The sequence below is a fragment of the Polyodon spathula genome, chromosome 10, assembly GCF_017654505.1.
Source record: "Polyodon spathula isolate WHYD16114869_AA chromosome 10, ASM1765450v1, whole genome shotgun sequence".
NCBI classification, from domain to species: Eukaryota; Metazoa; Chordata; class Actinopteri; order Acipenseriformes; family Polyodontidae; genus Polyodon; species Polyodon spathula.
Genome location: NC_054543.1, coordinates 13,777,504 through 13,849,592, shown reverse-complemented (window position 1 = coordinate 13,849,592; position 72,089 = coordinate 13,777,504). Strand labels below are relative to the sequence as shown.

The following is a 72,089-nucleotide window of genomic DNA, read 5'->3' as shown; positions in this document are numbered from 1 at the left end:
GGAGGCGGGACAGAGGATGTCACTGGGGGAAGGGGGCTTATCGGCAGCTTTGACATAGGAGCTAAGTGACACCTACCAGTAGGCAGGAGTGCTTCTTCTCTTTCAGGGAACCAGGTTTACGGTAGGTAAACTATCGTTTTAGTCCGTGTTCTGTCATACACTGCAGCGCAGTACACCGGAAGTGACATTACTGTCTTTGGCAGTGTTCATTGTGGTTGCTAAGAACGTCATAGCTTGTTGTCATTTACCAACGGTCGCTCATCCCTCTGAGTACAGTGACGGCTCCTTCCTCCATGAATCGGGCTCCTGTCACTCAGAATTCGGGCTAGACACTCCTCCTTACCAGTCCTTCTGACACGAAGCTCCACCCTCTCTGACGTGGTGACGTCACAGAACGTGAGCGACTGTTCCGGCAGCAATGGCTGAACCTCAGACAACAGCACTCGTCCAGTGGTTGGCCTGCCTTCTAAGGCTCTGGGGGCCGGAGCTCCTGCTATCCGACGTTCGGCAGAACGCTTTTCTCCATCGCTGACTTTCTTTTTTTTTTCTTCTCCTCAGCAGCACTACCCGTGCCTGCTGAGCGTCGTCATGGCTTATGCTTGCCCCTCCCCCCCCCGCCCCCAACCAAAAATCGTGGGGGTGGTGCTCAAGCTCCCCTTCCAGGTGTTCTCAGCAACCACAGTACTTGCGGCTCTTGTCCCCCCAGTATTTCACTGGTCTTCTCTTACCATCTCAGCCATCCGCCATTCGGAAGTTAGGTCAAAGGATGGTACAAGACTGTACAAACATTAAAAATAAAACAATACAACAAACTACAAATCAAAGGTGCTGTGAAAACAGCAGGCCTTGCAGCCCCAATCACAGTGATCACTGTTTTTATACCGACGGTCCGCTGAGACACGCCCACCTGCCTGCTGGAACATCTGATTGCTTTCAGCTGCTGCTCCACGCAGCCACAGCAGCTAAACAGTTAATTAAATCAATCTATTCACAACAATTGACCCAGAAAATTCAATAAACTACATATTTCCACTTGCTGGGCTTCCGTCCTGCCACAAGCGGTCACACAAGAACGAAAAAGGGCTCTAATAGTGCCAATCAACTTTTAGTACGCGCCCACTTTTATTTCCAGCAAGATGAGGGACAGTGATGAGGAACATTAAGAAATACTCCTATTGTGTTAGATCAACAGAAGGCATAGGAATCAGAAAAGACGAGTGTGGGTACTGTGACAGAAATACAATGATTATTAGTAGTAAATCTCCCTCCTGACTTGTGAGGGCGCTAAGCAGCGAGAACAGAGTTCCTTGGAAGGGCTGGCCTGACAGTTCTTTCCCAGGGTTCAAGGGAAGTAGGCCAGCTAGAAAGGGGACGGAACTCCGTTGCATTAACGCATTGACCTGGAAGGGAAACGGCAAGGCAGTCGCAGATTGGAGGGATGGCTGCACTCGTTTACCAAGGGGACATGTGTGACGGCATAAAAGGGGATGAAGAGACGCAATCTGTTCCTTCGCTTTGGTTTGTACTTTGAAACCTGAAATGACCGTGAGAGACCCTGTGAATCATATGTGTCATTTGTGTTTTGTTTATCTATAATTGTCTTATTTGTGATTATTAGATGGCTAACATGTTCTGGGGTTGTCGCCAAGGGCCAGCAGAAAAGTCGGAAGAGCACTGCACTACTGTCACTAATAAACTTGTATCAGCCACCACGAGCACTACTGCACTCACCCAGGACTGGTGACTGTGTTGGTATATTGTGTGGCGGAAATATTGTGTTTATTAATTGGGGCTGCAACTTTGTTGTTGTTTACTCTGTGCATACACATTGTTGTGTATTGCTGGGTGATGATTATTTGGTTGCCAGACCTGGATATAAAGAAAACAATAAAACCCTTTTCTGTCATCTCTGTCTGCTTTATTATCCACTGCATCATTCCTCATCTGTACACAATCAGCCACTTTGCCACAGTACACAGAATACTACGGAGTAGGGAGGAGTTAGTGGAACAGTGCAATGCCTGTATTTACTGTTTATCGTGTTTAAAATAATATATAACATAACAGCAGGTAGGTAATGAAGTCACATTTAATACAGCCTTGATTGGCCAGGAACATTTATCCTTTTTATCTTAGCAGGAAGAAATCGCTCTGAAAGCAATCAAACAATGGCAATCGTTATCGTTGTGGTGTGGCCACCTCCATTCATTTGAACTGGAACGATTAAAAAAAAATTGTTATTGTTATCATTCCAGGTGTGACTGGGGCTTTAGTTCAGAGGTTTTCAAACTGGGTCGTGCGTCCCCCTGGGGGGGCCCGATGAGGTTATTAGGGGGGCACCAATACCTGACTGGAAAATACATTTTTCTGACTTTGTGGTGATTGTAAAAGCTCTGCGGTAAATGGCAGACTTGGTGAGAAGGGTATTACCGCAGCCTGCAGCTACTGTCTCATAGCGGCCGTCTCACAGCCATCTCACATGGTATGTGGTGGGCATAATTTTATTTGTGTGAGGTCATTGTTTGGTACATACTCCAGTCTGTTCGGCCCAGTGACTGTGGACTTACGGGACACATACTTTCATCCAGAGCACAGGAGGTATCTCTGCTTCTTTTTTTAAGGAAGCGTTTACAAGTTTGTGTTTTACATGTGTTGATGCGGATGGACAACATGACAGTGGTGGCGTATGTCAACCAACAGAGTGGCCTACAGTCCCCAGCGTTGCATTGCATGGTCTTCAGGCTATTAACATGGGCTCAGAGGAACTTGCTGTCCCTACAGGCGATGGACTTTCCCTGAGTGGTGAACTGGACAGTGAACTGGTTGGCTACTCTACAACAAAGGGCCTCATCTGTCAGAGTGGTGACCCCACCCTACAATAGTGGAGCGCATTTGGAAACATTGTCCCCTTTGGCACTCTCTCCACCAGTTAGGTGGTACTCTCGGTGTAGATGCCCTAACACACAAATGGCTCAGAGAGTTTTTGTACATTTTCCTGGCCTATAGCGCTGCTCCCAGCCTTTCTCGAAAAGGTCCAGTTAGAGGAAGCGTCAGTTCTCCTAGTGGCCCCCAAGTGCCCCAGGAGAATCTGGTTTTCGACCCTGTGCCCTCTGTTAAAAGGCTAGCCCTGGTTGATCCCACTGTGCATGGATCTTTGGCATCCGGGACTGGGCAAGTTCCAACTATGGGTCTGGCTCCTGAAAGGGACCGCTGGTTAGCCCTAGGGCTATCAGTTGTGGTTCTGGAGACATTGCAGAGTGCTAGAGCTGACTCTACTAGGTCTTTGTACACCTACAAGTGGAGGTATTTCCTAGCTTGGTGTCTGGCTGGAAGCCATGACCCAATATCTTGCCCTATGCCAGTCATCTAACAGTTTCTGCAAGAACTGATTGATGCTGGCAGGTCACCTTCCACTTTGAAGGTGTATTTAGCGACTATCTCTGCATGCCATGCCCCCGTAGATTTGGTGTCTCTGGGTGCGCATTTCTTTTAATATTAAGGCTCCCCGAATAGAGCCTTAATATTGTAATGGAAGTTCTCATGCAGGCCCCGTTCAAGCCTATATACTCAATGGAGTTGAAGTACTTATCTATGAAGTCAGCCTTCCTTGTGGCTATCACCTCCTTGAAGTGGGTCAGTAAGCTGCGGGTGCTGCCTGTGCACAGCTTCTGCATGCGTATTTGGGAGGATGACAGCAGGGTGTCTCTGCAACCAACCCTGCTTTCCTCCCCAGTGTGATCATATCCTTCTATATTAATCAGTCTGTGGAACTGGAGTCCTTCCATTTACCTCCATTTGTTTCAACGAAGGATGAGGGATTGAATTTCCTGTGCTCAGTGTGGGCATTAAGATCCTACATGGACAGGACAAAAGCTCTGCGTCAATCTGACCAGCTCTTTGTCTGTCACAGGGCACGGACCCTAGGACACCCCTTCTCTAAGCAACGTCTGTCACATTGGATTACAGTCTCAACTGCGTCTGATGGTGCTGGCTTGCCCACACCTGGTAGGGTAGCCGCACACTCCACTAGCAGGTTGGCTACATCTTGGGCCCTCTTCAGAGTGGCCTCAATATCTGATATTTGTATTGCAGCTAGCTGGGCTACGCTGCCTACCATCTCCAGGTTCTACCGCCTTAATGTGGTAGACCCTGCCCTGCCTTCATTAGGCACAAGGGTCCTTGAGGGTATAAGTTCACACTGCTAACCCCTGGGTTAGACAGTGCTAGTGCATCCCTCATATGCTGCCTTTCCTTCTCCCTCGCGATGGCTCTGGTATACATTATCCCATACATAACGTTCTTTGGTGGTCGTCTTCGAATTGAAAGGGAACTTTAGGTTACTTACCATAACCCCGGTTCCCTGAAAGAGAAGACGACCACCAACCGTGAGGTTGCATCGGTCACCCTCACATATCCCATACATAATATTCATTGGTGGTCGTCTTCTCTTTCAGGAAACCAGGGTTATGGTAAGTAACCTAACATTTTGAAATGCTGTCAAACAATCAACACTTAACTTGTATAGATAGTTTCCCTGTTTCAAGCAGTGAAATTCTTCACTCAGAGAGATTTAGCACTGCACTGGATTAAAACGAGTGAAATATGCTTTCATACATTTTCAAAAACAATAAAAAACGAAAATATTTAATAAGTATGAAAGAAATCTCACTAATAGCTTATTGTAGCACAGTCAAAGATCGATTTTATGTTGTTTAAATTATTTAGAACAGACACTGCTTACTATTAAAATGTATTTGACCAAAAGCATGTGCGTACATATATATATTGTAAAAGATATGCAACTCTCATGGTTCATTGCCCCTTTAAGAACGTAGACCCAGGACACAGAAATGAAATTTTATAGTGCTTGCACGCACTTTTTAATAAACACACAAAAACAAATAAACAAAACAAAAACAAACACCTGGCTCCTTCGAAGCACTGACTACACATTCATTGCAGGTCCCTGACTAGCTCGCAGGATGGCTACGCTGTTACCCGCAACATTAACAAATGAACCACACAGGTTTGACACCAAACTTACAATAATTCCAACTGCTCGGGAACAGAGCATCACCTTCTGCTCCCTTCTACTCAGCAGCCCTGAGTATACTGGCTGCTGACTATTTATACCCTGCACCTGGTCCTAATTTGTAAAGATCACCAGGTTGCTGGTGATAAGTGAACAATAAAATAAATTAAACAATTAAACACAAATGTGCATTCACACATGTGTCTGGGCAGGGAAACTTAACCCCTTCCCTGCCACGTTATAATATATATATATATATATATATATATATATATATATATATATATACATACATACAGTACTGTGCAAAAATGCTATAAAGTAAGAATGCTTTCAAAAATAGACATGTTAATAGATTATATTTATCAATTAACTAAATGCAAAGTGAGTGAACAGAAGAAAAATCTAAATCAAATCCATATTTGGTGTGACCACCCTTTGCCTTCAAAACAGCATCAATTCTTCTAGGTACACTTGCACAAAGTCAGGGATTTTGTAGGCATATAGTCAGGTGTATGATTAAACAATTATACCAAACAGGTGGTAATGATCAGCAATTCAATATGTAGGTTGAAACACAATCATTAACTGAAACAGAAACAGCTGTGTAGGAGGAATAAAACTGGGTGAGGAACAGCCAAACTCAACTAACAAGGTGAGGTTGCTGAAGACAGTTTACTGTCAAAAGTCATACACCATGGCAAGACTGAGCACAGCAACAAGACACAAGATAGTTATACTGCATCAGCAAGGTCTCTCCCAGGCAGAAATTTCAAAGAAAGACAGGGGTTTCCAAATGTGCTGTCCAAGTTCTTTTGAAGAAGCACAAAGAAACGAGCAACGTTGACGACCGTAGACGCTGTGGTCGTCCAAGGAAACTTACTGCAGCAGATGAAAGACACATCATGCTTACTTCCCTTCACAACTGGAAGATGTCCAGCAATGCCATCAGATTAGAATTGGCAGAAAATAGTGCGACTCTGGTACACCCATATACTGTCCGGAGAAGTCTGGTCATAAGTGGCCTTCATGGAAGACTTGCGGCCAAAAAGTCATACCTCCGATGTGGAAACAAGGTCAAGCGACTCAACTATGCACGAAAACACAGGAACTGGGGTGCAGAAAAATGGCAGCAGGTGCTCTGGAATGATGAGTCAAAATTTGAAATATTTGGCAGTAACAGAAGGCAGTTTGTTCGCCGAAGGGCTGGAGTAAAGGCAACAGTGAAGCATGGTGGAGGTTCCTTGCAAGTTTGAGGCTGCATTTCTGCAAATGGAGTTGGAGATTTAGTCAGAATTAATGGTCCCCTCAATGCTGAGAAGTACAGGCAGATACTTGTCTATCATGCAATACCATCAGGGAGGCATCTGACTGACCCCAAATTTATTCTGCAGCATGACAACGACCCCAAACATACAGCGAAAGTCATTAAGAACTATCTTCAGCGTAAAGAAGAAGGAGTCCTGGAAGTGATGGTATGGCCCCCACAGAGCCCTGATCTCAACATCATCGAGTCTGTCTGGGATTACATGAAGAGAGAGAAGCAACTGAGGCTGCCTAAATCCACAGCAGAACTGTGGTTAGTTCTCCAAGATGTTTGGGCCAACCTACCTGCTGAGTTCCTTCAAAAACTGTGTGCAAGTGTACCTAGAAGAATTGATGTTGTTTTGAAGACAAAGGGTGATCACACCAAATATTGATTTGATGTAGATTTTTCTTCTGTTCACTCACTTTGCATTTAGTTAATTGACAAATATAATCTATTAACATGCCTATTTTTTCACACCTGCCTAAAACTTTTGCACAGTACTGTGTGTGTGTGTGTGTGTGTGTGTGTGTGTGTGTGTGTATATATATATATATATATATATATATATATATATATATATATATATATATATATATATATATATATATATATATATATATATATATATATAGATATATCTGGTCACCACTACTGTTCAGATTTGTCCCCACTTCTCCAGCCTCAGAGGCAGGGATTAACATTTTTCACAATTGATTTGGCTTCAATATATCTGGCTTTAAAAAAAAAAAAAAAAACTTTAAATACTTGGTGTGGGTCTCTTTCTTCTGTGCTATTTAATGTCCCAAGTTGTGTTTTCACCACTAGATTATGTGACAGATGTGGTTGTTTGATTTTCCAGGGTATCTTCTGCAAAACAGTAAAGTAACGTTAAAGTTTGATTTCAAAAGTCCTAAAGTTTGGGAAATTGCAAGATAAGGTAGCCACGCAACCTTAACTCTGCCCCCTTATGTGTTGTTATCAACAATTACAAATTCGCCCCGTAGACAGGAAATGATACTAGGAAATCATAGTCCTTGTGATTGTTAACATGTTCAGTAACTGCATTAGCATTGCCACAATGTTTACTGTCAATGTGTGCTTTAACGAATAACAGAATTCTCTGTACTAAGTTCATGTTGAGGTATGTAGTGATGAGAACTAGATTTTTGGAAAAGAGTACTTGTAAAAGAATGGGACATGTAATATGTCAAACCCTACATGTATGTTAACACTTTCCATTATAGTTAGTACTGTATTGCATACTGTTGATACCATGTATGCTGTGGTACACAAAGCAGTGTTTTATGTCTATTGTAAGCATAGCAGCCACACATTACAACCCACCTCTTGTTTATGTACTTCATTGAGTACTGTTAAATGTCCACAATGGTGAACTGCAGAAATCTGCAATTGTACCTAAACATTTTAATGTCATAATTGTCTTCCAGCATAACAGTGTTAGCAAGCATTCAGCTGTAAAGTTTGAAAGAAGAATAGCCAATCACAGTGCAAACATACACATACTGCAGAAAATGCAGTGACTCCTTTTGTTGGTTTACCAGTTTCTTTACATTATCTAAGCTGCAGGCATCCAAGCTTCCTCAAACATTGGAGGAAAAGAAAAAAACAAAAAACATCACTTATGGTCTTTATATCACTGTGTTAACTAAAAAGCCATCTGTTCTACACTGTATATGTACATATATGGACAAAAGTTTTGCATTACCTAGAATTGAGATCTCTTTTTTTTTTTTTTTTTTTTTAAACTATATGCACATATAAGCGATTTAAAAAAAAAAAAAAAGCTTTTTTGGGGTGTAAAAACTTGTGAAATTTCTGTTTCAGTAATCACATCCTGGGAACTTTTTTTTTTTATTATTATTTTTTTAAAGAAAAGTTACAGATGCTATATGTGTATTGCAAATCAATTTATATTATACAAAGATAATTATTAAACCAGAACAAAAACAACAGACAGAAATAAAATGTAAATCTATATTTTACTTCATATGAAAAAAACAAACAGCATTTGTACATTTATAATTTATTCATAACAATAATAAATTACATAATATCCCAGAAATAAAATATGCTTTCATTAAATATAAAAGGAATGTTTTAAACATTTGAAAAATCAATACTTTTCACGTGCAGACACACACACACGCGTTTACATTCTTGTATTTGTGGGGACTGCTCATTGACTCAAAATATTTTTATTTACTATTCCAGTCAGAAAAAACTCCACACAGGGTGAAATCCGACAACAAACTAAATATTTCGCCACTTTTTTTTAAAGGCATTTTTAGTTCTTAAAAACGTCCCCACAACGTCGTTTTTCCAGGAGTTAATATCTTCGTGCGGCCACTTTCTCAAATGTTGTCCGCACACTGATAGTAATACCTGTCCCCACACACAGACACCCGCATATATAACTTATATAATGTTAATGGCCAGCAAGAACTTTTTAGTATTCGTTCTTATATGTTATACATTTTGAATCATTTAGTTCTCTTTAATTGGGGTTTTCAACAAAGTGCCAAAGAGCCTGTCCCAGTGGGTAAAATAAGGTGCGTAATTGAATTTGAACTTCATATGATGACCGTCGTGGTGTGGCGCTCCACCATAGAGTCCAAACGGTACGAGTCTATGGGTAGACCACGGAAAATCATAACCAGAATGATCTTCTACAGACAGCCAAATATTCACAACAAAGAACAGCATTTCTGTTAGAGGATGGCAGTTCAACAGTAAGGGGTTGCTGGCAGCGAAGAATCCTAAGGAAAGCGTCTCCCAGACACCGGAGTGCTCAGTGGCAAGTGCAAACGTGGCTGAATACTTGTGATGAACCTTGTGGAAGTTTTTGTACAGCCAAGGAATTCTGTGGTGCATCAAATGCCAGACGTAATTCTGGAAATCAAACAGCAACAGACATGCTAAAATATCAAATAGTGCTTTCACGAGCCCCGGGGCTTGCGCCGGGTAGCTCACAGGTCTCCAGTACCAGTGAGCGACGGTCAAAGGAAAAATAAATACAATGTGGTTGTAGACAGTCTGTATTATGCAGACCCGTATCATTGCCCAAGTAGGGTAGTTCTGCTGCTGTATCTTGTACTTTCTTAAAAAAGTCAGTTTAGGTGAGAGGACATCCAACAGCACAAACGGTAAGCAAAATCCCATATAGACTGTGAACGAGAAAAGCACGGGGAAGACTGGCGATTTAAACAAGTTATCATTGGCTCTCATTAGGTCCCACGTGTTCTGCAGTATCAGAGTGTCCTGCGTTCTGATAGCAGTGCAGTTGTGTAATCGTGAATGGTTATTCCACCGCATACTCGATGTTAGTCTTGAATGGTGTTGTGTGCTCCAGCAGCATTCTTTAAATCAAACTCAGAACCCGCCCTTCCATGACGTTCGGAAATATCGTCAGATACAGCCAACGAAAGATAGGAATTTAGAAACAATAACCTAAATTAACTGAAAAAGACTTCTAGTCGAAATGATTGTCACTGAGTTTATATATGTTTCTTGTATTATTTTTAAATTCTGCACGACTGAGAGTTAAATAGTTATGGATACAAGAGATATAGAAACTGTTTTTAAAACACATTTTATATTAATTCATGTTATGGCTTCATAGTGGCTGTTTAGGGTTGTGATGGGTTCTTTCGAATTTTTATTAACAACTTTAATCATATATATATATATATATATATATATATATATATATATATATATATATATATATATATAGGTTGTGACTATATTTATATATATATATAGTATTATATAGATATATATATATAGATTGCAGAAATGTCGAACACACTGTGAAACCAGATGTTTTAAGGATTACTGTAAACATAAATCTTATGGAACTGATTCTAAGGACATACTAGTGTTTATTTTAATTGTTTTAGATTATACTTTAGACGCACAATAAAACAAGTGTTACCAAAATAAGCAGTGCAATGTAAATAATATAAATAAGAACATGTGTTTATAATCTGTTGCATAAGCATCTTCCGTTCAGTGGGTGTGTTCTTCCAGTGGTTGTGTGAGATATAATCTAATATTCTTTTTGCTTGAGCTCGACAAATAGTTTATATCATTTTTAATCTTCCAGCAATTAGTGATAAATGTCCCTAGGAGCTTGATGCTGGCTTTTCAAATTAGGTGAAAGTTGTACAGTACTGTATAATTATTCTTATTACAGTATTTGTTCAAGTATGCATGACCCAATAGTGCCACCTGCTGTCATATTTGCAAATGCATGTATAGTTTCCTGCTCCATTTAAACATGAGATCAAGGCTATAACCAGCTATGAGGCACTCCAAATCATACTAATAACACTATGTAACACAATTTCTGTTCCTGGGTAGTAAGTGTTATTTCCTAATTGCTTATGCCTCAAAAGTATAGAAAATGGCTATGTGGCAGAGCACAGCTCTGCCCTTTAGAAATTGGCAGGGGTGGGGTTAAATTCCCCTACCTGCCTGGGTTCATTGTGTTCAGGTGGCTGGGGTTGATTAGATGATTAGTTTAATTAACGATCAATCAGCGCCCAGCCACCTGACATAAAAGGAGGCCTCTGCTTCTCATTAGAGAAAAGAGGGAGCTGAGGAAGCAGGGTGGTGGTGGTGGTGGTGGTGGTGGTTGTGGTTGTTTTGTGATTTTTGAATTTTGATAAATCCAGTGAAGGCATTGCCCAGCCTGGAAACCTTATTTTTGTTAGTTTTGTTATCTTTTTATTTGTGTTTAAAGATCTTTATTTTGCCCTTGTGCACTTTATTTTTGTGTTTATTTATAATAAAATTGTTACTTTTTTGAACTGCAGTCTGTCTTTGGGCCTCTTTCCACTCGCCAGCCTGCCACAGGCTATTATTCCCCACAAACTTTGCTTTTGTGACCAGGACAGTGATATTTTGAAATATCACTATTTCCAATGAGAAAACGGGAGCTTTTGTGTCTTTTCGTTCACATAACGTCAGGAAAAAAACAACATATGAATCCAAATTAACATGTATTTATACTAAAGTAATACAAAAATGACTACAAAAGATTTAGAAGTGAGTAGTTTTTGAGATTTACAATTATACTGTAAATTTACAAACAACAACAATGTGTTCTTCCCCATCTGTTTCTACCATGTAAGTAAGGAATCTCAGTACGCCTGGTGTTTAATACACTCGGTACACTTGGTGCTAGGCTAGGGTTCCCAGTGCACTTGGTGCCCGGTACCCTTGGTGCTCACAGCTCTAGCGAGCTAGTCTCGGCAGTGCGCACGGTGCGTGGTCATTCGGTACACACAGAGCCAATTACACACAGCACTAGAGTGCTTGCTGCGCTTGGGACACATACTGCTCAACAGCGTGAGGCATCTCGACAGGTGGCTGCTTGCTCCCTCCTGGCGCCAAGTAGGTGGAGCCATTGGGAAGCCCCTCGGGCAAGGACCATCACAAGAACAGTCCCAGTACTTGTGGCCCTGCTGAGTGACCTGAGGCAAAACCAAGCCCCTCCACTGCCCACCAGGAACGCAAGCTGCGGTCGTCCGCGCAATAGCGTTCCAGGAGGCAATTCCAGGGCCGTTTCCCTAGACAGCCGCCTCAGAGAGCTCCACCCAGGCTCAGAAGAAGCCCCGAGGGCCTGCGGCATTAGACCCCCTTCACCGTGCAACAGCTGCAATATTGGCGCACTCGCACCTCGGATACCTGGGGGCTTGTTACCGTACACAACGGTTACACATTGCAGTTCTGTTCTGAAGGAAGCCCATCTATTATTCTTTATATAGATTTTAATTAAACCTGTTTTCGAAAGGTGATGACATTTGTGTCACAATCATCAGCTTGCCCTCATTGATAGGTAGGTGTAATATCTGTTTCTAAAAATAATTTTGAAATGTTTTTATTTGTTCAGACTTTCTTTTTATTATATATGTGTTATTATTAAATTAATATACCATAAGAATGTGACCCACTTTTATAATGACGTTCAGAAAAAACTACTTTGATTAACTATTATGTATTTAAAATGTTAGATCTAATGGAATTAGTTGTCTATAATTGTGATGTGTAGGCTATTCTATATCTTCTGAATATTCTTGATTTATATAGTGAGGAAAATTGACCACAATGGTAACACCAAAGTATATAATATGTGTTTTGTTTAGATAAAGGATCCCCAAAAAATAAGCGAAATTATAAACTACAAAATCAATAAGGTATACCCTCTGCTAAATTTGAAATCACGTGTACAGACATTTTTATTTAGTTCAGAAAATCAGAAGCAGATACATTTTCCAATACAGCACTGCACTCTTCCTCATCATTACATTTTATCACAGCACCAAGAACAATGAACGACTATTTATTTATTTGTTTATTTATTTAGTAATTGTATAAACTCACATGGAGTAGTGGCTCCTTATATCGCTATTTAGTATATTATTAGTCACCCTTCCCTGCCACTGAAGATTGTTTAAACTCCAGACGTTCAGGTGTGCCTGCCCAGGAAGCTAGATTTACTGATTGGACAGCATGAGAATGTGTCTATTTGCTGTCTCATGTGGTCAATCAATTATCCATATGGGCAGGCACACCTGAAAGTCTTTGAATTTAAAGCAGTCTTCAGTGGCAGAGAAGAAAGATAGACAGATAGACAAATACAGAGATACACTTTACAGGACTTTAATGTGCATATGCAGAGTAATCTGTATGATTTTTTTAAACTTCTTATTTTACATAGGAGGAGACCTGTATTATGTCAGCTTCACATTGTCATAATGTTTACATTTTAATTTTAATATTTGCATTTTTGGGTGCTAAAGTAACTTTCAGAAGTTTTGTATCAATATTAAAAATGCACAGAAATAAATTGAAACTTGCAGGTTTCTAAGCTTGCTAAAAGTTCTATGATTTGGTGAAAAAATCAGCAGGTAATCTCTGAGCAGGTAACTATTATTGTTGTTTTTACCTGACACCACAGTAGTCAGTAATGCTCATTAGTTTGTTTGTCCTAGATCTTAAATTCCCAATATGGTTTCCTTCAGGTTTTACAATGCCCAGAATGCCAGAGTAAGAAGATAACACGCAAAGCACCTTCTCAATACTGCCCAATACTGGTATGTGCTTAGTTCATTTAAAAACAGATTGTGTGGTTCATCTCTCTCTCTCTCTCTCTCTCTCTCTCTCTCTTTCTCATTCCTATATATATATATTCTCCAGAAAGAAAGGTCTGCCAGGATCGAGGTGGTCATGTTCCATTGATCCCCACCTGAAACAGGTGGTCAACTCTTCCTGTGGAATCTTTGTTTGCAAGGTAATATTCTTTAATTTTACATTTATATTTTACGTAATAAATCTGTCAATTTTAAAACAATATTTAATTATTACATATGGATTGCATTGTAAAGTTTTTCAATTATGGAAATTATGGAAACTATCCTTGTTATGGGATCCCCTGAATTATGATGGGGGCAGCTCTGAAAGAAGCATTTGACAATATCTTAACCTGCATACTGTACAAAACCTTAATTCACCCATGCTGGGGTATGATACATTCTCATTTTTTACATCTATGATATACTGATATTTCAAAGGTTGTCATTTTATTCAGGCTGCACGGTATTCACAATATATTCAATTATGAAAAGACACAAACACAATAATACATAAATCTCTATGTGTTGCAATTTGCAGAGTTCATCTTAAATTAGGAGGTAGTTGTTTTCGAGAACAACAGCGATGCTATCTGTATGTTTCGAAGGGAGAGAGCCGAGAGATTAATAGCCGAGTCAGGTATTTGTGTGGCTGCTAAATAGTGTTAGATACTTGTTGAGATGATTCGCAAACTGGTTAATTTGTAGTTCAGCAAGAAATACAAGAAAACTGCAAAAATCAATTACTTTTTTCCCCCAGCCCTTTGTGGTTCATTTTTGCAGTTGCATTATTATAGAGACTTATCCAATTATGATCTTTCAGTTTTGTATTTTTAATATATAATTTATTTTCTCAATAAAAACTTTTTTCCCCTTAACAGTTTGGAGTATGGTATGTAGATAAGTAAAAAAAAATCCTCATTTAAGCATGAAACTCCGAGGCACTGACACAACAAAATTTGAAAAAAGTTCAAGGGGGTGTAGACTGTATTCAACAGTTTAATGACAAATCCAGTAGTATTATGTTTGGTATAATGTTCCTTATGTTACATTTTTTCATTTTAGGTTTTTGATTGTTATGGATGAGACCACAGAGTAATAAATATATGGTACAATTCAGCTAATATGCCATTTCACATAGGATTTCCATGGAGAAGAGGACCTGGATTTAGATTATATTTCTGAACCTGTACTACAACATATACTGACATTTATTTGCTACTTAAGACAAAATCCTGAGGACACCCTAAAATACAAGTGCTCAAATGATAAACCATAATGAGGACTTTGAAACTATACATGGATTTTTCGATCACATGGGGAGGTTTTCAGATGCTGAGGTCTACCTTGATGAAAGGCTCACAGTACGCAGCAATTCTTCCAGAAGTCTCTGGTGAGAAGGGGTCGCCCTGCCTTACATCCAGCTGCCAATTTGCAGCAGAGTCCAAGCAGTGTTTCCAGACAGCTCTTGTGGAAGAGACACCCTTGTTTTGTATGTACAGGAGCACCATGAAGGCACTGCTGTGACCCCTGAAAGCATTGAAGCCATGACACAGCTCAGACACGTTCTGAATCAAGACCCAGCCAATCTCTAAACCATGGTCATTCTGGCCATAAAAATGCAGGGCAGTAATGACCAAGAAACAAAGGATTTGTCTGAAACGGCGTTAGTGCATTCTCACAACAATTCTGAGGTAATAAGGCATGGAGCAAAGGTATTTAAACTGCATTCTGTGGACAAGTCCATCAATATAATATTACAAGCAGAGGAGCTAGCTCCTTATTCTGAATTGCAGTGACATCAGTCTCTTGATAATCATAAATCAAAAATGAACAGGGGAAGGAAAGGGCAACCAAACAAAATGTCATTTTTTTCTCAGTGCATCGTCTATTTCCAGAAGACGATTGAGATGAAGCCCTTCTTTGTTTATGCCAAACTAAATCAAGCCTATGCGTGCAGTGAGAATAACGAGCACAGAAAAGCAGAGCCCTTTCACAAAGACCTGCTTGGAAGCATGCCAACCCTCAGTTCTAAATGGAAGCAAGCTGTCTACCTCGACTATGGGTTATTCTTTCTGTATAAAAGGCGGTTGCTATTGGAAGTGCTAGAACAGCTGGAACAAAATGCTCAGAAATACCCTGTTCAGAAAGCTTTGTAAAGAAAAATAGAAATAATTGCAAAATGGCTATCTGGGAAAAAAAAAAAAAAATCTTCCAATCAAAGCAGAGGCTTTTGCTTGGCTTTATTCATAGTGAAGAGGGAGAACATTTAAAAGCCATTGCATGTATGAACAGCTCTCCAGTGTGACCCTGACAATGCTGAATACATCAAGGCACTGTGTGAACTAACACAGCAGCTCACACAAAGCCAAATACCCAATAGCCCATCTTAATTCATTTAACAGGTTCATGAAACCTTTTTTTAAACCTTTTTTTTTTTTAATTGTATTTTGAAGGGTTGCTGCTGCCACCTCATGGCCGATCATTACAATTGCACTTTTGTAGAGGAAGTGTCAATGTTTCTCTGAAAGGGAAAGTTACATATTTTCTTTATGTATATTGCATGCATTCTCAAATGTGGCATTTCATTTTTAAATGATAATGTTTGAACGTCAAAATGTACAACCTTTTTTTTTTTTAATTAGGTAATCTGCAAAGTATATGCATACATTTACAAGTTTAGAAAATGGCTTGGACGTTTCCAGCATCCCAGTTGTCCGATAACATTGCAGTGCCATATGGTTAAAAGAGTACAGTCAATGGTTCTTATTTCATTTCATTACAACCAGGAAGATCAGTTTCAAAAGAATGCTAGGGCAGCACAGATGCAACCCACTTTATCGATGCTTGACACTACAACCAAAAGGGAAGTATTTCGGTCAGGACAATCTTGCGATAACTGCCTTTATTAGAATACAAAATCTTAAATGTATCCAAAAACATTGACCCAAAAACAATGTTTCCAAAAACATTGACATTGAAACATTGACGTGTTCATCCCGGTGAACAAAAATATTAGGCAGAGGAGCATCGTGCCACCCCCACACCGGATGAATCTGGTAGTGAAGTGGTAATAGTTGGGGAGGAGGTGGCAATTTAAAAGCACCACACGACTCAGCTTGCGAAATAGGTTCATATACCATATGGGTTAATAGAAACTTGCTGGTAATAGGCTTGTAGAATAACTCATGATAGGCACTTGTACTATAGATTTCCTACCTGAAAACCTTGCAAGCTTTATATTCATATAAAAGCAAACCAATGCGATTAACAATATGACTAGTCACATAGTGTAAAGTCTCATGCACCTAATTCGTACACGAAGCTGCTGTGCAGACAGATTCACAGCGGAGGTCTGGTTCCAAACTAAACCAACATGACAATGATCACACAACAAACTATATAGAATATCGTATAGGGTGCGGTGCGTAACCACCCCACAAGAGGTCGCTCAAATCTTGATTGGGGTGAAAACCAGTTTGTATGTTACACAGCTTCCTATACCTGTACTTTGTAAAGAATAATCCAACAGAATAGCTAATGTTGTCTCTCACTTCCATATCAGGTTCAACTACTATTGTATACTCATACCAAATTATTCAGAACATATTATTAAACACACATAGATATTCATGTTGAGTGAAGCTTTGAGACTTTCCAATATTTTGATAATGGGTTGCAATGCTGAATCATATTAATTGTTATATTGTTCAGACCTGGTGAGAATTTCTTTTTTTTCAGTGTGTAACAGGGAGAGATCTGTGCTGACTCTGCTGGCGTGTTCACGGGCTGCAGGAAGAGGGCGGCAGTCGTCCAACAACCGCCTGTGAGTCATGGCAGTGACATGGGGAGGTGGGAAAGTGGGTGAAGTAACTTAAAAAAATAGATGGTGAGTAAGTAGATTCAAGAAAATGCACAGAGTCCTTTTCTTCAATCAGTTGCCAGGTTTATTGAAATATGCAGGGAGTCTGGTCCCAGGTACAGGACATACAGAACTCAAAATTACAATGTTTGCGTGACATTAAATACCCTTCTGTATAGATGGTCCACCTCCCCTTTCTCTGACATTAACCAATGGTCAAGGTAATTTAATTTATTGTGTGAGTGTTAATGTGTGTGTGTCTGTGTGTGTGGTCTAGTGTGACAACCTCTGAACTCAGTGCATTCTTCACACTCCTGGAGACAAAAGGTCCATACATCTGCCTTTTGTTATCTCCTTGCGACCCCCATTGATGCCAGTGGGATTATCTCTTTTGATCTCTCTGAAGTCTAGAGCCTGTTCCCTTCTAGTCCACAGCATTGTTATCTCATTAGCTTGCAGTCATTGTTGGGCAGTTTGTAGACGCGTCGTCACTATCAGTGGTTAGCAGTACAAGCAATTTGAACCAAACAGTCTGCTATCTGCAATATTAGTCTCTTTTCAGAAAAGAACACCAGTATAGCTCTGCTAGTCCACATGCGTAGCAAACCCCTAATCAATTCTCAATCCATGTTTTCCAACAGTGGGTGTGTGGACTTTCCCCCTCTCTGAATGGCTGAGAGGCGCGTCTTGGGAGATTGTTAGCCCTATAAATTAACGCTCTGTTGTTTCCTCAGATCTGCCCTTTTAAACGCGTAGAGTGCGCGGAAACGCTGGTCCACGACCGAACCGAACCGAACCGAACGGCGGTTCAGAGCGAGACAGTGAGGGAGGGGAACCCTTGGGCAGATCCCTGAATAAGGATAGCCGAGCAGGCTAGGTAGCCGGCAGCGTAGGACGGTGATCCGGGTCGCACGGGCAGCGGCGACCGGGATATTGCTGCAGAGTGCAGCACCTTTTCTTTGTAGTTTTGTTACTGTTTTATTTTTCCTGTTTCTTTGTGCCTTCGATTTTTGTAGTATTGTTTTGAAGCACCTGCGAGTGCGCCTGAACTGTTTACCCTTGCTTGGTATTCCCGTGGTTCTGTTTACCATAGTTGGTAAGCAGACCACGGACCAACAGCGCCCTCTGCGAGCTAAAGAAACCCAACGCGCCCCTGAAATAAAACTGGGCACCTGTGTGGTGTTTTCAATTACACCTGTCTGTCTCCTGGTCAGTGAATTACCCACACTCCTTCCACACAGTGTTTCAGTGTTTTGTTGGTGGCGAACGACAGGTTGTTTTCCCAGAACATGTCAGACAATTAGCAGACTACAGACCAATGAGACGCCAGAAAGGGGAATCAGAAATTGCACCGTAGTACAGTGCTCCGTTTCAGTTACGATTCTGTGAAAGTCGCAGGTCGTTTCTGCTGTTGTGGGCTGTTCTTCAAACTCAACAGTCAGTATGATTAGGACATATAAATCTTTAAGATTGCGACGATCGTTCTCTCCAACACAATGAGGTAAACTTTTTTTTTAAATTAATAATATCGATCTCTTATATATACTTAAGATTGCTATAACAGAACAAAGCAGCAATAAACCCTATTTGATATTTAAATTGGGGGATGGCAAGTAAACTTGAACTTTTATTTTAAAAATGTGTTGTATAAATATCTAATTGTTATACATAATGAACTAAAATGTGATATTCAGTAACATCTGTTTTGTCGGATGACATATTTTTATATAAAACATAGTAAAACAGAATTGTGTTTATATATATAGATATAGATATAGATATAGATAGCTAGATAGATAGATAATAATTATGTACACAGCTAAATATAGGCCAACATGCATCACTGGTACATTAAAAGAAATTGAACAGTTATTGCAAATAAAAGTTTTAAATCAGCCATTTAAAAAGTGGTTTCCATAAGAGTAAATGAATTCATAATTTCCAATTTTAGAATGGATTTCTGTACTGCATGGTAGAAGTCATTGAAGTTGTTTCGACCCAGTTAGTTTCTTGCCTGTACACAACTAAGCTGCAAGAATCCCAGTTTACTTTCTGTAACAAACCTAAGTGAATTAGCTAAGTGAACATTAGTTTTGATATTCGATTATTAGCAAGAGCCAGTGTGTTTTTTTGTCTTTTCTTTTTTATATTATTGTTTAGATTTTGCTTAGATTAGTACCAATTTTTGATGCCAGTGTACCATTAGAACTGGATTTTGATGACCACAAGTCTCATTCTTCCAATTCCCATTAAAAATCCCAAATATTGAGCCTCTGTTTTGGCAGACACAGAGGATGCCCTTAGAAACTAAAGGACGGCTGTAGTCCTAGCCAGATGCTCTTGCCTATAAATCACCACATCATCAATATACGCTGCTGCATATTCATGATGTGGGCGTAAAACCTGGTAAAGCCTCTCTGAAAGGTAGTGGGCGCACTATGTAGCCCAAACGGCATGGTTTTGAAATGAAACAGACCTTCTGGTGTTGAAAATGTGGTTTTCTGTCTAGAGCTGTGGGTTAAGGGGATGTGTCAGTATCCCTTTGTCAGGTCCAGAGTCGAGATAAACTTTGCCTTTCCAGTTTGTCTAAAAGTTTGTCGACCTGAGGCATAGGGTTCTCATCGAGCTTGGCAGTAGCGTTTACCTTCCGGAAGTCTACACAGATGCGATTGGTGCCGTCTTTCTTGGCCACTATGACAATTGGACTGCACCACTCGCTCCTGGAAGGTTCACTCACCAAAAGGTCGAGCATGTCCCATACTCTTTGCGAATGCCACTTGATTGACTTTCTGGGATCCGGTAAGGTCTCTCTCGTACTGTGATCCCTGGTGCAGAGATAATATCATATTCAACAAAGTTAGTTTGCCGGGCAAGTCAGAAAAAACATTGCTGAACTCTTCAATAAGCTTACGCAGCTCCCTCTGCTGATCTGGAACCAATTTTTCCCCCAGCGAAATGATTTTAGTGCTAGGGGTCTCTGGACAGGGGCCTAAGTCATCCTCTATATTGCCTGGGGCTATAAATAAGGGCTCCCTTGCCTGCCTGGGCTTTAATATATTTACATGATAAATTTCACATTCATTACGGCGATCGGGCTGTCTAATTTCATAATTCACCTTTCCCTGTAGCCCGAATCAATTCATATGGCCCCTGCCATTTAGCACACAATTTCGATTCTGATGAGGGAAGTAGCAGCATTACCTTGTCTCCTGGTCGAAATGTTAGAATTAGTGCATTTTTGTTGTATTACTGCTGTTGTCGGTGCTGAGCTGATTTGAGGTTGTCCTGGGCCAAACAACCGACCAAATCCGGGCGATCTCTTAGAGGAGCACATGCTTCACTACATTTTCGGATGAGCCTTTGTGCTCCTCCCACCCCTTCTCAACAGATTGAGGATGCTGTGAGGCTGTCGGCAGTACAAGAGCTCGAAGGGGGAGAACCCTGTCGAACTCTGCAGTACCTTTCTCACTGCGAAAAGTAAAAAAGTAGATCAGAAAGTAGCAAAGGGCCCACTATGTCCATTGCAATGCATTCAAATGGAGTGGAGATAATCGGCAGTGGAACCAAAGGGGCAGGGCGCACTTGACCCGGCGCTACCTGCTGGCAGTCTGGGCATGTGGCTACATATTTCGACAGCTCCGAGATGCCCCGCAAAAAGGATATCATGTGCCAGCCACATGACCTTTTCCACCAATGCTGTTTACCACTCCTGTCTCCATCTCTTCGCAGCCTCCTTTCTGCTGTCCAGCGCCTGCAGAAGCGTTGAAAGTGCTGTGTGATCCATAATCCCGTCTTCTGACACAATGTGTGGCAAAGCGGTTGATAGGGTGCAGGTGCAGGTGATTAAATAACAGACAGACAATTGTAATCCAGGTGAAAAGGTTTGTTTTATTTATTTTTAAGTCCAGTGCCTGACGGCAAAACCAACAGTAAATAATATGGTGGTAAGTAATACAGCGGTGTGTATTACTTAATTTATAATCCCTGTGTTGCCCCGTAAATAATAATCCTGTTATTGTTATACACCCACACAAAACACAAAACACACACACAAGTCGATTAGTGCGTGAATTAGTGCTAGTGGTGCAAATACAGTTTTATTTGCGACAAAGGCTCAGTGTTGTCCGGTTTCATTCTGGCCCCTGGCGACAGGTCCGGAACGCGTTAACTGTCTAGTAACGTACAAGACAAGACAAGACAATTACAAACAAACAAAAACACAGCACTGACAGTTTCTGGCAACAATACACTTTTACTGTCCTTCCGGCTTTTACTCACTACAAACCAAATGCGAAGGAATAGATTACGATTTTCCGTCCGCCTTATATGCTGTCACGCATGACACCTTGGTAAGTGAATGCAGCTGCCTTTACAATCTGCGTCTGCTACATTGTTTCCCTTCCAGGTCAATACATTGTTGCAATAGATTCTCACCTTTTTCCAGACTGACTGACTTCCTGACCCGGGGAAAGAACTGTCAAGCCAGCCCGTCCAAAAAAAACTCTGTCCTTGCTTAGCGCCTTCACAGGTCGGGAGAGAGATTTACAACCAAGGTTCATTGTATTTCTGTCACAGTTCCCCGTTTGGAGTTTTTTTTTTCTCTAATCTGGTTGCTGTCAAGACATCTTAAGGTAAGACAGTAATATTTGTAATGTTTTATTAAACTTTTGTGGGGAACCTCGCTGACAGTGTGTCTAGACATAAATAATTAGAAATGAGTAGTTTTAAGTTCAACTGGAGAAACTTTTACTTTTCATGACTAGATTTGATGAAAATATATTCACTTATTATTTGCACATTTCTTTTGCGTTATGAAAAAATGACGTATCGATACATTGGATCTTTATGAAAACTATACATTGATTGAAAAAAAAATGTATATAGGGCATAATGTTAATGTAGTTTTCAAACCTTGTTTTTTTTCTCCTTTGGACAGTGGGGTTGATGGATTTTGTTCTTCTTAATTTATTGTTATGTTTACATTGGATATTTGTCACAAAATAAGGCAAAGGCTAGTGACGGCAGGAATATGAAAATTGGAGAGTGCTATATTTAAATGCCAATGTATTTATCAAACGTGTCTTAAAGCATTGGGATTATTTTTTTATACCATGCTCTATAAAACAGTTGCTGTTTTTTTTTTAAGCATTTTAACTCGATAATGATTGATAATTGTTAGAATTTGCACGATAATCAATGTCAAAGGCAAGGTTCAATTCACAACACTAGTGCATACCTATGTATGTTCTGTTTCAACATGTTGAACATGTTAGCGGCTGGTGTTGCCCCAAGTGATTAAGAGTAAATATCATCTAATCGGTCCTATTGAACGGATGGTGAATGGGCAGTGTGTACCTGCACAGGTGTGAACAGGTAATTGTTGTAGGTGTTGTCCTGTTATAGAACATGGTTCCACAGTATATGAAAAGAGTATAGGAGTGATAGAAAAAGGGAAAGAAAATAGAAAGAGTAAAGCTATGGGAACGTTCAATTGAGTGAAAGGTGAAATATAGGGGAGGTGGATGTTAAAGTCGAAAACTAAAGAAGGAAATAACTTTTTTGTATACTAGTGTTATTATATTTTATTATATCTGTCTTTGTAAAATAGATTTTAAAAATTATGTTTGGTCAATTAGGTTTCTAAGCCATGCAGATATCCAGCACACAGTCACAGTTACTACTCAGCAGTATCCATAATGCTAGCTTATTAAAGTAGATTGCCAGTTACATATATACAGTTTTGTTAAGTGCACAAATGTATTAACTAGTGACAAACATTTATTTTCTTCTTATGAAACTTGGAGCCAGATATTACCCAAGTTCAAAAGAAACATTCCAAAAGGCCCTTCATGGAGATCCAGATAATCTTTCACTTAATAATGTATATGCAATTGTTCTTTACCGACTTGAGGGGCTTAGGAGAAGAAAAGTGAAAACAGAGTCCAGTGATGCTGTGAAACAGTTGACAAGTTTTACTCTTAGAGCCCAACAACTCAGAGGCTATGATACTCTTGGCTCTAAAACTTTAATGGTACAGAAAGGAAGAGTCCAGAAAGTTAATGGAAAATGCCCATAGAGTACTCCTGATGTGCCACAGGTTACACGCTATGTGGCAAAATATTACAGGGCAGAAGGTGCCATTGACAAGGCCTTTGAAATCCTTAACAAGGCTATAGAACTGGCTCCACAGTCCTCATTCTTGCACCACCAAATTGGGCTGTGTTACAAACAGGAGCTTGGCAAAATGTTTACAGGAAAAATAAATGAGCAGCGTGTTCCTTTGGATGTAAAAATGGTCAAGGTGGAAGAGTGGATCCACTACTTTAAGAAATCTGTAGAACTTGAAGCCTTCCAATTTACATGCTAAAGTCAGTTTAGCAGAAACCTATGGACAAAACAGGCAAATGGAAGAAGCCGAAAAGATTTTCACTGATGTGCTGTCTAAATACATTTGCAAATCAGCGACTCAAGACCAACACAGGAGACAGTGAGGCCTGTGAAATAATTTATTTTGTTTGCATGCAAGATGGGCTAAAGAAGAAAGCTGTGGAGTACTCTTTGAAGGCAAAGCAGTTTTCGTCATTTAATGCTGAGGACCTAAGTGCTCTCTGTGATGAAAAGCTGAACATTTAATAAAAAAAGAATTTAAAAAATGGCTAGTGGAAGATATATGGTCATGGTTAAATAAGGGAGAGTCACAATTATTTTGTATAAATATGGTAAAGGTTTTACTGCACCGAATGGATTACAATTGCAATTTATAACAAGGTAAAACTTATTAGAGACTTGATGAAGGGACTAGCCAAACATATCTGCTTGACTTTTTATGTTTTTTTAAAGGCACAAAATGTAGAGATGAGAAAATGGAAAAGTAATCTCATGTTAGATAATTATACTAATATCACTTACTTACTATTTTGTTTCTTACTACTCTGTTTGCAGGCAACACTGTTTAAATAAACATGTATAATGTTTGCAAACATAATGTGCTATTGATTTGCTTATTTCCTATCTACTGTTATCATCTTTAGCAGGGGTAGTATAGTAAAAGTTTTTGATAACCTCATTCCCTGATCATGAACATTTCCCTAAGTACGGCTGAAAAGCAGTATTCCAATTTTAAAAGTGTTTAAAGTCTGACAATATGGACCAAACATTGTGTTGTCTTCAAAAGAGATTTAACCAGGGCTTTGGATTTGTATGTAGAGTGCAATGCATGTGCAAAGCAACGCTTTACAGTGATGTATTTCATATGTTAAAGTAGATAGTATTGTCAGACCAAGATCACAAACGCAGACCCAGCATGTAAGTCACTGAACATTATTGACAATATTTTATAGCCCAGTATACACACATATTTTTCATAAGATTAATATTACTATATATTGAATATGGCTTTGTGAAAGGACAGCATCAGGGTCCAGGCTGGTTAATGGCAGGAATTAGACCCAGAGACAGAAAGCTGCAGGTATAAAGCGCTACTCCATACTTTATTAAACAAAAACACAAAACACAGGAACAAAGAAAAAGGCACAAGGGCCAAAACAAAAGGGTTAAAAAAAAAGAACACACTTGTAGGCTACTAAGTTACTAAGTTACTAAGTTACTAAGTTACTAAGTTACTAAGTTACTAAGTTACTAAGTTACTAAACAGTCCAAATCACAAATCCCTCCAAGAAACAAAAGTTTTCTGGCTCCTTTATACATGTGGTCACTCCCCAATTAGCACCAATTAGCTAACTGTGGAATGGTCACACCTGTGATTGCTGGCAGGAATAGATTTAACCCCATCCCTGCCAAACTTACATTCCCACATACACACACACACTATTTACAGCCCTGCCACAGGCATACTGTTATTGAAAGTAGTAAAGTTATTATTATATTTGTTTTATTTATTTTTTTACTGGGTTATTCAAAGTAATAGTAATAGATTTTATACTGTTTATTAGATGTGATACACAAAATCTAGGCAAATATAAACAAAACCATTTTCTTTACATTTCCACACATACCTGTAGAAGAGTTTTTGATGTATTGGAAGCTAATGATTGTATATCACAGTTAAGTAAAAGTGAATATAATTAAGTTATTTATTTACCTTTTGCAGCTTTAAAATGCATGCTTTATCTCAGCAGTCATTGTCATATCTGTGGGTGTGATGCAAAAAATGAGATCTATTATTGGAATATGTTCTGTTTTCTTATTCAAGCTGTTATTGGATTTACTTTTGGTATCTACTGATAGCTTTCTGTTTTTCAAAACCACAGCTACTAAGCAACCCCTGCCAAATAACATTCTACTGTTGAAAGCCATGTGATATTATTTGCTCATTTGGGCTCTCTTTAAATATAGGTCAGCAGTAACAATTTAGTTTCAGCAGGTCCTGAAGAGAAAAAGTCTTGAATCAACGAATTATTTGGTCACTGACAACCAGTCTTCATTATGGAGCAAGTAAGATTCAATGTTCATATTACATTTATTTTGATAGAAAAAATATAACTCTACTACTATTATGGCTTCTGGTAGACATCATTTTGTACTTTCTTCAATGTTAAATAAAAGATCTAAATGGTGTTCATATAGGTTGTTTTTTTTTAATCCTAAAATTCTAGGTGATGCTAATTGATCCATTTCTGGGAAGTTTTTCTGTGCCAATTTGCAGTTTTAGGGTTCCATACTTTTTGTTTTCAGAAACGTATAATAAATTAATATTTCTTCATAACATATTTGTTTGCTTGTTTTGTAACTTTTGGAAATTCCAGGAGAGGGCTATATATAGTTCTGGGCTGATTGATACAGAGTATTATATTAATAAGTGTCCATTGGATACCTGGATACGTCCATACTGCTCTGAAAGACATTTGGGTGGGCTGGGTCTAAGGGGCTTCAGATCCTAACAGACCCTGTTGGAAACCCATTGGTCTTGAATCTAATCAGAAAATTTCACTGATCAGCCTCACGTATTTTTAACCAAACCCCAATAGCTTTTAAAGGTAGATTCTCCTAGCTCAGGCTTCAGAAAAAACAACACTGTTAAATAAACTTTGTTACAGTATAACATATAATTGTTTTGCAACAATGAACCCTATTCATAAAGCCTCAATGTGAGTTATTTAAAGAATGAAATAGTTTGATATTTTATAAACATGTTCTGGGCCATTGGTGAAGAAACACACAAGTCTAGAACAGTTTAATTAACAAATATATTTATTTAAATAATCAAAACAGACATTAAATAACATACAAGATAAATCTTTGTGAATTGGGCCTAATAATACACTTATACAATATTTTATTGCTAAGTTTCTTTTTAGTATTACTTGTCTTGTGATTGAGTTGCAATTTCACAAAACTAACAATATTAATGAATTGCTTTCAGTTCAAACATGGACAACTCGTTGAAAACAAAGCTCCTTCAGCTAGAATGCCATTTTACGTGGGATTTCAAAAAAGAAGACACAAGCATTGCTGATTTGGAAGAGAGACTGCATGAAGAAATTCAGTTTTCCCAGAAAAAATATAAGGGAAGCTCATACAATTACTTGGCTTATGTGAAACACATGCAAGGTTTAAACAAAGAAGCACTGACATTTCTAGAACAAGCAGAAGAAATTACAAGGAAGGACCATGGAGATGAATTTGAGAAGCTGGTCATTGTTACTTATGGGAACTTTGCCTGGGTGTACTATCACATGGGTGAGCTCACCAAAACTCAGAGCTACCTAGAGAAGCTGGAAGACATTTGCAAGAAGTTCCCCAACAAAGCCTCCCGCTACAGTGTCCTCCTTCCTGCTGTGTATGGGGAAAAGGGATTGTCCTTTTTAAAGGTTTGTGCAAAGTATTATGATAGAGCAAAGGAATGCATTGAAAAAGCTCTAGCAGAAGAACCTGATGAGAAGGAGTGGAACACCGGGTATGCCATTGCACTGTACCGCCTTGAAAGAATGGAACAAGACAACATTACTGTGAAATCCTCAGCTGCACTGAAACAGTTAACATGTGCTCAGAAGCTTGATCCAGAGAACCCCATTATCATAGCATTTTTGGCATTAAAACTTCAGGTATGTAAGCATCATGAGGAAGCTATGTAGTTAGCTGAACAAGCTCTGAAAATGTCACCAGACAACCCCCAAGTATTTCGATATGTGGCAACACTTTACAGAAAGCAGAAGTCTTTTGACAAATCTTTGGAACTTTTAACAGAAGCACTGAAAAACTTACCTAATTCAAGGTTTCTGAACTACCAAATAGCCCTGTGTTACAAATCCAAAGCATTGATTTTGAAAAGACAAGGCGATCATTATCAGAAGAACAGACACATCTGCCAACTCTCCAGGCAATACATTTTTCACTTGGAGAAAGTGGCACAGTCGAATCCCTCATTTGTTTACCCTCAGATAGATTTGGCAGAAATGTATGCAGAATACGAAAACATTCAAAAGGCAGAAGAACTATTTCAGATTTTATTTAGTTTGACTACTATCACACCAGAAGAGAGGCAGACACTTCATCGTCGTTATGGAATTTTCCAATTACAATATAACAATCAAAGCAGGGGGCTATAAAACACTTCAAAGAAGGATTACAAATACAATATCCCTCTTTGGAACACAAGAGGTGTTATGATAAACTGAAAGAAATTTCCAGGAGACGTATTGAATGGAATCCCAAAGATGGAGGAACTCTGTGGTTTATTCATCAAATGAAAGATAGGAAACTCCAAGCAATAGAGTACTGTGAGAAGGCTTTGCTGTGTGACCATGGCAACGAGGAATATCTGAGTGCTCTCTGTGACCTGCACCTTTCATTAAATAAAAACGACTGATACTGCTAACAATAACAGCGGCAGAGAAAACCATGAATAACCTTTCCCAGTAGTACAGTATGCATGTTTGGCTATTTGACCTTATCCACATAGTGTGGGACAGTGGTGGCTGTTTTCTTGTTATGCATATTAATCCATGGCCCTAAATGTTGTTTATTCTAAGAGCTGTTTGATATTGTTCTGTTTGCTTTTCACAGGATTGTGAGATTATTTCGTACTGTGCTAATATTACAGAATGATTGTGTATTTGCATTTATTTATGTTTATGTGTGTGTGGTTTTTTTTTAGTTATTCACCAGTGTATCAAAGTATTTGTATAGCATACTACCATAATATCCTTCAACCTGTGAATTAAAAATACAAGTACTGAAATTATTTTTTATTTTGTAAATGAAAATGGATTGTGACTATTGTTGTAGCAGTACAGGGAAGCTGAATTACATGTACTGTACATCTGAACTTGTAAAATTTGATTTTCTTAAATTAATATTTGTATCTGAATAAATTGCAATAAAACACTGACATTACAGCGAATGCAGCTAACATGAAGTTTTCTCGCATAACCCTCATAAACATAACATAAGCAAAGTTAGGAATGAGAAGAGGCCATTTGGCCCCTCAATTCTTGCCTAGTTTGTAGTTGCTGATGCATCCCAGACCATTGTTCAGTTGTCTCTCAAAGGTAGAACAAATAATCTCTCACCCACATATCATTCATTGTATTGGTTTTCCAAGTCCAGTTTGTGTTTTTCATCAATTCCTTATTTTTTTTTTAAATGTCATCAACAGATCTTTGTCAACGTCTTTTGTGTTACACAGAGATATGTGTGATTGTGTTACACAGAGATATGAGTGATTGTGTTACACAAAGATATGAGTGATGTTTCCTTTTGCAACGTGAAACCAGTAAATCTCAATCTTATCTTGTTCCAATATCAAACTGTGGCACCAGTTCCACCTGCATGCTCCAATCTACATCTATGGCCAAAGGTTTTGCATCACAGAATTACAGAATTAACTAATTTTGTTTCATAAAGTCGAATGAAACTCGAGCCACTTATTGTGTTTTCGCTAGTCAGCCAACATTGCAGATAGCTGTCAGTACCTCATCTTACTTTACAATTTCCTCCCTTTCTTGTTTCTGTTCTGCAATTGAGCATTGACTTTAACTGCAGTGGGCCAAAGAGAGAAACAGCTTAAGATAATTGATTAAGGACTTCTTTATCAACAGTCTTCACTGTGGGGTAAGTGAAGCCCAATACACACACATATGTCTGGATATGCATTGATTTAAGAAAAGTATTCAATCCTGTAACGGGAGGTCTGTGCTAACTAAGCTGACACAAGCATGATTCTGCAGGACGAGGTCGGCAGCCCCGTAGGATCCGCCTGTCAATCAAGGCAATGATACAGAGAGTTTGGGTGAGGGTGTGTTCTCTCCGTCTCTCTGAGTGGTCGGGAGGCGGGCCTTGGGGTGTCGCTTGACCTATAAGAAGAAATGCAGTGACGCTAGTTTTGGATGCCGGTGTAAACAAACCGAGGCAAGAACGAAAGCAGCTGGAGCGATAGAACTAGACAGCAAGCATGGCTCAGGAAGACAGCCGCTATAAACAAAAATAATAGTAATTATTACCTAACTGAGCGGGACGTGTGTATTTAGCTGTGGAAACCGGGGCAACCCCACAGAGTATAGTGAGGGAATAGCAAAGCAGCACCTTTTATTTTGTAGTTTTGATTACAGTGTATTATTTTCCTTATTTATTTGTGCATTGTGTTTTGATTATTATTTCGGGCACTTGTGTGTGCGCCACAAACCAAATCGCCAACCTTTTACTATTGGGTTGAGCTTTGCAGCAGTACCACCTTGTGGTTTAAATAAATCGTTGCAGTCGAGAGGTGTTTCAAATAAAGCTCCTGTCTGTCTCCCGTGTCAGTGAATTCTCCACACCCTTCCACAACCCCCATTAATGTTTTCTTAAATATCTTTCAGTTTACATTTTTGCTAAATACACAGTTTTAGAAAAAAAAAAAAAAATCTTCTGTGCTTCTTGTCTCTTCATCGGGTTTGCTTGTTACTTTGATATTCATTTTACCTTATATACAGTCTTAATCATGCACGAGCAATATATATTGAAAACCTAATCGTAAATTAAGTTTTCAATGTGTTTATGCAGATGAAGAGGTCATCTAATGATCGCTTAAAGAGCATATGAAATATATTGACAAACATTAACAAGGGATAAACTTTTGTAACAATATAACCTTCATTACATGTTGCTTGTCATCTGCTATATATTAAAAAAAGTATGTTTCTTATAATATCCTTATTTAAGTATGTTATATTCAATTTTTATTTAAACTGCTGTATTGACGTATTGACTTAAGCACCAGTACACCTTTATCGATCTATTAATGGATTCTAAAACTTTTTTTTTTTTACTTTTACTTTGTAAAAATAGATTCATTTATTCGTCATGTTTGGCATGTTCTCAAAAATGAATTTATTAATTTTGGAATTGTTGTACAAGAAAAGTGCATAGCTGTTTTTAAATCTCAAAACAAAGCAAAACTAGTCCTTACATTTTTCTGAAGCATGGTAGTGCGGACACCTTTTTTTGTAACTTTGTTTCAGTACTGAAAAACATCCACAATATTTAAATAGCACTAATTTATACTGCATTAAAGAATGTCTAAAATACTGCTTTACGCAGTTCAATTCTGTGGTATATAGTACATACTATCATTGTAAATTCATAACAATTACAAACTAGAGTTTTAAATAAAATCTCACACAAGAATTTCAGTATTTTCAGGAAGGCAATTCCGATTTCAAAAGACTGTAAACAGTTTTCAGAAATCATATTGTGATTCTGTTATTGGATTATAAATATTGTACAAGGATTCGTCAACATCCCAGTACACTTTCTTATTAAAAGACACCACCCAGTGCATAGCACATCCAGCTAATCCAGATTTTTTTTTTTTTGTAATTTCATTTTTGTGATAAAATAAATTAATACATTGCAGTTTGAGCAGCCAGACCCTCTCCCAAACTACAAATGATGACATATTTTATAATGTACAATGAGAGGTACTCGACACACACTGTATTAACTTATATTAACAGTCCCGTCATGTTGTATTATCAATAAAGTATTCTGACTTAATTTTCCAAAAGATAGCACTTTTCAGAAAACCTGAACTCATGTAGATGCACTGATTGTATACCAAAACCATCATGAATTTAACAGCTTGACACATTTTAATTATTTACATTTCAAGGCCAGAAGAAGAGATGGAAGCCAAACTGCTTCAACTAGAGTGCCACTTTACATGGGATTTAAAAAAAGAAGATATTTACATCTAGAAGAGAGATTAGATTAATATTGATTTTTTTCTCAAATGAAGTATAAAGGAAACTTATACAATCACTTAGCGTATGTTCATCACATGCAAGGGGACAATGAGAAAGCACTGCCAAATGTAGAATAACCCCCTGGTTACTCGATATGTAGCCATGTTTCATAAAATATGGGACTGTAGATAAATCACTGGAACTGTTAAAAGGGTTTCTGAAACTGGTACCAGATTCAGGATTTCTCCATCATCAGATCGGCCTCTGTTACAAAGGGAAAATTATCCAGATCCAAGAAGAAACAGGTTTTAATCAGAACAGCACAGAGCCAGAGAATTGCCAGACTGAGCATTTACCACTTGGAAACTGCAACTAAACAGAAGCCATTATTTGCTACAGTTCATATGGAACTTGCGAATACTTTACAATGCAAAACGCAAGCGTCTATGAGAAGCAGAACCTACACCTAGCTTATGGGGATTTCGAACTTTTTCGCAAACACTATAAAGAGGGCCTCAGGCTACTGAAGCACACGTCAGCTGCTAGGAAGTGCTATCAAGCTACAAAACATATTGCCAGCAATGAAAGTGATGGGGAAGGCTTTGGCAGTTTGGGGTTTACCAACAGGTAAACGAGAACTCTGAAGCAATAACATGTTATTAGAAGACATTACTGTTTGACCGTGGCAATTAAGAATATCCAAGTGCTCTTTATGACTTGCAGTGAATTGATCTCAGATCAATTGATGCTGGGTTTTGTTTTGGGTGTGGCATTGTGGGACTGAAAGGGAGTGGCAGAGACACACTCACTTCAGCTCTGCCTAACCTGCTTAGTAAACCACTAAAGTCAATCGGGGAGGAGTCATTAGACTATTTTCCTAAAAGCCATACATCTTTACAGTTAGTTACATTATTAAGACCATAAAGTGTTGGATTTTCCTGGCATTCTGCCCTGTTAAACATACAAATTATGAACTTGTTTTTTGCGCCTATACAATCTCTTTATTTCACTTGTTTTAACAGTATATTAGTGTGGTAAGCCGGACTGAGTGGTGACGTCAGACCCGGAAGAAACAAACACAGCACTGTGAGTGAAATGGTGAAGGTGCTTGCTTGTGCCAGTTTATTGCAAATAAAAGGTTTCAACAGACAAAAACACTTTGTAAAAGAAAACGACGCGTTGGCCAAAACAAACAGACACTAGCCAACAGAGATGAACACTAAACAAACAAGTACCATGCTGGTCCTCTAGCACGACGTAGCAATTGCTTATTATTTATTTATTTTTAAATTTACTTTACTCTCCTCACTCTCCCGTTCTTTCACCCAGGACTCACAACCCCGGGTGAGTAAAACGTGCATCTATATATACTGTGGTGCCTTGATTCAATTACTACTTAATTATTCACTGGAATCCCAGCACTTGAACTAATTTGTGCAATCCCGTGCTCACATACTATTACATACTTTATCTGCACGTGGAGTGATTATGCAATCCTCGTGCCTAAATACAACTATATATTTTAAATCATTCCTGCTACACAGACTCATATCCCGTATACCAATATCTATACACCAACAATAACACACCACACGTAACACAATACATAACACACACATGGGCAGGGCACACTGCCACAATTAGAGCATAGCATGCGTTACGACAAGGGCGCACAAACTTTAATGCTCGGTAGTCTATTTACCAAGTTAGACTTAAGCCGTAGGACCAAAAACCCCAACTTACTCAGACAATTATAATGGAGTTACTACTGCTGTCATTTGCAGGTGTAAGGTTATATATTTACTCTATTAAGCTTTTGCTTTAATATAAACTGTGCAATATACTTAAATAATAAAGATAACAATGTATGCTCATGTAAGGCACCTTATGCAAGGTACTCTTTGGTAGAGGTGCAGAATAACAAGTTGAATATGTCTAATAAAGTCAAAAGGGTTCTGTATTTTTTGTTTACAGGTAAATCCAAAATTCTTTCTACAATCCCCAATATCTTCCCTTAGTCCATTATCTTTTGAAAAATAAACAGACACACATAAATGTGCTTAAATGTTTGACAGTATTTTACATTTTATAACAGTGCAACTTTATAAATACCATTACTGACCCTGCCTTAAATAATACTCAAAAATAAAACGCGATTACTATATTATTATAATTATGATTATTATTACTGTTGTCCTTTTACACAACGCACTTAAACTAAATTATCGACATCATGACATAAACATAATCTTTCACATCCAGTTTGAGCTCTTGTGCACTACTAGCTTGTGAGATACTCTCCCAGCTGTTTCATTTTTTTTTTTTTTTTTTTTTTTTCAATATTCTGGTAGTATCGCCTGGTTTTGAGCTTTCAGGCTCTATTCTATATGCGCAATTTTTTTTTTAATATCACTGCTGGAGCTACTCGTAGAACCGCCGGCTTTTTCAATATTGAAGTACGAGCTTAACACATCGTATTCGAATGGGCAATGGGCATTACGTGCGACCCTCGAAACTGGGATGATTCGGTCCTGCGGGCAACAGCCTCATCAGAAGTGCGATCTCGCTCAAACAAAGACGAGACTATTTACAGTAGATTCAAGGGGAGGTTTGTACAATTAAAACATTTCGCATTTTAATAATAATGGAAACAAAAACTTTGTCATACACATTACATTTCATTTAACGTAATTCCGAACTGAAAACTAAACAAATCGTATTTTTTAACGCTTTATTCAAAATTAATTTTTATGGTACCCCTCGACGGGCCAAACCAAGTGTGACTGCCAGATTTGGCCTGCGGCCCATAGTTCGGGCGGGCCTGTGTTACGAGTGCTGCAAGTGTATTGTACTTGACCTTCAAAGTTTCGTTTTATGGAAAGCTGAAATTGGCAGAGTTGCAAGTTGGATTTCTTTCCGACCTAGACAGCATTGTCATAAACAAGCTTCGTATCTGTGCTGCAGAAGCATGTTTTTCACTGAGGATTATTTAGATGCTTCCTTATTCATAAAAAAAAAAGTTTTTACCTGTGATGGTTATTAGTTAAATACTTTTTTAAAAAGCATTACAGTGGATTGCCAGGTACTGAAACAAAATAGCTAATTAACATAAACAAATCGTCCTCAAATCCAGGTGGTATCCTTTTAATAATCCAATATGAAGGACACAGGAGTCAGGTGATAAACATAAAGCTGCTGATTAAAAAAACAAAGTGTGTGGGTGTGTGTGTGTGTGTGTTGTGTGTGTGTGTGTATATATATATATATATATATATATATATATATATATAAAAATGCTGTAAATCTAAATACACATACTGCTACTGTGTAGATCATCAAATAGGGTTTTCAGTGTACCAATCACCATGAATCAGTGTGCTTACCATCGACTCTGATTAATTACACCGTGTAACAATTTTTTTAATTTTTTTGTTGTTTGTTCCTGGGTAGTAAGTGTTATTTCCTAATTGCTTATGCCTCAAAAGTATAGAAAATGACTATTATTCCCCATAAACTTTGCTTTTGTGACCAGCACAGTGATATTTTGAAATTTACTTATTTTCCAGAACATCCCAGATAGATTCAGTGCTGAGTAAACTTGGAGTAACTTCTAGAACTTTCTAGAACTTTCCAGTAATATAAATAGTAGTATAAATACAGGGGCCTTAAGCCCACCAGTTCAGTTTAGTTCCAGCTGCCTAAATGGATACATATCTGCATTTTTCTGAGATGGCATCAAGAGGCTGCAAGCATCCGGCAGACGCATTTTGCTATGTCTGCGGCCAATTTATCAAGACAAGAGCGAAAAAGTACTCCGTGGAAGCATCTGCTAAGATGTGTGAGGCCTACAAGGCATATTTCGGCATGCCTGTCGGGGATCAAGACAAACCCTGGGCACCTCATATCACCAGCGAGCACTGCAAAAAAACTCTGGAAGGTAAGATGGACAATTGTTGCTCGGAATTTTATGTTATAAAATTTGTTAAAATTTTTAAAATTGTAAAAGTTTTTAATTTTAAAATGTTTTACAATTTTCAATGTTACTGAAAAAATATATCATATATGAAAAATGTTGCGAGAATCTCTTACACATTAGTCATGGGTGAAATAAATGTATTTTTGTAGGATGGTACAGAGGGGAAAAGAGAGCCATGAAGTTCGCTATCCCAAGAATTTGGCGGGAACCCACTGACCACTCAAGCAACTGCTACTTCTGCATGGTGGACCCTTCCAAACGTCGGACTGGCAAGAATGCACCTGCTATCACGTATCCGGACCTTCCTTCATCCATCGCCCCGGTGCCACACTGCCATGAGCTCCCCGTACCCACTCCTCCGGAGAGAGAGCAGCCGTCTTTAGAAGAGAGCAGCAAGTCAGAGAGCGAGGAAGACGTTGTAGATCCAGATGACAATTTCAGAGGTGGAGCTGAGGAGAGAAACCCATACTACCCCAACCAAAAAGACCTCAACGACTTGATTAGAGATCTTGGTCTCACCAAGTCCAATGCCGAGCTTTTGACGTCTAGGCTCAAGCAGTGGAACTTGTTGGATGAAAGTGTGTAAGTCACAGATCAGAGGAAGCGTCACCAACCTTTTTCCAGCTTCTCACCCGTCAAGATGGGCTCTGCTTCTGCCACAATGTGACCAGTCTGTTCGAGGCAATCGGAATCGCCTGTAACCAGAATGAGTGGCGCCTCTTCATTGACAGCTCATCCAGGAACCTCAAAGCCGTGCTGCTCCATAATGGTAACAAGTACCCGTCTCTTCCCCTGGCTCACTCGGTGCACCTCAAAGAGGATTACAACAGCATCAAGACCTTGCTGGACACCTTGAAGTATGATGAGTATGGCTGGGAGGTCATAGGAGACTTAAAAATGGTGGCATTCCTGATGGGTCTCCAAGGCGGTTTTACCAAGTTTCCCTGCTATCTTTGCCTTTGGGACAGCAGGGACACCAAGGCGCACTACCACAGGCGGGACTGTCCACAGCGGACCGAGTTCTCTGTGGGGAGGAACAACGTCAAGTGGGAGCCACTGTTGGACCCCCGGAAGGTGCTGATGCCACCACTGCACATCAAATTGGGCCTTATGAAACAATTTGTCAGAGCTCTAGATAAGGAGTCGGCAGCCTTCAAGTACCTTCAGGATGTCCCTCAAAGTCCATATCCTTGATGCTCATCTTGATAAATTCAAGGAGAACATGGGAGCGTACTCGGAGGAGCAAGGCGAGCGCTTCCACCAGGATATACTGGACTTTGAACGCCACTACCAAGGACAGTATAACGAGAACATGATGGGAGACTACATTTGGGGGCTGATTCGTGAAAGTGATTTACAGTATAATCGTAAATCTCGAAAAACTACTCACTTCTAAATCTTTTGTAGTCATTTTTGTATTACTTTAGTATAAATACATGTTAATTTGGATTCATATGTTGTTTTTTTCTGACTTTATGTGAACGAAAAGACACAAATTCGCCCGTTTTCTCATTGGAAATAGGTAAGTTTCAAAATATCACTGTCCTGGTCACAAAAGCAAAGTTTGTGGGGAATAATAGCCATTTTCTATACTTTTGAGGCATAAGCAATTAGAAAATAACACTTACTACCCAGGAACAAAAATTGTGTTACATAGTGTTATCTGTCAGCTTTATTTGCATTGTTTTCTTTAAACCTGAAAGCAGGACTGTCATTCTGTATCCTATAGTAATCTGAAGAAATGCCTATTGGCAAAATGCTATTTTGTTATTAATTTAAGGGTGGAAATAATATACATATTAATGTATCTCTGCAAATCAGGCCCATGAACTTTCTTCCTTTATTGTAAACATTCACTAAGCCACTTTACCAAAACTACCAACTTTTAACTTCATTGACAACAGTCTATAGCAGGTCACTTTATGATCGTTACAAGGGCTTTTACAGTAACAGTTCTGTATAATCAGTTTGTATCAACACTATCATCATACAGTATGAACACTACACTGAGAGTATGGGCTTCCCAAACGAATGTGATCTACAGGGCTAGAAATGCATTTCTTGTTTGAAAATGAAAGCCCCCCCCCCGTTGATATTTACAATGATATGCATTTTAGTTTTCAGTATGTCCTTTACATTGCTTGACTGGCTTGACTGGCCTCTGACTACTGGTCTCTGCTTCCATGTACTTTGTTTGGTTTCACATGTTGGTTTCCAACAGCAGTTTCTGTTCTTCAGAAACTGTACTGTGCATGGCTCTGTTCAAAGTACATTTAAAATAATGTTGTCCATTGATACATTTTAATAAGATGATACAGAAAGAGGGTAAACGCAGTGTGTACAGTACAGTATTGTTTACAGTATCTATTTGTTTTAGAGTGCTGATTGATAAGCAGTCTGCATATATAGCTCAAAACTAAAAGCTGATATCATTTATCAGTATAACTGAGACCGCTGTCTGTTTTCCTGCTGCATGAGTAGGTAACGAATTAAAGAAATCACTGAAGGTCTTGTCATTCGTAATCATAATAATGGGGTAAGTACTTTGCTATAATCAAATCATGGGTTTAGGACATCTTATGTCCAAAAACTACTAACTCTGTATATTCCTACTCGTTCTTTGAGGTCATAAAATGTAGAACTTTTAGTTGGTTCAAAAAGTTGAGTAAATCCACTGGCACCAGAGCTTTCTGCTGTTGTGTGCCTCGTTTGTGGAGCTCTATTCTAGTTACTATTAGGCAGATTGAACACTGGATTCTTTTAAGTCTAAACTGAAAAAGTTTTTTTTTTTTTTTTTTTAATGTGCTTTTATATAGTTGGTTGTAACTGGAATGTATTATTTATTGATATATTTTGTTTTGTTTTTAACTTTGTACAGCACTCTGGGGTACCATGGAGTGAAGGTTGCAATATAAACAAAAATGTGTTTTATATTGTATATTTTCAAAGTGTTTACCCCAGTCTTTAATTAACTTCCTTTTTTTGAAAGTGTTAACACACCTGTTCATTTTGCAAAACTAGAACCCAAAAACGAAGTTATATATTTCAAGTTCTCTTGAACAGTTTAAAGTTGTTTTGTTTTTTCATTTTGTAACATAAACAGGATTTTTCTCCTTTAAAAAATAGGAGTTAATTGAAGAATGAAGGAAACGCTTTGAAAATATGGCCCCATATCTGTTAAGTTGAAATCTGTTGTAGATAACATTTCTCATAGTTTTCTCATTTAGGAGTTGATACAAATATGTAGGCATATGTTTGGACTGTGTTTGAAGGTGGAGTGTGTTTGTAAGGTGGATTGTGTGCAGTTATTCTTTTAATATAGAAATGTATGCTTAAGACGTCAAAGCTCTGTACCAAAGCAATGTTTATTTTTTCAGTTAATAACTGAAGGGCGTGGCTAAATTTTACATAGCTTACTTACTACTTTCTGGGGACTCAGTGTATAAGCAGCTTTCAGAGATCCATATACACAAAAACACATGGATTCTGTACAACAATGTCAATATAGTTAATATTAAATACTTCTTTCTTCTGAAAAGAGTAATTATAATATTGCATTTCATCATCATCTTTATCTTGTAATTTCTTTCAGCTCACAAAATACCCTGCACGACAAACTGCTTCAACTAGAGTGTCACTTCACATGGGGTTTGAAAAAGGAAGAAATGAAGATTAAGGATTTGGAAATGGCAATACATGAAAATATTCAATTCTCCTTGGAGAAATATAAGGGAAAACTCTACAATTACCTTGCTTATGTGAAGCACCTGAAAGGTTTTAATGAAGAAGCCCTAAACCTTTTAGAACAAGCTGAAGAGATAACAAAGAAGGACCATGAAGATGAATTTGAGAAGCTGGTCATTGTTACTTATGGAAACTTTGCTTGGGTACATTATCACATGGGTGAGCTTACCAAAGCTGACAACTACCTGGAGAAGCTGGAAGACATTTGCAAGAAGTTCCCCACAGCCTCCCGCTACAGTGTCCTCCTTCCTGCTGTGTATGGGGAAAAGGGATGGTCCTTTTTGAAGGTTTGTTACAATAAACATTATAAGATAGCAAAAGAATGTTTTGAAAGGGCTCTTGAGAAAGAGCCCAATAAGAAGGAGTGGAATGGTGATTATGCCATTGTGCTGTACCGTCTTGAAATGTTTGGACCTTCAGTTTGTGCTGAAGACTCAGTTGCACTAAAACAGTTAAAACATGCTGTAGAGCTAGATCCAGAAAACCCAGTTCTCATGGTACACCTGGGAATAAAACTGCAGCTTTATGAACAAAATGAGGAAGCCCTGAAATTAGTGAATCAAGCTCTGAAGCTGTCACAACATAACCCCCATGTTACTGGACATGCAGCAAGGTTTTTCAGAAACCATGGCTTACCAGACAAATCCTTGGAGATATTAGAAAAGGCGTTGCAAGTAGCTCCAGATTCTTATTCTCTAAACTATCAATTAGGACTTGCCTACAGATCCAAAATCGATAAATTCCAAGGCAAGTGGAATCAAGACCCCAAAGAGGCTGAGGAATTTTTGAAATTAAGCATTTTACAATTTGAAAAGGTTGTTAGGATGAAACCATCAAACATTCAAGCTCAGTTAGATCTGGCACAAATGTATGCAGAATCTAACAAGATGACAAAAGCAGAAGATATATATCAGAGGTTATTTGACATGTCAATTATGTGGCTTGATGATATACAGGCATTACATCTTTGTTTTGGGGGCTTCCAGTATTATCAGAAAAAATCAGAGCCTGATGCTATTAAACACTATAAAATTGGGTTACAGATCCAAAATAAATCTTCACGAGGCAATCAATGTTATGCTCAGCTACAAAAAATTGCTGAAACACGTATTAAAAGGAATCCACGTGATGCAGAAGGTTTTGCCATTTTGGGTTCAGCTCATGCACTCAGAGACAAGATACCACAAGCTGTCAAGTGCTATGAGAAGGCATTGCAGTTTGACCCAGGCAATGAAAGATACAGGTGTGCTGTTTCTGACCTGCGTGTAACATTGCAGTGAAAAATGCACTGTATAAACATTTCACAAATGTGTCCCTATAATATTCTCGACCTTAAAAAAAAATACTGTACTAAAAAGAAATTAAAATTCAACGACAGTGGTGGGAATATTTCTTAGTATCCCTGTTTTGTTATTTTCTGATTGTGACATGACAACATACTCATCGATTTTACATGTTAAAGAGATGCTACTGTTTGGATGAATAACAGCAAAATGTATAATTGAAAATGATACTATGTCCTAATTATGTGATGTGGATTGACCCACAGATTTTCATCATTGTTTACTAGCTTGTAATCATTATAGAGATGAATTATATAATTTAAAATGGTTCTTTGTTCTAACTGTGATATGAATTGACTAATAGGTCAACGTAACTGGCCTCTGTCATTGCTTATATGCTTTTAATGATTAAAGAGATGTTTAATCAATAATGGTATTTTGTTTTAATGATGTGATGATTTGAATCACTGAAATTGTTATAATTCTAACTGTGATATAACTAATTCATACTTTGTTACTCCATTTGAGTGACTTGTATGAAGACTTTACTCAATCTGATGCAGACCTAGTGGTCAAAATGTCATTGTATTGTTTTTTAAAGTGGAAATGATCAAATAAACTTCTGGAATTTGTCTGAGAGAGTGCAATCTTTATTTTCTGAAGAAAAAAAAAATTCTGAATAGCCAGCTGCTGAGATCACAAAATTTGCTGATGTGCAACTTAAATGTTATCCTGAATAAACGTTTCACAAGTGTGTCCTTATAATATGCTCTACCTTAAGAAATACTAAAAGAAATTGAAATTCAAGGACAAATGTTTCGACTAGGTGTCTTTTTCAATATCTTGTAATTTTAATTGTTCATACTAGTATCTCTACTAAGTACAAATCAGATATTTCTCTTTACTACTATCTACTCTCTACTGCACATCTACCTCTGATTATTATTATTATTATTATTATTATTATTATTATTATTATTATTATTATTATTATTATTATTATTACCAGGCAATGAAAGATACAAAGGTGCTGTTTTTGACCTGTTTGAATCACTGCAGTAACAACAATAAACCAAAATAACCAGCTTCTGATTTTTACCCCAGACGCTGATTGCTATGGGAACAGTGGAAGAGGTCCCAGGTGTCCGACCACAAGAATACACAAGATTGTTAACGCCGACTTTTCTTCCGTCCTCCCTGTGTATCCGGTGCATCATGGAAAGCCAAAGAGTTCCGGTAGCGACTTATCCCATCTCTGTATAATATAAAATCTGCTTTTGTTCCTATTTGAAACCTTCTCTCTTTAAAACGATTGTATTTTTAAACACGAGTCACCTAGATTTATTTAGAGAGAGCCCGACTTTACACATAAGTGTTATTATTTCTACGATCGATCACATATTGCTCTCTGTATTCTGTGCGTGCTGTGCTTGGTATGCACAGTGCTTGGTGTCTACTGCTACAGCGCTTGTGCACGAATGCACGGTGCTGCACAGTACACAGTGCATGTAGTGCATGGTACTCTGTGCACAAGAAGCTTGGTATGCACCCAAAAGCCCAGGTCCAGGAGCCAGCCCATGGCCGCAGTCCCAGCTCAGTTACTGACCCAATTGCCATACACCCCTCCCCCAGGGGAGATCAGGCTGGGTGGGAAGAGGCATCCCAGCTGGTGCAAGAGGACACGCTTTCTATAGTGGCTAGGGGAGCTTGAACCCCCTGCTGAGGAAGAACTTGGCGTCAAGGTAGCCTCGGAAGCAAGCACTCTCCCATTGTCTAGCTCAGTTTCAGCACTGATGGGATGCGCTGCAACTTTCCTGCAGGTCTCCTGGATGCCACCGGTCCATTTTCAGGATGCAGGCGATGGCTCCTCGCCCTAAAAAGTTCCCGGCCTTCCCGGGCCTGCTCCCTGAGCTGGTGGCCACGGAACTAAGTCTCCTGTCCAGCACGCTTCTGCAGATCTCTGATCTTGGCTCTTGGCTGGAGCCTAGCTAGCTTGATTGCTGTGGTTGTCGCAAGCCAGGGTCACCTTTGGGTAGAGGAGATGCTGCAGAGATCCCACTGTGAATGTGATGCGTCCCGGCAGGTGGCCGCGTTGCTCCCTCTCCTCGCTCCCGCATGGAGCATGTCAAACTTCTGGTGAGCTCCTCTGACGTAGACAGTCACCAGGACAGTTCCAGTCTTCACGGCTCCGCTGGGTGACCTAAGGCATAGCCTACAGAGCACACCAGCAGCGAACAACCAGGCCCACCCAGCAGGCAGCGGGAACGCAGGCTGTGGCCAGCCCAAACACCAGCGCACCAGGAGGCATTTTCGGCACAACAGCTGCAGTACTGGCGGGTTTACACCTCAGACACCTGGGTGCTCGCCACCGTGCAAAACAGTTAAGCACTTCACTTCCGCTTGGGACCTCCTCCCTTTCAAGGTATCACAAATACTTTCGTGACAAATCCTCTCCAGGCCTCGGTACTTCAGAAGGAACTAGCCGCCTTGCTGTGCAAAAAAATAAAATGATTATGATGACAGTGTTCGTGGTTATAAAGACATTACAAAAAAATTAAATGTTTATGATGACAGTGTTCGTGGTTATAAAGACAATAAAAATAAGGACACCACATGGTAAGAAATAGCAGAACAACTGGAAATTGATGGTATGTCTATCTTTCTTTATTTCACCGTAATTTTAGTCAAAGTGATGGGGAGCGCCAAACACTGGTTTCGTATTTGTGTAAAATGAAGCTTCTTTGTTGTAATAATGTTGACCAATAATAATAATCAAATTAGCTGTTTCAAGCCAGTGTTATTCCCCGAACTGTTTCCTTTTTTTAGTGTGTGGTGTACCTATGCTCTTTTGTGTTTTATTTATTTTATTTCGTGTCATTCACTAAATTTAAAATTTAAAATGTTCTAGCCTTTTTTTTTTTTTTTACAGAACTGCTTCTTTAGTAATAATCTCACCTCCCTTGGTGACGCTCCAGACTTATGGAATGCATTGATGGAAATGTCCATTGTGATTTTTGACGCATCTCCCGATGGCTTGCACCACCCAGTTCTGCCAATTTTATTTTCTATTTATGAATAAACCTGGCTTGTTTTAAGCTGATGTCATGTTTATACCTTCTGTAGATACTACGCCCCCCCCAACATCCCAACATCCCCCCAACCCCACTCCCCATCCCTACCCCTCGATTTTTATTGATGATTCAGCTAAAAAACTAAATACAAGTTTATCGATTTTATCCCTGTTTTAATATAGGGACTAAATAAAAATCCGGAACATTTTATTTGAGCTTTTTAAGGGCCTTTTTTTTTAAGATAAAAAACGAAAATGCGGAACACTAAATACATGATGTAACAACAAATTCAGGTCCATTATGAAGTTACAATGAATTTCTTTAGACAAAAATATTAAGTACGGTAAATGGAAAATTGAAAATATGTACATCGCATTTTTCACCAAGAAAGCAATATGTTTCAAACATTCATCATGTCCAGTGTTAAACATGGTTGAGGTAGTGTAATGGCATAGGTACAGCCTCTCAATGCTTTTATAGTATGTGGCCAGAACTAAATAACAATCAAACAATTAACTGTGGTCACACTGCACACGTGTTTAGCAAGGACGTGTTTTAACCCCATCTCAGATGTGTATAATTAATATAACACATTGTTTTCTTAGAAAAACACTCAAATAAACTGGTCTGGTTAGTTTTCATTTCCATTAACGTGCAAACTATACAGGCACAATAATTTGATTATTATTATAATTGTATATGAATAACTGGGACTGTATTAACTTATCATGGAAAAATGGTAAATAGCGTTGTACGTAAATGATATTTTGACCAATTAACTTTCGGGTCAAAACAAAAATCTTTGTTGTTCACATTAGAAATAACTTACATTTTTATCATTAATGAAACCACAACAGAAATGTACAGAAGTAACATTGTGTTCAGTTTATAAATGCATAAACAATGCATATATAGGAATGCTTAATAATGCTGCCATACAACTTAAACTGTTCATTGAAGACCCCATCACAATATATAATCCCTGAATTGGTTGATTTAATATAAAAATGTATACATTTTATTGTTGTTTATATTAAATATATACTTGTGGTATAAACAGAATACTGAATGATCGTTCGTGGTATATGGTTTTTATTCCTCTTTGGTGTATGTCCTTTCATAAACCACTTGCCCCTGTCGGGGCTTGTAATTTACTTTAACATCCTCCTGTGGTGAATAAAAACCATATACCACAAACGATCAGTCAGTATCCTCTATATATAATGTGGTTTGGTCCTGACAACAGTTTCCCTTTCTGAATGCATTGTAATTAAAAACCACGTCAGTTATTTAAATTGGATCTCAGTCTATTCTCCTGCAGCATCCCTTCAACGAGGGTTGCAGGGGACCAGTTGCAAAGTGGGAGTTGGGAGTTATTCATCATTTCCAATCATCCTCATGGAGTAAGAACCTAATAGATGATTGTATATGACATAAGCCTGCACCTCTCTGAGTGTTATGCGATTCAAATCAGTTGATTTGGATTTATAAAATGGACTGTGTGGGTATTTTTATTTTTTTTAACTTTTTTTTGTACTTATGTCATCAAAACAAGAATTTTGCAATTATGTTCCACCCACTTTTGAAGCCTCAAATCATTCATTGAACAATATCTGGCTTTGAGTAATTACTTGTGTGGTGATGGTAACAGCTGACACTGCAGGGTGTGGTTAGCTAGATATTTGTGTTGCAGTGCAAAACCCACAATGGTTATTCTAATGTCTGGAATTTATACTGACTATATGTTTTAAATAGAAAAAAGCACTTGATAAGTTTACAGAACTAGAGCTAAAGTACTTGGCAGCTTCGATTGCCATTGTACGCAGACGTAACATGTATAAATAGACATACATTGCAAAGTATAGGTTTATGTTTAGTTGTTTGTATACTCTGGAGCGAGGATTTCAACCAAACTTCAATCCTAGCACCTACATAAGCAAAAGTGATTAAGCAGTGTAACCAATCTTAACAAGACGTCGTTTCCTTCTGATACAAACTCCCTGTTACAAAACCATTAGAAACGACAACAAATTATCTTATTCAAAGAAATCTATGGTCAGAATGCAATTTGACTTTACTTCCCAGTCAGCTTTGTATATTATTTGCATTTCTATATTATATTAAACAATACTCCTTTGTCTCCTTCAGTAACATAAATACCCTGTATAAATATATCTTTGTTTATACATGTAACTGTGGAAACTATGAAAACTGGGTGAGCTCACTAAAGCCCAGAGCTACCTAGAGAAGCAGGAAGACATTTGCAAGAAGTTCCCCAAAGACCTTCCTCCTTACTTTGTGTGGGGAAAAGGGATCAACCTTCTCAAAGGTTTCTGACAAGCATAATTATGACAGAGCAAAATGTTTCAAAAGGCTCTCAAATTAGAGCCTGATGAGTAGGAGCAGAACATAGGTTATGCACTAAAACAGTTGATACGTTCACTAGAGCTAGATCCAGAAAACACAGTTATCATGGTGCTCCTGTAATTCGATATGTAGCAAAGTTTTTCAGACTGAAAGGGTCTGTAGATAAATCATTGGAACTACATGCCCCGCGCCACTGCCAGTGTGACCATGGTTAAAGTGCATTGGCAATGCTGGTAGTAGTAACACTGGCAGCGCCAAAGCTGACAGCGGAAATACTGGCTCCTCCGGATGTGCAGCCAGCAGTGGCAATGCCAGCAGCAACAAGGCTGAGAGCAGCGCTGGGCACGCCAGCCATGGCAATGCTGGTAGTGGCAACGCTAGCAGAGTAGACAGTGGGGATTCTCCCTGTGGCACTGGAGACAGCGGGACTTCTCCCTGTGGCACTGGAGACAGTAGGGCTTCTTCCTGTGGCACTGGAGACAGCGGGGCATCTCCTTGTGGTGCTGGAGACAGCTATTTCTTCTGGGGCTCTGGAGACGGCTCTTGCTTCTGGGGCGCTGGTGATTGCTCCCTCTTATTGTGCAGTGGAGATGGCTCCCTCTTATTGGGCGCTGGAGACAGCTCCCACTTTTTGGGTGCTGGACAGCTCTCCACAGGCGAGGCACCAATCTTGGTCCTCCAAGCATGCAAGAAGGGCGTCCAAACCATCGTCCCAGGTAGCTTTAGAAGCAGAGGGGTCCATCTGGCCATTGGCCAGGCAGCTGGTCTTGGGCCTTTAGGCAGAGCCACTCATCACGGGACTCAACCACAGAACCCCTTCAGCTTGCTCATCCTGCCATTCTCTCATTGTTTTGAATGGTTAATTAATTAATTAATTAATGTATGTATGTATGTATGTATGTATGTATGTATGTATGTATGTGTTTCCATTATTTATTTATTTATTTAAAACTGCAGTCCTGCTCTGAGTCTCCAGGGGGCTCAAACAAGAACAATTCTGCTGTCAGGCTGAGCATTTGCCTTCACTGACTATTTTATGACACACATATACTTTATTCTTAGTGTAAATATGTTCTATTGAAATCTGTATTTGGTTGTCTGCATACAGTAAAGAATGACGCGCTATCACTGCATCCAGTTTGATCTCGTCTACAGATACTTAATTTCGCTGCTAAGTTTCGTTTCCCAAGAACCTAAACTGGCAATATTCCAAAAATACAGTGACTCAGGCAGCACAAGCCAATCAGCTGGGGGTTTTTTGTGTTTGTTTTGTTTGTTTGTGTTTTTGTAATGTTGACTCTGGTTTCACTTTCCAGTTTCGTTTCTGGATGTTTTGGTCAGGACACGGCTTCAGTGGGTTCGCTATAAATTAAAGGCAAACAGCACTGTGCTCACTTCAGCCTCAGCAGATGAGAATAAAGACAGAAGCGATTCCTTGAGGTTCCGGTGTTCATAATGCAGTAAGTAAACAATATTTATGATCGCAATGTAATATATTTAGTTTCTTGCTTAAACCTTGTAGGGCACAGCTATGGAAAAATGACTAAAGGCTCACACTTTTAAAGCGGCATGTTGATAATAATAATAATAATAATAATAATAATAATAATAATAATAATATGATTTGAATGTTAATATTTTCTTAATATGCATCATAAATTCAAGTGTACGTTTAGTAGGTACCCAGACAGCAGGCTAACATTGATTCAACGTTAAAATCCGACATTGATTCAACACCATTTTGCTCACTGAAAGAAGGTTAAATCAACGTTGTCTGAATAACCAATTTGCAGTGTTGATATGGAACCCACTCGCACCAGCCGGTACCGATCTTGGACCGGGTGCACCTTGAGCGTATTCACCCAGGCTTGAAGCGGGCGCATACTCAGCAGCCCTAGTGGAAGGATTCTCGAGGTGGCTGCCATCAGCCCCAACAACCGTTGATATGTTTTGACCTGCAGGAGAGCGTGGTCTCCAACGACCGAATCCTGCTTTCCGAAAGTGAGGCAAGCATGCTCACAGAGTTCAGTTTGATCCCCAAGAACACAGTGGACTGAGTCGGTACGAAGTTGCTCTTCTGTTGATGTACTGAGAGCCCTAACTTCGCCAAATAATCTATGACCTGTTTTGTGTGCGTCTCTGTGCGTGCTTTTGACTGTGCGCAAACCAACCAATCGTCCAGATAGTTTAGAATCCGAATACCCCGCAGCCTGAGTGGAGCCAGTGCTGCATCCATGCACTTTGAAAATGTGCGGGGCGCCAGCGAGAGGCCAAATGGCAGCATGCAGAATTCGTATACGTTGCCTTGAAAGGCGAAGCGCAGATCGGGACGTGAAAATAAACGTCTTGCAGGTCGATCGATGTGAACCATTTGCCTGGTTGGACGGACTGGAGGATACGCTGTGCTGTCAACTTGTTGAACTTCCTCTGTTTGAGCAATACGTTGAGGACTCTGAGGTCCATAATTGGTCTGAAACAGCCGTCCCTTTTGGGCACCAGGAAGTACCCGGACTAAAAGCCGCTGAGGGCTTTTGTTGTTAACCTTTTATTCGCCGATGTTGTTAACCTTTTTGTCAACGTTGAGTCAATGTTAGCCTGCTACCTGGGTAATCATACACAAGTGTACATACACAATTGTCCTGGTAATATGACACCACTACATTTTGCATGAGCTGATAAAATAATTAACTACCTTGTTTTTTTTTAAAAAAACAACAACAACAAAAAAAACGTGTGGCAAATATAGTCAATTGTTTTCTGAGAACTGAAGAACAGTTACAACAACAGAAAAAAACTTTATATAAAACTAAAACTGGGCAACTATCAGCAACTGCACATTACTCAGATATTGAAGCTTGCAGATGAATATTTGTATCATCTTGTTGTGCAATTAAATTATACATTTCTTCACCTACTGGATGAGTGACAGTAATTGACCTCCCTCTGCGCTGTATTTTAAAGTGTAACACTATTGTTCAAATGTAAAGTTAATTTGGTAACTTCCTTTTCATAGCAAGTTCTGACAGAATTCTAATCGGTTTTGTCATGGTCTGCTGTCAGTGAAAACAAACACAGTCCCAGTGACACAACTCAGTTCCCGATTGTTCCATATAAAGGAACTAAAAAATAAAGATATGTTTTATAGGCAATGTCATGTAATTCTGTTATAACTTTATTCCACTGGACCTAAACTATTTTTTTATGATTTACAGTTCAAACCAAGAAAATGCTTTGAAAACCAAACTGTTACAGCTGGAGTGTCACTTTACATGGAGTTTTAACAAGGAAGACACAGACCTCGATGACTTAAAAGAAAGACTGGAAGAACAGGTACAATTGAACCTCGGGAAGGACAGGGGGATTGTGTGCTCATACAACCAACTGGCTTACGTGAAGCACCTGGAAGATTTTAACGAAGAAGCAGAAAAATACCTAGAGAAAGCTGAAGAACTTGCAAAGACTACCAATGAACATGAATTTGAAGAGCTGATTATTGTTACATATGGAAACTTTGCCTGGTTGTATTATCACATGGGCAAGCTCACCAAAGCTCAGAGCTACCTGGAGAAGCTGGAAGACATTTTCAAGAAGTTCCCCAACAAAGCCTCCCGCTACAGTGTCCTCCTTCCTGCTGTGTACGGGGAAAAGGGATGGTCCTATTTGAAGTACTCCAAGAAATATTATGAGAGAGCAAAAGAATGTTTCAAAAAGGCTCTTGAAGAAGAGCCCAATGAGACGGAGTGGAATGCTGGTTATGCCATTGTTCTATATCGCATCGAGAGTTTTGAAATAGAAGGTGTCTGTGCTGATGACTCGACTGCCCTCAAACAGCTAAGACATGCACTCAAGTTACACCCGGAGAATACACAGATCATGGTACTCCTGGGGCTGAAACTTGGGGAGTATAAACAAAATGAGGAAGCCTTGAAGTTAGTGGAGCAAGCTCTGAAGCTGTCACCAGATAACCCCCATGTTACTCGATACGTGGCAAAGTTTTTCAGAAAACACGGGTCTCTTGATAAATCCCTGGAACTGTTAATGAAGGCACTGGAACATACACCAAATTCAGGATTTCTACACCATCAGATAAGTCTCTGTTATAAAAGGAAAATATTCAAGTTGAAAGGGCAGAAGAAGCAGTTCCAAGACAGCACTGAGATTAACAAACTTGTCAGAATGTGCATTTTTCACCTGGAAAAAGTAACCAAGCAGAAGCCATCTTTTTATTATGCGCAGTTAGATCTGGCAAGTATGTATGCAGAATCCAGAAGTAACAAAAAGGCAGAAGATTTATTTGAGGAGATACTTAAAATGCCAAATATCAAGTCTGAAAATTTGCAGGCATTTTATCTCTATTATGGAGATTTCCAGATGTACCACAACAGATCTGAATCTCTTGCTGTTCAGTGCTACAAAGATGGGCTCAAAATTCAAAATAACAACCCAGAACAAATAAGGTGCTACAGGAAGCTAAAAAATATAGCAGAAAGACGGATTGCTAAGAATTCAAAAGACGGGGAAGCCTATGGTATTCTGGGCTTCGCTCATCAAATGAACAATGAGAGACTCGAAGCGATCGAATGCTATGAGAATGCTATCCTGCATGACCCTGGCAATGATGAATATCTGAGTGCTCTTTGTGACCTGCGCCTTTCATTGAATTGAAATGCAGAGGTGAAATGCCAAAGTACTTTGCTGACTGCAAAAAGTAGGGCCATATCCTCAGAGCATTTCCTCTATTCTTTAATTAACACCTGTTTTATGAAAATAGAAAAAAAAAATCATGTGAATGTTACAATATGAGAATCATAATACTGTGAGAGCTAAATTATACCACTTGTTTGGTTCAAGTTTTGTAAAATTAAGTTGTTTTACTTTTCAAACAACAGGGGTTAATTAAAGACTGGAATAAATGCTTTGAAAATATGTCCCCAATAGTTTTGATAACTATCAAAGGTTTTTAACTGAATCTTCATTAGATATCCTAACAGATGAAACATAATGGTATTGGTTTATTATGTATGATTCATGTAATAATGCTTATTTTTACCTGCACTTTAAAATGTGCTTATGTTCTTGCACATCGCTTACAAAATGTAGAAATATTATCTGTACATCGTCTCATTATATTGTTTATTATTGCATTTTGTAAGCCTATACAGCATGTGAATGCCTTTTTAAAAAAGAAAAAGTAATCCAATGTAACACATGTTGTTGCATAAGTATATCGATGGCTTTTCTTGCACTTTGTTTTTTGTTTATTTTAAAGATTTCAATTTGTATGTAATTTGAATTGCTTTATAATGTTTTGTTACTTGGTAAACAGTGTAATCTTCACAGTGAAAGTATGACTTTTAGGCCCCTTTTTTCGTATGCAAAGAGTTGCAAGAGAATCCATGAGTTATGTGACCACAGGGCCAGAAGGGGATGTAGGGATCCAGATCTAAACACTGTCAGATCTAAATGCCACCAACTTTTAATCATATACTCCTCTTTTTGGTTTTAATACGTGAGTAATTTATATATGATCTGGAAAAAAAAAAAATGGTGACAGTATTAAGCTGTGAAGATCATCAGATCAGTCTTAGCCAGACTGCTGATCGCATACAATCCCTTTTTGTCAAAGTTGTGTACTGCTATAATGGTAATGACTTCTTATTTTTGTCCAACTTATCTATTGAGTGTTTCATTTTTTTAAATGTTAGATAGTAAGATTATAAATGCATTTTTGTCATTGTTATATTTTATTTACCTACACATTTATTATACATTATAAGAATACAATACTGGACACATTTTTTAGTTGGATTTTTAATCTGTTTCCTTGGAATAGCAAAGTTATTAAACTTGTGTATGTTTATCTATAGTATATACAAGTATGTAGTGTAATCTATACAATAAAGAATAACAAACTTATTTAATTAGAGTCAGTTTGTACTGGGTGATTAGTAAAGGAAATGCAGTTTTTGATTCCCACATGCAGTTGATTCAACCAGATTATTATATACATTATGACTTTAACTGTGTATCTGAAATGTGATTGAGAGAATTGCAATCACTGATACAAACACAATAAACACCCTTGTTACCCTTATAAAACCTCACTCTGATATACTTTGGTAAAATCATAGCATGCATAGCAATAAAGGCATTGCCCAATGCCCAATTAGAGTGATAATATACAGTGTATTGTTACTTTGACACAAAAGATGCTAAACTGTCCATTAAAAAGTGCACTCAGTTCTCCATTTGAGCTAAGAATTGTATTAGTATGCAGACTTTTCATTTTGGCATCAGCAAATGTCATTTGGTTCAAATAGGTTTGGTCCTAATTTTCGATTATTATAGAGCAATTTCATGACTTTAAAATAAAAATGCTTAACTAACAGTTTAATATCTGGAAATTGGAACGTCTTCATCTTCAACGGGAAACGATAGAACTATAGTGACTCTTTAAAAAATGACTGATGCGAGAAGCCATCAACTCCTTTTTTGAAATACTTTTAATTAAATTTATTCAGAAAGGCAACTCCTCCAATAACATATATATATATATATATATATATATATATATATATATATATATATATATATATATATATACATATACACACACACACACACACACACACACACACACAATCAACAAATTAACATGACACAGGTATGACATTTAGCTTAACATGTTTTGGTGCTCGACCTCACTTGTTTTTATGAATGTATTCAATTGGCATCACTAGGAATTTCTGACTGAACAGGTCATTTGTTAGTAATCTTGCAATGCCTCCTATAATTATAATCTATTATGCTATTGATAATAAAACAGTCTGAATATTCACACACTTTTCAGAACATTCAGAATTCAGTGGTAGAGGTGTTATTCTGAGTAGTGATAATGTATCACATTTGTATTTATAATCTTGTACAGATTAAAAATAATACAAAAAAAGCACAATACAATTTGATTAATTAATAGTATTGGTAGCATCACATTTAAGTTTTATGCCAACCTTACTACAACAATTACATTATTAGTTCACTCTTTAACTTCAATGTGATGTAACAAATGCTGATGAATGGTTAACAGAAAATAAGATTAAGTGTCATCTAATGTAAAGCATAAATAACATGGTGTATTCCTGTAAACAAGAAATAACATTTCCCTGCATTAACAGTCCAGTGTTCTGCATGCACCGCTTACAATACACCACTAGGTGGTGGTCTAGTATTATCCAGTAATGACTTTAAAAGCCACCATTGTCTAGTAGAAGGTTTTAGAATGGTTTTTTTTGGTATCTGTTGACAATGACAGCATGCTTTGGTCAAAAACATTTTGAATAGCAATCATTTATTTTGTATATTGCATTTCATGCCAAGGCATCCCAGAGTGCTTCACATGAATTCAATAGTTCCTGGTATCAAACCTTCAGAAAACATTTCCAATGACATAAGCTTTTAAATCATGACAATTCTAAAGAAGGAATTTGAATTGGCAAGCAGGAGTTTTGCTAGATGAATTTTCCCAGCTGCCATCCGAATCTGTCGTAAAAGTTGACCCACAAGCGGGGCCAAATTAACCTATCGTGAGGCCTAAGCAAACATACACTACTGGGCCCCTACCATCCTTATGAATAGCAACAAATAGACGACTTTATATATTAGCTGAACTCACGCTCCACCAATTTGCAACAGGTATAATTTTGTTTTTAACTTATTATACACGGTTTTGATCAGAAACGGTCAATTATGACGAATTCTAGTTAATTATGATGAAAGTTTCACGCACTGCTCTGAACTGAATGACCGACCGAATCTGAAAGAAACAGTTCAATTGAAGGTGGTGTGCTAAATATATTTGAAAATAAAATTGGAAAAGCCTGAAACCTACATCAAATCCCAGAGCGGAGCTTGATAATCACCTTTCCCAATTTACTGAATAAAAATACAACAGTTTGAATATGGACAAGAACACCATATGTTGATTGTTATCCAATTAAAAAAAAAAAAACATACTTTTGTATAGGAGGGTACTCAAACTTTTGTCTACTAACTAGGTCCCCTATAGTCCACACAAATCTATATTAAAAAAAAAAAAAAAAACAACAAAAAAACCAAACATACCTATAAGTGTTGTTTACTCAAATCAGGGTTTGACAAGCTTGTTTTTACTGACATACAGTGGCCTGTTGACACTATTTTTTTTTTACTGACATTAAAAAAAAAAAAAACAAACAAAAAAAAAACAACAACTATAAAACACATTATAAAATAGGCTAGTTTTGTGTACTTACATTTATTTAGGTCTTATTTACTTATGGTCATACATGGACACATCTGCAGACTGGATCATTTTCATTTTTATTTTTGACAGCATGGTCAGAACTCCAATCAAAAAGTCTACAGAATTTATTTCTTATGTCTGTTTTTACAAGGTTCACCTGAGAAAAAAACTTGCTCCAATTCTGCATTGCTGTATGGCAAAGCCCACTTATTAATGACAAACTTGGCTCTTCGCTAGGTGTAGACAAGAGCACAATTTTGTGCCAGTTTTCAGCTGCCAGATCCTGTCCAAGATCCGTCAACGCAGTCTCTTGTTACTGCATAAATTTCATTGAGCTACCCAGCATATTTCCAATAATAAAAAAGCATTGCAAGCTGGACAGTGTCTCCGGAGCTCAATGTGCTTTGGCTACTTGCTTTGGTTGAAGAATGCATATACTCATTTCAGAACAGTATTGCTAATTGGTATTCTTCTTTTGATACTTTTCTGCTATCACATAAGGTGTAGGTATATGTCATTCGAGCTAATTACATTTTTATTTATTTAAGTTTTAGTGTTAAAATGGCCCTAAATGCATGGATGCGTTGGCAACTTTAAGTCAAATGCAGTTTAATGTGGCTTTTTTGTTTTTTTGACATACTTTGTTAAAGAAAAAGCTTTCTAATGCCCCCCACCCTCCCCTTGCCGCTTGCATTCTTCTTCTTCTCGTTTCTTGTGTTTATGCTTTGCTGCCCATGAAAGAGACATGGTTTGCTGTATTCAAACAAAATCAAACTTTTGACCTGACCTGGAATTTACTTGTGTCGCCGCGAGAAAGTGAGCGAGAGTAAGCTCTAGGTCAGCCAGCTTGATTTTGTGTGAACACAAGTGAGGTACACTGCCTCGGTTAAAATGTCAGTGAGTGAAGTTCTTCCAGTTTGCTTGCAATTCCGTATCTGTTTAAATAAATAAATAAATAAATAAATAAATAAAATTAACTTTTCGTTTTGGGTCCCCTCATGACTTTGGGCCCCAGTTTGCCTATGTGTTAATCTGGTCCTGCCCTGCCCACAGGACACCTTAAAAAAAAAAGCTGTTATTCATTAAGCAAATGTAATATGAGCCTTGACCAATGTTACAAGTTTCCTGGCTCGAAGAATATTGTATTTCAAATAAATGAAACCACATGTGGTGATGTGGGAGTTCAGACAAAAACAAACAAGCATTACGGGTTGATCCCCAGTTTTGAATGTAAGCCTCTTGTAGCTGCCTACTGTATTTAATGGAGACTAACCTCCCATAATTAAGAGAGAACACTGTTAACAGTATTTACCACTTGCCTGAAATAATTTCAAATGTACGAGAAAAGGATACTTCCACATTCTGATTGTGGGAGGTAAATAAAAGGAATGTGTGTATATATATATATACACACACACACACACACACACACACACACACACACACACACAGTGCTCACCTGTTATAACACGCCTCGTTATATTGTGGAATCGGTTATAACACGGTATGGTTGTGGCTCCCATTTGCTCCATAATGCCATTACAGTAGCCCTTTTATACTTGTTATAAGGCGGAACACAAACAACATGGTCTTGTAACTATAGCTCCCCACTATAGCATTATAAAAGGTGAACACTGTATATCATACATATATCCACAATACTTTGATATAATAAAAACAGACAGTACAAATAAAAAAAAAGCTATTTTTGGACATGTTTAAAAACTACATTTGAATATCCTGACTACTCATGCAGTCCTATAAGGTATACTTTGGAGTCTATCATACAGGCTTCGGTTCTTGATCTGCCGCTACACAGTACTCTGTCTCGCCAGTGTTTGTCCAGATTTGGAGTTTGGGGTCCGAGTTGGTGGAGTAAGACCCGGACCGAGTTCTAAAGCACTTCTTAATCAAAGCAGCACACACCAGCAAAACTGAGCTGAAAATCATGGAGAATCCACTGAGCATGAAGGCAGCGGTGTAGGTGCCTTTTCGATCCACTAGCCAGCCTGAAAAGGAAAGATTGAAAAACTATTAAAAAGTCTTAGGGAAATAAAAAGGTATTATTCTTATGCTAGGTGGATTCCCCTCAACACTGTAAGGTTGCTTGCTTGTTTTTATATTATAGCACTATTTGGCCATCAACTCATCCTTCACACCACACGGCTTTGCTTTTACCAGGTGAAACACTTAGGGCCCCCTTAAGGTCTATTTTAAGGACTGTTTTTAAAAAAAAAAAGTATATTCTTACCTTAAACAGTACTTCGGAAAACTAATAAATCCTCTCTTAAACAGAATTTGTTTTAGTGAACCAAAATGGGCTTAAACAACAGCCAAAACGTTGCTTTGATTGAGTCCAGCAGAGGTGCAGTAGGTTAAGATGCAAAACTAAACTGACCTAGATTCTAATGTGTGAAACATGCATCTCTTGCAAGGGATAACACTATGTATAGTATGCTTGTTTTTACAATTTTGAATAATCAAGATGTTCACTGACCTGCAATCGGCGGACTGATGAGATAAGGTATTGCATGAAGAAAAAAGACCACTCCCAGGGCAGAAGAGAGGTACTGAGTTCCAACAATGTCCGACGTTACTACAGGCAAGAGGGCCACATACGCCCCATCAAAGTACCCGTAAAGCACTGAGAATGGCACTAACAGAGGGAAACTCTGCAGGATGGGAATCAAGAGACAACACAGGCCATCCATGCCAACAGCAATCAAGAAACAAAAATAGCGGTACTTCTTCAAACACCTGAAACAACAAAACAGAACAAACAAAAGTATACAAAATGCAGCACAAAAAAAGGCTTGGAGTTTTATCCTAAATATCTTCTAAGTTTAAACATTTGGAGACTGTACTGTTAAGAGGTTTTATAGCATGTACAAGTGTGCATTGCCACGTGTACAGTAAAAGTGACCCGCTACAGCCATTTTCAAAAACTGGAAAATTTCGAGACTAATTTCTATACTACTAAACTGCAGTAAATATGCTGCTCTGATTGGCTTCATGTGATGACAGCATAATGTAAAACTGATGGTAGTACTGGCCTTGGATGGAACAGTCATGTTAACTCAACCTCCTACTTCGTCAGCAGCACAGGATTTCTACAGGAGCCTTGATGACATCATTTGCGGGGACCACAGCATACTGACTGAACTGACGGAACGACTCTCTGCAGTCATAGACATGGGGTAGAATCAGACCAGCAGTGACCTAAGGACTCCGTAAGTCACTTCAATGATCTGCTCAGGGTCAAGTTAAGGTCAGGCCATGGCTTCTTAAATACAAAGGGCTTGGGTACTTTCAGCATTTAAGAATGTCAACCGGATTTTCATGTTTCGGATATTCACTCAATTTAAATAGTCGTTCGTATATTCATTTGTTTTTCAAAAAGTAATAAAAGTCACTATATTGCTCAGAACGCAGGCAGAGAGCATAGCAGCAGCGGCAAGTGGCGTGGTCTTGGCCCCTGTATGTGCCTTTATTATATAGCAAGACCTTACAATATGTAACATGTTAAAATAGAAAAATATCCAAGGAGTAAAGAATAAGTTGTGTAGGACTTGCTTTACCCCAGATAATTAACTACAAAACAAAGAATGCCAAATAGCAGTTCAAGTTAAACGTTGTTTTGTTTATTCCCAAAATAAATAGTACATCAAGTTGACAACGAACTTTATTTATTTTTTACTGTTTTTCATTTCTTGCCATTGCTGTTTCTTCACAGTAAACAGCGGCCATCGACATGTATTGTTCTCAACATGGCAGTTGCTATAGTATCTATTTGTCGCATTCCCTGGGTTATTTATGGGGAGTACAGTACATAATCACCTAACCACATGATACCTAGGTGACTACCAATGGTTTCCACTCTCACATGGTAGATACTGGAAGAATACGTGTGTAATTGAATGAACATTGCCTGTGAGTGTGGCTTGCACGTAAACATTTTAACAATCTGGACATGTGGTGGAAAAAGGATATATAGAGTATACAGTGGCTATAGTAAGTATTCACCCCCCTTGGAAGTTTTCAGTTTGTTGTGTTACAACCTGAAATCTTGAAGCATTTAAATGGGATTTTTCCCCCTTTGATTTACACAACCTACTGAACACTTTGAAGAGGCAAGAGAATTTTTATTGTGAAACAACAGTGTAAGATGGCAGGGGAGGGTCAGATTCCTCCCTTACATAAAAAAATGTGAAAATGCACGTTTTGTTTAATTGAATAGCTTTTAATTAATTTAATTGTATTTGTTAATTGTTAATTATCCCCTGCACCTGGAGGTAATTCTAAATTAGAACCAGGTGCAGGGTATTTAAAGAGTGCAGCCAGTCTGTTCTAGAGGATGAGGAGCTCGATTGTTGGTGCAGACATAGAAGTAAAACCTACGTTTGGCTTAAAAGTTTTTGTTTTCAAAAGTGTGTTGTGCTTTGTTTGGCTGGGATTTGCCAATATTTAGTTAGTTCTCAGAGGGAGCTAGGGTTTTGTTTGTTTGTTTTTGTGTTTCATTATTTTGTATTTTGAATTAAAGTGCGCATAAGCATTTAAAAACAATGTTTTTATTTCTGGGTCACATTTTTAAAGGGCGCACGATCCCAAATTACGGCCAGCCTGAATGCTGAGTTGTCTTGATGGCTTCTCTGACCAATGCCCTTCTTACTCTGCTCTTTTCAGGTTGTTATTTTGTTTTTTCAACCCCCTTTTTTCACACATTGAAAGTGTTCAGTAGGTTGTGTAAATCAAAGGGGGAAAAAAATCCCATTTAAATGTATCAATTTCAGGCTGTAACACAACAAGCTGTGAAAACGTTCAAGGGGGGTGAATACTTCCTATAGGCACTGTATACCATGAATGATTATGGGGTACTGTAGTTATCCCACAGAAGAACTCCAAAGGGGTTGAGCTGGCTGGTTGTCCATGCCATCCTCTTGAGGCAAAGGTATGTAAGGAAAAGAAAACCTATACAGCTAAATTCTGAGAATTGCTTTCCTCAGATCAAACTCTGCCTCTGCTTAGCAACATGTTGTAACCTGGAGCATTGTGCTTCGTCTCTAATAAAAAGATTACACGTTAAAAACCAGCTCACCTTCGATCTGTCAGCCATCCAAAGGTGATGTTCCCAATGATACCAATCACACCCAATATGGACATCAAGAAGGCAGAGTTCTGGTGGCTAACCCCAACGTTCAGGGCGTAAGGCACTAAGTAAACAAATGGAACACTGCAGCCGTAGGCCAGAAAGAGGATGGACACTGCTAGCACCATGAAATCAGGCATCAGGAAGAAGCTATACTCCTGCAGTGACTGTAAGAAGACGCAGCTGTTCAGGCAGTCTGTCCTAATGGGCTGCCCTGGTTTGCAGGCAGACTTAGAGTTCAAGTCGTTTTGCTGTTTGTTGTAAGTGTTCTCTTCATCGGCAGACAACGTGCCACTCAGCTGCTCTTCCTTAAAGGCGATGGGTCTCATTAAAGCGCCGCACACACACAGGTTGGCAACAAACCCCCCGAGCAGCAGGAGTGCCCCACGCCAGGAGTAAAGTTCAATCAGGTGCTGAACCACTGGAGCCAGAATGAAGGTCCCGATACCACTACCTGACATAGCGACCCCGTAAGCCAGTGACTTCCTTTTGCAGAAATATTTTCCTACCATGGCAATGGCTGGGGTGTAACAAAGTGCAAATCCAATGCCTGTCCATAGAAAAATAGGCAAAGGGTTATCCAGAGTTACATTTATACTGTATAGAGACACGAGCCATTATATTGTCCATTAATTTTTCTTTATCTCCGTGCAGCCCCCTATAGCATTGTCCACATGACATGAAAATACTGAAAAGGTTGTTTCTTTGTAATTCGTTGATTCTTTTTTTTACCTTGTTACTAAAAAAAATATATATAATATATATATATATAGATTATATATATATATATATATTATATATATATTTATATTTTTTATAAATATAAATATAATTATATATATAAGTCAATACTGGCAGCAAATATATATATTCATACAAACAATTACGGTTTTGCCAACGAGAATAAGAGAAACTCGGAAAATCGGTCAAGCACATCTATTGATTACTTTGAACAGAAACTTGGTAACTCTCAGAATGCACTGACCTGTGAGTACCCCCAGTGACAGATAGAGGTTCTCCAGGCTGGTGGCAAAGGAGCTCAGAATAAGACCCATCGAAGCCATGAATCCTCCCAAGACTACTGCAAATCGGCAAGACAGACGATTCCCAATGAAGCTGCCAAGTGGGGCTAAACAAACACATTGGTAATCATACTAAAAGTAAAAGAATGTACAATGTTTACAGTTATCTCTTGATAATGGAAACACAAGATAGCTGTTATTATTTATAGTTTATAGTACTTTTATAAATAGAATGAGGAAAAAACAGAACAAGAAATTGTCTTTGCCATTAATACTTCAACTTAAAACTAGATTGTTTTATACATATGAAAAAATTGTGAATTTGGAGTCAGTGTATAAAGTATAGCAATACAAAATAATTAAGTAAAAATAAATTGATTTTGCAATCCAGACTCACACAAACTAATAACATAAGTACTGTAGCTGTTGCAAAAGGTTTACATTATTTCATTATCTTATTTTATTTATTCTAATATGTTTTTATAATCCAGCTGCTGGTGACAGTCTCTTAAAAAGGTTAATAATTAAATCCACAAGAGGGCAGTGTGAGGAGGATTCATTTTAATGTGTCTGATTTGGAAATGTGTTTACTGATTTTAGTGCAGGGCTGCAGTCAGTGGATTATTTACAAATTTAACCCATAAAAAAAAAAACGAAAAAAAAAAAAAACATTAAATTGGACCTTTGCAAATTGTTACACAATATATTATACATGGCTATATGCATTACATATTGTATGCCATAATTATTACATTTAATTTTTATTGTTATTTGTAATAAGGAAATCAATTGCAGAGGCAGTTAACAGAGTCAGTGTTACTAGATACTAGAAAAAAGGCAGTTCTATGCAGCCTATAGTGGTACAAAGGATGCAACTTTTAAAAATTATCACCAGTGTCAAGAAATATATTCTGCTGGAATTTGCCCATTGTTTGTTATAATGCTTTCATGTTAGTGCAGGAAGCACATGCCAAAGAGCAATGCACACTCAGCAAAGAGCTAACTTTAAAAAAAACTATCTGTGCATTGGTCTTAATGTTTGGCTTACAATGTTCGTTTTACAAGCCTTATTGACTCAATACACTTTCAGTGCCATATGCTCATGCAATGATTTGATTCAGAAATGACCGGTGTTGATTTTCTCCAGCATCCACAAGACAGCCTTTAATGTCATATTGACAACATTGCTCTTCTAACCCTAACACCCTCTGTATCACATGCTCTCTTTGAAAACCATGTCTCCTGCCAGCCTGCTGCTAGTGTGTTGTGTCGACCATGACGTGCGCCAGCTGACACAGGCGGAAAATGGATTTGGCCTTACACCAAGCTCCAGCCCTCAACGCTCATTGGCCAAAAACAACTGCTCATATGCAGTTTCCTACTACAGATATGTAACCAGTGCAAGTAGCTGGACTGACTTTTGAAGGGGGGCAGTAGCTGTCAGGTTATTGTTCAAAGTAAGGCTTATAGGAATTATTGGTGGTGTTCACAATATTATCAAACCAGAACCAGAATGAACTGTGCAGACCTGTCAGAAATGTGCAAATGATCTTGTTAGTGAGTAAGATCCTCTGGATAAATCCAGCTGGGAAAGAGGTCACCTAAACCCTTCCATCAATGAGTCGATATGCTGTGCAATCAGCGGGCAGGCAGTCTTACATTTAGGTGCTATTAAAAGCTATCCATCTAGTCTTTCCTCCTGTTTTTCTTTTAATTTTAGCAGCGACCCAGTAAGTGTACCATCAACAAGTTAATTAAAAAGTGCTTTGAACAATGGGCCATCCACCCATTTTTGGGGGTTTTACATTTTTATTTTACCTCCCCAAGCTACAGGAAAGCCCGTCACTATGCAGGAATGAACTAAGAAATCATGTATCTGCTTAATTATTCATATGCTATGATATATCTCTTCTGTAGTCTCAGACAGACTAGTAAGAAAAAAAACGAGGCAACCCCCCAGAGCTCACTTGCTACTTCCACTTACTTCCTGCCAATGATCAGAAATGGACTCCAGCATGTGTGTCACCTTGGCACAGGGATATTTTGAGGGAGTCGGATGGATAAACAGGCCAAAAATGAATAAAAAAAAAAAACAGCTTAAATATTTCACTTACCACAGAGCATTGTAGTGCAGTCCACCAAAGAATGGATCCACGCTGTCTTTGAGTAATCCTGAGCAAAGTGCATTTGGAACTCCACAAAAAAAATGGAGATACACCTAAAATACAAAAAGGGAAAGGTGACGTCTTAAAACTGTTGACAAAAACCTCCGATAGCATTAAAGTCATTAATACTGACAGCTTACGATGTTACTTTTTAGCACATTTTAAACTACAAATGTAAATGAGAGAATGTTATTAAAGGGGTTAGCATTTTAATTACATGTTATTATTTTTTTTCAGTTTGGTCTACTGCCAAGACTGCTGTGGCCACTGACTGTGTACGAGGTTTCCTTGACAGCAGTTGAGAAGCTGGAAGCTTTAATCAGTTCATACGTCAGGAAATGGTTGGGAGTCCCATGCTGCCTCAGCAGAGTGGGACTTTATGGTAAAGGAATACTGCAGCTACCAATCTCTGCTCTAACCGAGGAGTTTAAGTGTGCCAAAGTCCGACTGGAAATGACATTAGTAGATTCACGCGACAAATGCATAAGGGAGGCAGCACCTGTGTTGAAAACTGGAAAAAAATGGATGGCAAAGAAAGCTGTGGAAGATGCTAAGGCTGCCCTTCGAATCGGAGATATTATGGGGCAAGTTCAGCATGGAAAAGGCGGTTTTGGTGTAAAGGCCATTTCCCAGGCCAAGCAGGGAGAATGGATGAGATGGGATAGTGTGGAACAACGCAAGATCGGCTGGCAAGACCTATGGACAATGGAACAGAGCAGGATCAGTTTCCTCATCAGATCAGCATATGATGTTCTCCCATCACCACAGAACCTAAATCTCTGGGTGGGTGAGGATTCCTCATGTCCTTTGTGTTCATCACCTGTAACATTAAGGCACATTTTGACAGGATGTAAGGTGGGTCTTAGCCGAGGACGGTTTACGTGGCGCCATGACCAGGTGCTGCGATGTTTGGCCTTAGCGTTGGAAGACAAGCGTAACTTGACCAATAAGTTGCCACCAGTTCCATCAAAGCATTACATACAAAAGACAATATTTCTCCGTCCAGGAGAGCAACCACCAAGAAAAGGTGATAAAACCAAGCCTCGTCCAGGACAACTGGAAGCTGCTAGAGACTGGAAGATGCTGGCAGATGTTGGTCAATGGCTTATTTTTCCAACTGAGATTGCCACCACTAACCTTCGACCAGACATTGTCTTATGGTCTGGATCAGCACACTGATACCTTCCCTTTAAGTCAGTCCTTTCATTGCCAGTACAATAAAAAAAGCATGTGCACGTGTTCCAACACTGTTTTATAGGGATACTTTTACCCTTAACGTTATTTACCAGCCCAGTGTTTCAAAATTAAATTACAGTATCAAATTGGGTTCCACACAAACGTGGGCCTGTCTGGTCAAGCAATGGGATAAAAACAACACTGGTTTATGATTACAGTTCATTTCACTGGGAGGGAGCCCTTGACAAGCCTGGATTAGACATTGCTTTTCCAAAAGAGTGTCAGTTTTTAACATGGAAAAAGTCCTAATCCAGTTATATGGAATGGGTTTAAAGTAGAGATGCAGCTCTTTGAAATACAAAAGATGTGGATCTGTGGGTATATAATGCAGCATCCCTCAAGAGCTTGTGTTTATATACAGGAGGCGTGTTGCTAGGGAGCTTACGTCCCTGCTTTTGCTGTACTTGCTGCCACATGTGAACACCTCGTTGGCTAAAATAAAAACCACTTCAGCAAGTAGATATTTAATTTGCTTTGTGTTATTGTGCAATGCGCGTGTATATGATAACAGTACAATGTTAATGCTTTGTTTGTTTTGTTTTGTATAATGTTGTTTGTGATGTGCAGTACGAAATAAAACAAACAGTAATTCTTTAAGTGCCTATGTAAATTGCAGCTAAGGAATGTGCAGTTAGACAGTAAAAATGGGGAGCCAACTCCAGGACCGCGATATATCCGAATCCGCAGTATAGCAAGGGGCGATATAATGAGGGGTGGGTGTATTAACAAAGGAAGGAATTGAGGTTAACATTAAGTTGTTATGCATGTATGAACATATTCTAAACAACACAGCAGTTATTATTAATATTAACAGGCTATAGCAATGCAGTGTTCAACAGTTAATTAATCGATAGCGGACCTTATAATTCCATTATGAGATGATATAAAGCTTTATGATTTCCATTACATGAGAGTAGATGTTGAACTTCATGCTGATTTGAACTCGGCTCTCGCCAAGATAAGCACCAACTAAGAAGTAGCTTTGCAGTAAACTAATGTGATCCATCTGCATCTCCATCCATTTGCATTGTTTTCCATTTGATGATGCAGATATCCTTCTGTCTGGTGTTGATTGCTGAAGTGTAATGCTGAATTCTGAAGTTGAAAAACTAAATTGCAAATCTCCAAAGTAGGCTTTCACTAAACTTGTTATTGTCATCGGTACGCTGAAAAAATCAAATGCTGCCCAAAGAAGTTCATGTGGCACTGAACCGTATGCATTAGCCAAATCCAGGAATGTCACATGGAACTCCTTCCTCTCCTTTATTGCCAATTGAATTTGTTGCCAGATTATGCTGATGCGTTCTAAACCTGGAATGCCTGTTTTTTGTACTGAAGTGTCAATGAAGCAGTTCTTTAATAAGTAAGTTGACAATCTCTGAGCATTAATGCTGAAGAAAATCTTGCCTTTTACGTTTAATAGGGAAATTGCAGGAAACTGACTGATGCTTGCAGAATCCTTTTCTTTTGGTATAAAGACTCTACTTGAATCTGTATGTGTTTCCTCCAAATATCTCTCCAGCTCAAACTTAGATGATTTTAGTGTGCCATTTTTCTCACTGGTGAATATCTTCTTTACAAATTTGAATGGATCTTTATAAAAGTTAGTTCTTGCATGCTGTTTCTTTTTGTAGCGTTTCCGTAGGCACTCAGCTCTGCACAATGTTGCAAGCTTATCTTTTATGACCCTTTGTAACAGATTGAGTCCCTCCTTATGACTTTGTTCTGCTTTTCTCCATTGCTTCCTCAACTGCCTCCTTTCTCTAACTAAGCGTTCAATCTCCTGCTGCCGCCTAGACTTTCAAGGAAAAGTTTGTACTTTTTCCTTCCTTTTTTCAATTCCAAACCTCTCACTTCCATATGTGTAGATGATGTCCCCAAATTTATCCAGGTTCTTTTCAACTGTTCCATTTAACCTTTCCAAAGTAAAACAGAGATCCGTGTTTACTGTGTCCCACGCAGTTTTCTCACAAGCTCTTGGCCATTTAAGTCCAGGCTTGTGCCCGTTGAGGTTCTTTTCTCTCTTACGCTGGTTCGTCTGACTGGGTTCGCAAGGATCATTAGGCTCATCACTAGTTGTATCCACACAAGTCCTCCTCACTTCTGTATATTATCTATACAGAAAGGTTCAGATATGGGAGCCACAAGGTAATAGGTTTGGATAAAAGTATAAAATGTCAGTAAAACATCATAAGAAGAATGAAGAAGTGATAACCAAGGATTTAAAATCAATTTTCTTATCTCTTATTAGCAGGTGCAATATTAGCACTCTTTGTGACGAAGACCTTTCTGTTCTTCTCTTAATTTATTTTTTCTTCAATTGCACTTCCTTCTTCCTGCGGTGCCCTATCACTTCCCATCGTAAAGGTCAGTTCCGGGGTTCCAGTCTCATCTGGTTGACCACGTGATTGAGTCTGACACAGGAACTAATACTGTACCAGGACGAGCAGTTTAGGCTTTCTAAAGCTTGAGAGTGCACATAAAAAGACTATTTGGTCCAATTAGTCTTTCACTTTGGTAAATTTCACTAGATATTAATCTATTTTCCTGAAGAATAAATCCCTTTAAAATTCCCAGTTTGTTCCAAATCTCTACATATTTAACTGATGTCTCCCAAATTATTCCCCAGTGTGAACAACCTTTCCAGGAGTACTTTCTCGCTGCTATTTTACAGGAAGAGTAATCTAATGTACTTTTAAATGATTTTTGGACCTATTGTCAACTGTTGCACTTTCTATAGTATGTAGTACAGATGCTCTTTTTATGGTATGGCTGAGGTATAACCTGTGGCATTGGGAAGGTAAACATATAGACAAGATCAACTACCAAGGTAATGCATGCTAAGTTTTCTGGAATGTTGAATGAAAGCTGTTTCTAATTATATATGCAGTTATAGTGACATTTTTTAAAGAGAATCCTTTAAAGATGGCCCCTCAATTATATTGTCAAGGAATTCTAACAGATTTGTACCACTTGTCCCCTCCAAGGGTTAAGTGAAAGCAGAATGTGATCACTCACTTAGTTATTACCTATTAAGAAAGTAGGATTTAGCTGATCAATTACTTCACTAAAAAATGTTGTTAAAGTGATTATGGCTAGGCTTACTATTCGATTTTTACTTTGACCATTATTATCAACATTTATTTTAGAAAGAATTTACCGGGTTTTTTCCGATCGTTATTTTTCACTTCAAGCAGAGAATGGGTGAAATCGACCTTTATGCTTTAAAAAAAAAACAGACTTTTTATGCCACTGAAAAATGTCTCATTTAGCGAAACCCATTTGTCATATTCAACTAAAACCATGGTTACCAACATTCTATTTGAAATAACATTTGGTCAAAGATGAGCTATGTCTCAGCACAGCCAGAGTCACTGGAAGGGAGACGGGCCTGCTTCGTCCTGCCGCGGAGACTTTAGCCGTCGACCAGGGTATTGTGCACAATATTCATTAAGTGTTTTTCTCGTGTCCCATTTTCAAATCAAACTAGTAACTGAAACTGTATACCTATAACCCGCTAATTTCAAAGTAGGCGCTTTGAATGACAGGCGCTGTAGCTGGTAAATGAGAGCATTCTAGCACTGCTTCAGTCAACAAGATCTGTCAGAACAGGGTCAAACTACTGTCCTAACGGACCACTGAGATGACTGACAGTGACTCCCAGGCATTCAGAGCGGAACGGAGACAGGCAGACAGCAAGTATAAAAACTACACAAACTAGTGATGATTTGTAAATTATTATTTTTGGTAAGAAAATAAAAAAAATAGTGAGTTGTTTTACTGAAGTTTAACGTATATAAAGTTATTTCGGTCAAACTCCTATTTTTTGGGAATTCGACGTTTAACTAGCTTTACCGATTAATATCGAAAAGCAGCAAGCCTAATTATGCCTAACAAAAAAAACTCTGTAAATCTGCACACAACACTAGGTTTAAAGAAAGTTTCCTTGCCTTATTTTCAGGAAGTCTGTTATCCTTAAACTTCCTCAAGTGTGGTAACGTCTCCTCAGCAGTGTCTTCAGTATCAAGGCATGTTACTGGCTGCAGAGCATGTCAATCAATAGGGAATCAGTCGCCTTTTTAATGACAGGCAAGGGTATAATTTCACTGACCAGGTAAGACGTTCCTACACATTGTGCTGGGGAATGTGTCTGCTTCTATTGCACAGTTGATAAATGAGAACCTGGATAATAAATATTAAGGTGTATGTGGTTATGTTGAAAAAGGTACTTCAGGGAAGTCTGGTATGATGTTAATCCAGGCTAGAAGGCAGAATAGAGTGCAAACATGGATTTGGATATAAGCACATTCATTTTTGAAATGCTTCAGACATGTACATTGCCTAGTTCCAGTTCCATTCTATAACATGCATTTCACAAAGTGAGGTACTTCTATTACTAAGCTAGCTAGTTAACCCGCATCACGTCTGCACAGCTCTCCACCCTCCTCTCAACTGGGAGATATTCCACCAGTAGAAGGTACAAAAGAACTACATATATCACTTAAAGGTATAGTAATCACTTAGTAAAGGATCATTAATTTAGCAAAGGAGTGGTTCAGGCAGAGAACTCACTTTTAAGACACATTAACATCATAAACATCAAGCACATTAGGCACCCTCATTACCAGAACATTCGTCAGTCAAAACGGCTAGTATCTCATTGATCAGCTAGAAGCCTTTATTGATTACCTCAATCCATTCGTCTGGCTATACAGCAAAGTTCGCTTTCACCTCCCTAGCCTCCACCTGTTTTTGAGTTCATCTACGGGGGCCGTGATGTGACACAATTAAAATTCAACCATTTCTTTCATAGATGTCTGTCCAGAACCAAGCTACAATAATAACATGTGTTCATGCTGCATCTTAATTTATTACAAAAAAATATTTCCAGCTGTTTAAATATTTTAAGACCCTTCAGCAGAGTCTGCACCATGTCTGCACAAACAATTTCTATAAAAAAAGATTAGGTAACTGGAGGACTTACAGTTTTTCTTGCTATGAAAGCTAATGGCATGTGACCAAGAAATGCTGAGACCACGGAATGTTAATACAGTTTCTTAGCGACAAGTACATACCCAGGTTTCCATGCATTGTGACCCAGCAAGTCCAGGGCCCAATCAGAATATCCCAGACACTGTGGGCCCAACATTGAAGCTACTATAGGTCACCAACTGCAGTACACTGGTAGCATTTTGTCAGTGCTTAATGTAAGCCTGTAACAATCAATGTTGCATTTACCAACACTAAAACTCTCAAATGACTCATCAAAAGGCCTTACTGAGAGGGCTATTCAAAGTCACGTTCATAAGGACGCTCTGTGTTTACAAGGCGTCCTCTGTAACCTGAACTGCAATGTAATATGTGGAAAATACAAGCCATCTATTGCCAGTTCAGTAAACTGAAACCCTGCAGTGGGATCCCACTAGAAAATAGGTCAGCGATACACCAAATTTAGATACCCTCATTCCCCAGTACTTTCCATTCAGTGTACCTTTGAATATTGACTACAGATCACCCACTAATTAATTATTTTAGAAAATCCTCCCGTACATTAAAATAGTGCTATAGTTAATTTTGAAGTACATTCATTTGCGGTACACAAAATACATAATCAGGCTAGTATTGCTATATGACCTATCTGCTGTTATTGTAACCCAAATCATAAATGTTTACAAGTGCCCCTATCAGCACAGCACTATTTAAAGTAGACCTAAAGAAACAGGACTTTTGTTGAAACCAAAAACACAAAGCTTGGCAAGCACAGTATTCAGCATTTCAAACAACAAAGCCATATAAACACAAACAACTTCTGTTCAAGTGTCCCTTAGGTAAATATACACTGTACTATTTTAAAACAACTTTGTACAGTACTTCTGTTGGAATCTGTATTACTGCACTGCACTGCACTGCTGCAGTACTGAATTACAAAGGTACAGTGTCTAAAACGCACATTAAACTGCAGATTGATGCAGTTTTACTGTATAAATACAGCAGTTTGTTTTTGTATGGGGTTTACCCCACTCACCTGGTAACAGCCCGGGTGCAAATGGTGACAACAAAGCAGCTAGCAACGATCATCCATCCCCAGCCTCCGTCTGGAGGGGCAGCTACCAGCACCTTATTAGTCTCAGCCATAGTTGTAACAGAGCTTAGTCCTCTTAATCCTGTTTTCAAGTTCCAGTTAATAGTGCTGAGCTCCTGTAGTACTTTTCTTCAGTGCAGTTGCAATTGCACAGAATGCATGGAATGGTATCTGATGATGAATCTGTTAGTTTCTCTGCAAAACAGCACAGAAAATAAGAATATAAAGAATATTAAAGAATATCAATAGGCATAAATTGTACGTATTGGGATTAAAATGTCAAACACCAAGCTTAGTTACACCTTCAATCCTGTTACGATTCTCTCTGCTGCTCATCGCAAATAACATTATAAAAGATAACCTTTAAAAAAATAAAGTCTCAAGCCAAGCTCAAGATAACTATTTACTCTCTTTCCTTTCTACTGTCCAATTGCCCCCTTGCTTTGACCAAACACCAAATTAGAAGAGTGTATTTTCTATATCTTATTTTTTCCCCCATGAACCCACTCCTAACTTTAGACTGTGTTAGAGCTCAGACTTGACCCGCTGCATTTTTCTTGAATAAATCTCCCACACCCCCTCTTGTAGTAGCGTGCGCTCCTAGACTTCTGCTGGAAAGAAAACACAGTGAAGAAAGTGTATTATTGATTTGCTCCACTGGGGTCAAAGCTATTTTCTCTTGTGTTCCCCTGTCAGGCAACAAGCCTATAAATACAATTACTTCATTTATCATGTAGCCTAATCTGTTAATACTTACACCAGAGAAATAGTAACGGCAACGTTTTCACAGGAGTGTGTGTGTGTCTGTATACTGTATCTATTAAGTATATCTATTTTATCCCAATTTCACAACAGTTGTTTAAATACAATTCTTATTTTATACCTGCTATTACAAAATGTTATTTTACGTCACAAAAGACATTTAAAGTTAGTGAAAACTAACCATTTGCTAAACTGGTATGGTTTTCTAAAATAAGCAAGTGGCTATGAGAATGGATCCTTTCCAAAAATGGAGGACAGTTAATCACTTCATTATCAGTAAATGTTTCATAACAAAATACTGGGAATGAATGAAAATGTTAGGTTATTACCATAACCCTGGTTCCATGAAAGAGAATGACAACCATTACCGAATGGGAAGAGCTCTCTGACCGTCAGTCTCTGAGCAAATATGGGTTTGAGTGCCATAATAGCCCCTCTGCTTGGCTCAGGAGGTCCTTGCCCAGCGGGAGCTGCCACAGCTGATCCGACAACATGTCGGAGAGGAGAGCAAACCAGGGGCGTCTCAGCCATCTGGGTGCAACCAGCAGAACCTGTGCTCTCTCCACCCTGATCCTCTCTAGTGTTAGGGGTATCAATGGTAGCGGAGGGAACACATATAAGAGCCCCTGTGGCAAGGGGTGAGCTAGCGCATCTACTCCCAGGGGACCCCCGTCTCTTTCCATGGAGAACCATAAGGGGCAATGAGTGGACTCGGCTGTGGCAAAGAGGCCGACTCGTGCCGGCCGAAACCTCCCCCAAATCTGTTCCACCACTTGAGGATGCAGCCTCCAGTCCAAGCTGTCTGGAGCTCCTCTGGACAGGAGGTCTGCTGCCTTGTTGTCCACACCAGGGAAGTGAACTGCCCTGATGGAACGCAAGATTCTGTGCGTCCAGGACAGGAGTCTGTGCGCTGCGTGGTGAAGGCCCGGTGAGCGCAGGCCGCCTAGGTGATTTATGCAGGCTACCACTGTGGTGTTGTCCATCCAGACCAGCACATGTTTGTGCACTAATTGCTGGTGAAAATGTAATAATGCTAGACTCACTGCTTGCAGCTCTTGCGCATTTATGTGCGCTTGCTGCCAATGTACCTTCCACTGACCTCTTATTCCTCTCCTGTTCCAGACCGCTCCCCAGCACAGACTGGAGGCGTCTGTATTGATCACTTCCCTTCTGTTAGGGGATGCGAGGCGCAGATTGCCGGGACAGAGCCACCACTCCAGTGCCTTCTAGCATTGTCTGGACACCGGCACCGGCTGGTACAGATCTCAGACTTGACTGACTCTTGAGCGTATTCACCCAGGCTTGAAGCAGGCGGCTGCCATCAGCCCCAGCAACCTTTGATATAGTTTGACCTGTAGGACAGTGTCCTCTCTGAATAGGGAGTGTGTGGTCTCCAACACCTGAATCCTGT

At 38.8% G+C, this 72,089-nt stretch overlaps 5 protein-coding genes and 1 pseudogene across 5 annotated transcripts; 4 read left to right on the top strand and 2 right to left on the bottom strand.

Annotated features, from left to right (window-relative positions):
• Positions 1–8,439: 8,439 nt before the first annotated feature.
• Positions 8,440–9,675, bottom strand: LOC121322034 (cholesterol 25-hydroxylase-like protein). The gene has a single exon (XM_041261474.1). The coding sequence runs from the start codon at positions 9,672–9,674 to the stop codon at positions 8,847–8,849; it is 828 nt and encodes a 275-aa protein (XP_041117408.1). The 5' UTR covers position 9,675; the 3' UTR covers positions 8,440–8,846.
• A 13,476-nt stretch (positions 9,676–23,151) lies between these two features.
• On the top strand, positions 23,152–23,851 carry LOC121321663 (annotated as a pseudogene).
• Positions 23,852–26,749: 2,898 nt separating this feature from the next.
• LOC121321662 (interferon-induced protein with tetratricopeptide repeats 1-like) lies at positions 26,750–28,007 on the top strand. Its single transcript, XM_041260657.1, has 2 exons — positions 26,750–27,190; positions 27,455–28,007. The coding sequence occupies exons 1-2, from the start codon at positions 26,750–26,752 to the stop codon at positions 27,926–27,928; spliced, it is 915 nt and encodes a 304-aa protein (XP_041116591.1). The 3' UTR covers positions 27,929–28,007.
• Positions 28,008–39,184: 11,177 nt separating this feature from the next.
• On the top strand, positions 39,185–42,745 carry LOC121321661 (interferon-induced protein with tetratricopeptide repeats 1B-like). Its single transcript, XM_041260656.1, has 2 exons — positions 39,185–40,010; positions 42,630–42,745. Exons 1-2 carry the CDS (start codon positions 39,185–39,187, stop codon positions 42,743–42,745), a joined length of 942 nt encoding a protein of 313 aa, XP_041116590.1.
• Positions 42,746–47,293: 4,548 nt separating this feature from the next.
• Positions 47,294–51,900, top strand: LOC121322091 (interferon-induced protein with tetratricopeptide repeats 5-like). The gene is made up of 2 exons (XM_041261605.1): positions 47,294–47,444; positions 49,197–51,900. The coding sequence occupies exons 1-2, from the start codon at positions 47,440–47,442 to the stop codon at positions 50,647–50,649; spliced, it is 1,458 nt and encodes a 485-aa protein (XP_041117539.1). The 5' UTR covers positions 47,294–47,439; the 3' UTR covers positions 50,650–51,900.
• Positions 51,901–54,192: 2,292 nt separating this feature from the next.
• On the bottom strand, positions 54,193–70,192 carry LOC121321524 (monocarboxylate transporter 12-like). Its single transcript, XM_041260511.1, has 6 exons — positions 69,860–70,192; positions 62,548–62,651; positions 60,397–60,540; positions 59,361–59,961; positions 56,763–57,022; positions 54,193–56,274 (listed from the first exon to the last, which is right to left on the bottom strand). The coding sequence occupies exons 1-6, from the start codon at positions 69,967–69,969 to the stop codon at positions 56,048–56,050; spliced, it is 1,446 nt and encodes a 481-aa protein (XP_041116445.1). The 5' UTR covers positions 69,970–70,192; the 3' UTR covers positions 54,193–56,047.
• Positions 70,193–72,089: the final 1,897 nt, after the last annotated feature.

Coding starts and splice junctions, on each gene's coding strand:
- LOC121321662 (XM_041260657.1), top strand. CDS start 26,750: ATGGACAACTCGTTGAAAACAAAGCTCCTTCAGCTAGAATGCCATTTT. Junction 27,191..27,454: donor AGGGATTGTCCTTTTTAAAG/GTTTGTGCAAAG, acceptor GAAGCTATGTAG/TTAGCTGAACAAGCTCTGAA.
- LOC121321524 (XM_041260511.1), bottom strand. CDS start 69,969: ATGGCTGAGACTAATAAGGTGCTGGTAGCTGCCCCTCCAGACGGAGGC. Junction 59,962..60,396: donor GTCACTGGGGGTACTCACAG/GTCAGTGCATTC, acceptor TTCTATGGACAG/GCATTGGATTTGCACTTTGT. Junction 56,275..56,762: donor CATCAGTCCGCCGATTGCAG/GTCAGTGAACAT, acceptor TTTCCTTTTCAG/GCTGGCTAGTGGATCGAAAA.
- LOC121321661 (XM_041260656.1), top strand. CDS start 39,185: ATGAAGATTAAGGATTTGGAAATGGCAATACATGAAAATATTCAATTC. Junction 40,011..42,629: donor CAAAATCGATAAATTCCAAG/GCAAGTGGAATC, acceptor GCGTCCCGGCAG/GTGGCCGCGTTGCTCCCTCT.
- LOC121322034 (XM_041261474.1), bottom strand. CDS start 9,674: ATGCGGTGGAATAACCATTCACGATTACACAACTGCACTGCTATCAGA.